Below are 72,089 nucleotides of genomic sequence, written 5' to 3'. Positions count from 1 at the left end.
AATATGACTAGCAAGATGGTAGATTACAGTTCACAAGATTCTCCCTATGGATCAGAAAAGTAGTGTGGTGGTGGGAATTCTTTTGACTTAGCAGACACATGGAGAAGCTTGAAGGAAAAAATAAGAACTTGCAAGGAAAATAATGACAATATCATTAAGGCATAGGAGAAACAAGCATAAGTTAATGCAAGAATCCTTCAGAGTTTGTCAAAATTGTAGACACAGGGGCCACTTCGGATCAACCATGAGCAAGAGGATAAGACTAATGGGGCATATTGTAGTAAGTCTGAAGGTGGGCACATGTCAAATAGGGATGACACAATTAGGGACGATAGGTTCTTGGATACTCCAGATAGGAGAGGTGATGGACATAGGTTCTATTCTAGTTCTGGTTCTAACTCGCACTATAATCGTCATCATCCTTACAGGAGGGGTGGCAGGGGATATTTTCTGGATGAGTTCAAGCAAGAAAAACCACCTACATTTGATGGGGATTTTAAGAAGCCAAAAGATGCAGAGGCATGGTTAATTGGGATGAAGAATTTCTTTGAGCTGCATGAGTAAATAGAGAATACGAAGGCCATAATAACTATCTTCAACCTCAAAGGGAAATAAAACATCTGGTGGGAAGATGTGAAGCAGGTCAGAGACATTAAGATAGAAGAGTTGAGTTGGCATGAATTCAAGAGACTTTTTAAGAAGAAATATTTGTTAGAGAGGTACTACAACAACAAATCCAAGGAATTCTATAAGCTAAAGATGGGATTAATGACAAATGAGGAGTATATGACTAAGTTCTTGGAGTTATTAAGGTACGTACCATATCTTAAGGATGAGAAAGATAAAGTTTAGAGATTTGTTAGTGGATTTTCATTAGCATTTAGAGATCAAATTGATTATGGTGAGCCTTGGTCATTTGAGGAAGTTATTTAGAAAATAAATCACAGTTATGATCAGTAAAAGTGTAAGACATAATCACAACAAGGTTGGAAAGGGAAAGACAAAGCTAAAGGTAAATGGTAGCTAAAAATTACAAGGCCTCAGGATGTAGGTGAGTAATAGAATGTTGTTCCTTCCAAGAAGTTTAACGTAGTTAGACAAGGACATGGGTCACAACCTCGAGGGTAGCAGAATAGATGTGATGGTATGGGACAATTGTAGTGTTTGATATGTGGTAAGGATAATCTCAAGAGATATTGTCCACAGTATTAGGGTGGTAGAACTCATATCTACAGTGCATAAGAGGTCCATATTGTTGGGGATGTTCGGCAGAGCATTCCTCGTATCTATAAAAAATTGGATAACAGGAAGGAAGATCACTAGGAATCTATTATCGAGATGGATGTTAAGCTCTGTGACCAAGTTGTTTCTATTTTGATTGACCCTAGATCTAATTATAGTTATGTTATTCCTGACGTGGTGGATAAGTGTGGTTTGAATAAAGAAGTGCATGCAAAATCTTGGTTAGTGCAGTTGGCTATAGGTATAAAGAAGTGAGTTCATCATTGGGTAAGAACTCGTGCATTTGAGTTGAATGGCATGTCTACATCAACACATTTGAATGTATTGATGTTGGGATCATATGGTATGCTTTCGGGTATGGACTAGTTGTACCTTCACATGACTAAGGTGGATTTTTATGAAAAATCCATTGAGTACTTGGATGAAAATGGAGAAAAAATAATCTTGCAGGGTAAGAAGAAGGCAACATCAATTAGGATGGTGACAACTATGAAGGTAAAACATAGTCGCAGAAAAGGGTGTGTTTTATTTGTAGTGCATATTTCTAGTGATAAAGGTAAGGAGGATGAGGACGCAAAATTTATGAGGAGGTACCTAATATTAAAATAGTTTTAGGATGTATTTCCGTAGAGATTTCAAAGTTTCTACCTCATAGGGAAGTAGAATTTTCCATTGAGTTGTTACCAGGGGAAACACCAACATCAAAGGCACCATACATGATAAGCCCTCTAGAGTTATGTTGTAGTTGAAGGAACTACCTAACAAGGGATAAATTTTGCCAAGTGTATCACCTTGGGGTGCAATGGTATTGTTCGTGAAGAAGAGGGATGGTACTGTAAGGTTATGCATCGATTACAAGAAATTGAACAAGGTGACTATTAAGAATAGGTATCTATTGCCAAGGATTGCTGACTTGTTTGATCAGTTGAAGGGAGCAACAATGTTCTCGAAGATTGATCTTAGATCCAAATATCATCAGGTACACATTAAAGAAGAGGACATATATAAGAGTGCTCTTCAGACTAGGTATGGGCATTATGAGTTTGTTGTAGTTCCATTTGGTTTGACTAATGCTCCAACTACTTTCATGTGCTTGATGAATAATGTGTTGCATCCTTATCTGAACAGTTTTACTATTGTGTTCGTTGATGATATATTGATATATTCTAAGAATGAGGAGGAACATGCCGAACGTTTAGAAATGATATTGAGATTGCTGAAAGAGCATTAGTTGTATGCCAAGCTTAGAAAATGTAGTTTCTTTAAGAGATAGGTACATTACTTGGGGCATGTGGTCTCCAAGGAAGGTATAGTAGTGGACCAAGTGAAGATAAGATATATCATGGAGTGGGAATCTCCTAGAAATGTGGAAGAGGTGAGATCATTTATGGGTTTAGCAGGTTATTATAGGAGGTTCATCAGGAACTTCTCTTAGATTCAATATCGTATTACATCACTGCAGAGGCAAGGTAAGAAATTTGAATGGATAGAGGAATGTGCAACAAGTTTTGAGAAATTGAAGTAGTTATTAACAAATGCTCCAGTGTTAAAGATTGCATATATAGACAAAGAGTTTGTGATATGCATAAATGCTTGCAAGAGAGGACTTTGTGGAGTCTTGATGCAGGAGGGATAGGTGGTGTGCTATGAATAAAGGAAATTGAATGAGCACGAGCAAAATTATCCAACACATGATCTTGAGTTGGCAATGATCATCCATGCATTGAAGATGTGGAGGCACTATCTTATTGGTAGGAGGTTTGTATTGATGAGCAATCATAGTGGATTGAGGTATCTATTTGACCAGCCGAAACTGAATTCCATGCAAGTTAGACGGTTGACCATGATTAGTGAGTTTGACTTTGAGATCAGGTACATTAAGGGAAAGGAAAACAATCTTGCAAATTCTCTTATCAGGAGGATACATGTAAATCATATCGAAATTATGAGCTCCTATGGGATAGACTTACAGGATAATATCTTACAAGTAGGACAACTGTGTAACACCCTCCTCCCACATCTACCCAAGTACCAACCAACCGGGGTAAAAATGTGATGAGAGGCTACTATGATGGGATTCAACCTCCTATGTGACTTTAAGGAGATGGAATCGACGAAAAAACAACATACAAACCTACCACATCAACAACAGGACTCCCAGGAACCATCCTAACCTCTCAGGTAACCAAACCCTGGGTCCCACTGAGATTTTAGGCCAATTAACTCCCTGACGCTCCCATGATATGGGAATAAAAACTTCCAGAGGGCTCTAGATGCTCCCATAGCATGGCATGCCAACGACCAGGACTATTTTTCCCAGTGTTATGCCAACATCCTTGGGATTTGAGCCATTTTTTCAGGCCCAGAGCCCAGGTCATTGCCCAAAATTAAGTGACACCTTCATAATAGAAAGATAACAAGGGAACGATGACACAAATTCAATTGCTTGAACAAGGGCTTGACTGGGACCCTACTAGCCATGACATGCATTTTGTTAAACATATCACAAATATGTAATCTACAGGTGTAAATAACAAATTTAAGCATAAGGGTCTCATACTTATTTGAGAATTGCTGAGCAACATTGTTCCATTATATCATTAGTTGCATTATCATATATTAGGTCATAGATACATTGTTCATTTATTTACAAATAAAAACATCAGGATAGCCATACATCATCACAATCATAATACATGCTTATAACCAACATAATAACAACAAAAATATCAAGGATACATCAGCCATAGAATCCACATATAAACTAGTACATTTATACATAAGATATCAAGGAAAGAACATCTTATTAATGAATGAAAATCCCAACCTGGGGTGGGACTACCACATTCCACCCGACCATAGAATGGCTGAGCCAAATCTCTCTTCAGCCATTCACCCCCGTGCCATATTCCAAGCATGAATGTGGCACTCAAACCAAAAGAACCAACCAAGGAATCTCGAGGCTAAACCACCTCACCCTCATAAATAGAAACTAGGATTTACTGTAATCCATCCCGAATCACTAGGCCAACACAAAGAAAATGTAACAACATGCTTTACCATCATCTCCACAAGATCACTAGGCCAAAAAAAGCACGGATGCCAATAGATTTGTCCACCTACATCATGAGGAATTTTCCTATCTCCTAGTATCTTAGGCTTTACTGTAATGCATAGTTCGATCCAGGGATCACTAGGCCCTAAACTGAGACACCACTCTCTAGTATTTACCGTATATCCCTCCATTTGCCGACAAGGATTCCTAGGCCTAATCAAGCGCAACCACCTCTAGGATTTAATGTATATCCCACCATTCATTGGTCGAGGATTCCTTGGCCCACCGAGGTAACACAAAATCCAGCTTTACCACAACCCACAGTTTGGTTTAGGGTTTACTATGCCATGTGTTCTATCATCCAGAGATCCACCTCACTCATCTTTGAATCCATTTGATAATCCAACACAACCAAAACATGAGAACCCCATCACACCATGACTATTCAGAAATGGAAAGGCTAGGTTGGAAACACTGTCACACCTGGAAAAACCCATGTCATAACAAAAAAAGAACCACATGCAATACCATGCATGCTAAATCTAGCAAGGAAAACACACATGCAAATTGATACTTGCAAAGAATCATGTTGTAGCTGCTTGATCATGCTCTTCCTTACTTTCTCCTTCCTTCCTCTTTCCTCCCTTGCCTTTCTTGATCTAATGCCAAAGTGCTCCAAGAAAACTCTAAGTGTCCAAGAGTGTGTGAGAGAGAGAGAATAATGAGAGAGATGCAAAACTGATTTGACAAAAGGTACCAAATGACCCTTAGAAGACTTTTTATCAATTATACCTCTATTTTCTTCATTTTCCATTATTTTACTTCATTTTCCTCCTCACATGCAACTTGCGGCTTTTTACATCCCTTTCTCCTAATTCCCATTATTTTCATAAACACATGTGTTAAAAATGCCATTTTGCCTTTCGAAAGCCTTAGCCATTGCCTTTGCCAATTTCCTTAGCCATAATAACCGAAATGAACACCCACTAGGATGTTTTGCCCAACATTCAACTTGGAATAAATGTCCCAGCAACCGTGGTTATTATTTTTCCTTTATTTACTTTTATTACATGGAATTTTCACCAGGGTTGTTACAAACAAGATGACAGGGACATGGAGCTTAGACACAAGTTACAACATAATACAAGTGATCAGGATGTGGACTATTGTCTCACATCAGATGGTTTGATCATATTTAGAGACAATAGATATGTACCAAAAACAATGAGATCAAGAAGCTTATCTTGAGGGAGTTTCATGCTAAACCATATTCAGGTCACCCAAGATATCAAAAGACACTGACAATAGTGAAGAAGCTTTAATATTGGCCAAGTTTGAAGAAATAAGTGGCATAATTTGTGGCTAGATTCTTAGACTGTCAACAAGTAAAGGCAAATTGTAAGCATCTAAGTGGAATACTAAATCCAATTCCAATTCCAGAGTGGAAATGGGAAGTCATTTCCATGGATTTCATTACAGGTTTGCCGATGACATCTAGACAACATGATTCCATCATGGTTGTAGTTGACAAGTTGACAAAGGTAGAACACTTCATTCCATTGAAGTCTACTTATTCAGCTAACAATGTAGTATATGTCTTCATCAAAGATGTAGTGAGGTTGCATGGTGTTCCGAGGAAGATTGTGTTAGACAAGGATGCTAAGTTCACTGCCAAGTTTTGGAAGGAGTTGTTTGCAGTTTTGGGTACAAAGTTGGCCTTTAACACAACTTATCATCTGTAGACAAATGGATAGACAAAGAGGGTCAATAGGATATTGGAGGACATGTTGAGGATGTATGTGATGCATCGACAGAGGAGATGGTAGGAGTACCTTCTGTTGGTGGAGTTTTATTATAATAATGGTTATTAGGAGTCACTGAGGACGAGTTCGTTTGAGGCACTCTATGGGCGAAGTTGTAATACTCCCACCAGTTGGAGTGATCAAGTGAACAAGGTGTTGATATGACCAGACATGTTGGCAAAGATAGAACATGAAATGTAGGTAATAAATAAGAATATAAAGGAAACATAGGACAAACAAAAAAATTATTTAGATTAGAACATGTTGCCTAAGGAGTTCTAGGTTTAGGAATAGGTGTACTTGTGCATCAAGCCCAAGAAGAGATCCTTGAGGATTGGATCATGTGCCAAGATAACACCACCGTTTTGCGGACCTTTCAATATTATTGAAAGGATTGGACCAATATCATATTGACTTGCATTGCCTCCGCCAATGAATTCCATGATGTTTTCCATTAGTCATTGCTTAAGAAGTATGTTAAAGATGTTGATCATGTGATTGATTGGTCTGTATTACAGGTGGAGGAAGAAGGATAATTCCAAACTGAACCTCAATGTATTTTGCAGAGAAATATGCGCATGCTCCAAAATTGAGCAATCGAGTAGGTTAAAGTGCCATGGAAGCACTTTGGGCCCGATGAAGCTACATGGGAGATGACAGATTAAATGCGGGCTATGTATCCTTCTCTATTCGTTGGTTGAGTGAATGTTTTTGGCATGTGTGTTGGTGTGATGTTTTAGTATATGTATATATGCATATGAATGTAAATACCATAATGAGCTGTGTTATAAAGCTCCAATAAGTGATATGGTGTCATGTCATTATGATTTTCATGTCGATTTTTTGTCATGTTGGTTTACGTCTCAGCAATTTTATCATTGTAAATACTACAATGAGCTAAATTATAAAGTTCCATGCGCAATATGTTTTGATTTTCAATGGTTTTGATGGTCATACGTGTCATTAAACACCGAGGGTGGTGTTCCCCCAAGGGGGAGGGTTCTGTAACAACCTTGGTCAAACTTCCATGTAAATAAAGTTAATAAAGGTATAACAATAAGGTAATGGGACATTTATTCCAAGCTCAATGTTGGGCAAGACATCCTAGTGTGGGTGTTCATTTTGTTTACTATGGCGTAGGAAATTGGCAAAGGAAATGACAAAGGATTTGGAAAGGCATGAGGAATTAATTGGCATTTTATTTATGAAAATAATGGAAATTAGGAGAAAAGGAATGTGAAAGGTCATCGATTGCATGTGAGGAGGAAAATGAATATAATAGAGGTCTCATTGATAAAAAGGCTTCAAAGGATCAGTTCACAACCTTTTGTCAGTCCTGTTTTTGAGCTTGCTCTCTATTCTCTCTCTCTCTCTCACACTCTTGGACACTTAGAGAATTCTTGGAGCACTCTAGCATTGGAGGAAAGATGACCAAGAAAGGACAATAAAATAATAAGAAGCAAATATAAAGCAAGGAAGAGCAAGATCAAGCAACTACATCGAAATTACTTGCAGGTATCGATTTGCATGTGTGATTTCCTTGCTAATTTTTGCATGCACGACACATGCATATGTGTTTTGATTCTCTTGCTATCATTGGCATGGGTTTTTCTAGGTGCGAAAATGTTTTTTAGCCTTGCCTTTCATTTTCGGATAGCCATGGTGTAGTGGGTTCTCTTGTATTTGGTTGTCCTAGATGGATTCAAAGCTAAGTGAGGTGGTCTCAGGATTATTCACAAGGCCTAGGAATCCAGGGGTAGTATACCCAGTAAATCCTAGATGTGAACACCTCCATTGAGCCTAGGAATCTAGGGATGGTATACCCAGTAAAGCCTAGATGTGAACACCTCGATTGAGCCTAGGAATCCTTGACCGATGAGTGACAGGATACACGGTAAAGCTCAGTGGTGAATATCCTTGATTGGGCCTAGGAATCCCTTGACCAGTAATGGTGGGATACATGGTAAACCCCAAAGGATGGAGACCTTGTAGGCCTAGGAATCCCTTGACTAGTAATGAAGGGATACATGGTAAAGCCGTGAGGTTGAGACAGACAAATTCCTTAGCGTTTAGGTGGAGAGATCTGGAGGCATTCATGCTTGTTTAGGGCCTAGTGGTATGGTGGGGATTACTATAAATCTTGGTTCTATTGATTAGGGTTGATGTGGTTTGGCCTCGAGAAGCCTTGGTTTATTTTTTTGTAAGTCCCACATTCATGCTTGGAATATGGCATGAGGGTGATTGGGTGAAAGAAAGATTTGGTTCAACCAATTTATGGTTAGGTGGTTCATGGAAGTCCCAAAATTGGTTGGGTTATGCATTCATTAATAAGAGCTCCTTATCCTTGGTATTTCATGTGTAAATGTACTGGCTCACATGTGATCTTCATGGCTATTATATCCTTGTTATTTTTGTTGGTTATATGCTAGTTATGAGTATGTTTTATGATAGCCTTGATGCATGGATATCATCATGTTTTGATTTTCAAAAGAATGTACAATGAATATATGACCTAATATATGTTAATGCAACTATTTTGATAAGGCATCAATTATTCCTTATGAATCTCAGATAATTATGATACCCTTATTCTCAGATCTGTTGTTATGACGTGTAGATTACATATTTGTGACATGTTTGGCGAAATTCTTGTCATGGCTAGTAGGGGTCCATTCTAGTCCTTGATCAAATGTTTGCATTATTAACCTTGCTTCAATGTTATTTATGATTTCTGAAGGTTTCATGAAGTTTTGGGCAATGGCCTAAGTCCTGGCCCTGAAAAAGTGGCATAGAATCTGGGGTCACTAGCTCAAAACTAACTGAAAATGCCCATAGTAGCTAGCATGCTTTCCTACAAGAGAGACTAGAAGGCCTTAGTTGCATGCATGGTTATTCATGGGAGTGACTGAGGGTCCATATCAACAAAAATATCAGTTATCTCAGGGGTTAAGCACCTAGAAGGGTTGGCTACCTCTTGGAGAGTATGTAGCTCGTAAGGAAGGTCATAATGGTGTTTTTTATTGGTTCCACTTCCTTAACTGTACATGGCGAGTTGAATCACATCATAGTAGCCTCTCATCACATGTTGACCCCAGTGGACTATTCTGTTGAGCCTCTTCTTATCTGTCGATTTGTAATAAAGCTAAACAATTACCTCTAGAAAACTATCACCATTTTCTAGTCTACAGGGATACAGGAAGGTCTCTCTTGTCACTAAATATTCTAAAATTGCCAAAAGAGGAAGGCGTATCAACAAAAACTGCAGGTTCTTCAATACAAAAAGTCAAATCACAAGAAACTATACATGTTCAGGTTCTTTCTCTTGAGTCCGAAGAGAAAACAACTTCAAAAAATCTAGAGATTAATGATATTATCAAGGATTAGAATTTTTTTGTAGAGATTACTTCAAAGCCTGTTAAGCAAGTGAAAGAAACGATCATGCTTGAAACAAGTGCTAAGAATTCAACTGGATAACAAGCAGTTTATTCCTCCCCCAATGACTCTAAAACTGCTCTTACAGAACCATGTTATTGACAAAACACCTATTAATTATTGGCCTAGTGTGGAGACAATTATAGCATCTCCAAATCCTATTATTCAAACAGATATTGAAGAAATACCACCTTTAAAGGTATTATGTAGCCTAAAGCACAAGATCATTCTTAAAAAGATCAAAAAGAAGAGAAAGGTAGCTGAGACACAAGTCTTAACAACAACTACTGCCCTACCAAAAACTCCTTTAGAGGTAATTTGGGAAGGTTAATTGGAACACATGATGACACATTTGAAGAATTGGTACAATATGCAAGGGCTTATGATTTTTCTTGTATGGAAAAAGCAAAAAAAGTCAAAGAATTTATCAAGAAAAAGGATGAAAAGATACATCAACTAGAAAACCATTCTTCGTAGGTTGAAGCTCAAATGCAAGCTCAAATTTCCTAGGTCAGAAGTCAATATGAATCTAAAATTAAAGAGAAGGATGGAAATATAAATGAATTGTAGGAGAAGATAAAGTAGATTGAGGAAAATGTTTGAGATCTTGCTAAATTTAATCATGAAGCTCATGAATTAAATCAACAACTTCATCATGAGCAACAACTTTTTTGTAACAACTTAGGCATAATAGAGGCTCAGGAAAATTTGGTCAATTTTTTCTTGATGATGTTATTGGTATTGAAAATTAGTATGATCTCTTGCAATGGCAAGAGGATCCAAAAAGGTTCTTTCAAAACCTACCTAAAATTAATGAAATGCAAAAGTCTAAAGTTCTTCATGTTTGGAAGACTAATATATACATGGTTAAGGAATTGGTAAAATATGTTGAAAGGATTTCTAATTTTGTTGTTCAATCTATCATTTAATCACTTAAGGAGGTGCAAATGCTACAAATTGATTAAGAGGAAACTCTCCCAAAAAGTATTGAAAGCAAAATCGCAAAATGACAGAACAAAGTTTTGTGATAGGATTGAACAATTATCAAAGGTAAATTTCGAGTTGACTTAGGAATTCCTCATCAAACCTCACAATTATCTTCAAGTGACTAAGGTAATCATTGAGCAGACAACTCAATTAATACCATCCTTGCAAGCTCAAGTGTATAGCTGTCAAGTGATCATTAGAACTCACTCACGTCCCGATCTAGCTCATTTTCTAGAAGTCTATAAAAAATGCAAAGCACCCATTGGCTCTTCATCAATAACTGTTCCTCTAAGTTGAAAATTTCATTTCAATTTTAAAATTTGTAACAAAATTTCTATTTTCTCAAGTTTGTTTTTGCTTTAGTTGAGAGAATTTCAGATATTTAACTATTCTCCTATCTTATTTGAAAACTATTTAAACCACTCTCGGGCCCAGAACAAGGAGTTTTGAAATTTTGAAAGAATAGGTCTAGTTACACTGTTGTACAAGTTTCTTTTCAAATATAAGCTAAACCACTTTTGACTCCATGTCTCAGAGAAGCAGAGAAAAATTGGTACTATTATTGATTTTTTCTTTCTTATATTTTTTATTGGAATCATTTGAGTTTATTCATGTTTATAAGTGAAGGATTTAATAATTCATTTATATCTTATTGTATCTGCCATTTGTAAACATAATAATTTGAGATTATATGTGAATGTTGTTCATATAACAATTTAATTAACTATTTAATTGAATTGTTTATCATTTACAATTTGTTTTAATTAAATGATTTAATGAAAAGATCTACATCTCTAGTTATTCGATTATCTTTCATTTCACATATGCAATTTCACATTGGTTATATAATAAACGGTATACTTTAGTTAAAATTTATTCATTTTAATTTTGGTATTTACGTAGAATTATTATCCTTCTTTCTATATTTCTCTTTTGGTTCATATATCCACAAGTCTCCATCCCCTGGGGCAACTTCCACACAAGTAATTGGACCCAATTCAAAACTAGTCGGAACCACCAACCCAAACGAAAAAGAGTCTAATTTGGGGCTCTGACCGGGTGGTTTCCCAAATGTTGATGAGGTCAATTCGGGCCATCAACAAAAAAAATAAATATCTTCACCATTGTTTCAAGCAACCACTAGATTGAATATTAGATACAATTGTGTTAGCAAATCCAATTTCATACAACTATATAAATCCATACAATTATAGAAAACTAGTGTCAAAGAGCATGGTTCCAACTAATTGGTTGCCAACTCAGTGAGACAAATAAGAAAAACAACAAAAGTATTATAATTTTACTTGGAATTGATTGCAAAAGAATTAAATTGCTTAGTACATGAAATTGGAAGATACTTCAAACAAGAAGTCACACACTAATGCCTTAATTACAAATTATCTCATACTTTATGTCTATGCTTAAGCATGCAAGCAATTGACTAGATATATACATAAGTATGCATAAGAATAAATCCAAAGTTAAGAAGATATATAACACAATATATTCTGAATTTGTTCATGAATTTGATGTAGAAATTTTGAATAATTTAACACATATTCAACAGAGATTATCCTGATCATGTACTATTGCGGAAAACATACACAATACATAAGCTCCTCTATGTTGATCATCAATATAGCAGCATCGATAACAATAAAACATCAAGAGCATTCACACATTAACACAGTATGTATCCCGGGGAAAGCATCTCGCTAAAAACCCCAACTATCTGTATATTAATGATTGAGTCATGTAACATTACACAGCATAATACTTCTCACAAGTATCTCCACCTCTGTTACACACAATACAGCTCAGATCTGATCTCCAAATCTCTTCCACTGCTTGCCTGCCTCCACTGCTCAATACCTGCTCAAGAACTGATGAGAATGGCTCACCAAACTCGTTTTTCACCTGCAAAATAGTCACTCACTCTTTGTTGGACGTGAGCACAAGCTATAATGTGGGAAAATACGTGAGCAAACTCATTGGCATACTCAATCCCTTGATTGTGCAAGATCTGGTGCACAACTATAGTCACAACTGATAGCAATCTGATTCTCTACCACCTGTCCCTATTGAACTGAACATGCACTGACATGCAACTGAGTTAACTGATGTATTCATTAGTTGTATTATGAGTTAATAACTTGTGAATTAATTAATAACTAATTCACCCAACTCATCTCTAGTCTATTTTCCAGTTAGACTAAATACAACCAATTTAACAAAGCTAAACTGAACACAACTCCATCAACTCCACCAAACTCAACTGATTGAGTTCTAACTGAAGTCATGCATGCAAAAACTCAACTGACTCATAAGAAAAGCGTATTTCCTTCTGACAGTTGCATGTGCCACCTCTGTAGCTCAAACTGAAGTGCTCCAAGAGAATAAGATTAAGTTTATAGTCCAAATATTATTGTGAGATAATAATATTTGACTTTTCTATTTTTGACAGCCAGTCTAAAAATAGACTTTGATCACTCACACTGTGATCACTCACACTTTCATCAAAAATAGAAGTCCATCTATTTTTTCCCAACTTGATCAATCATCCATAAACATCAACCTGCAATCCATAGACATGATCCATATGTCTAAAAATAGACATAGTCTAAAAATAGACTTGCGCCAAAAATAGCCTGCGGGCCCACTTAGTGAAGGCGACTCTTTTCACTAAGCTCCATCATCTTGTTGCAATCTCAACACTCCCTCTCGACAAGATATGGATTATCAGCAACCCCTATCCTGCCTCGGTGGTACTCGAATTTGCTCCTGGTGAGAGCCTTCGTCAGAATATCAGCATCCTGATCCTCCATTGGAATGTACGAAAGTAACATGATCCTCCGCTGCACACAATCTCTGATATGATGGTACCTGATGTCAATATGTTTAGATCTATCATTAAATACAGGATTAGCCTAGAGTTTAATGCAACTCTGGTTATCACAGTAAATCACAGTAGGATCCAAGTGAGAACCGAACAAACCAACTAGGATCTTCCTCATCCATATAGCCTTGCATGCAGCCAAACTTGCTGCCATATACTCGGCCTCCGCTGAACTGAGTGCCACGGATCTCTATTTCCTGCTGTACCAAGAAACTGCTGTCGATCCGATACTGAAGACCCCTCCTGATGTGCTCTTTCTGTCCATTGGGCTCCCTGCCCAATCTGCATCCGTGAAGCCACATAGCTTCACCTCATCCTCCTGTCTGTACCACAAACCATATCCCAATGTGTCTCTCAAGTAGCGCAATACATGCTTGCCCACCTTCCAGAAGAGCTTGGTAGGCTTAACCATAGCTTGTGAAAGCTGGTTAACTGCATAGCATATATCAGGTCGTGTATTGACCAAATACATCAGCGACCCCACCAACTGTCGATAAACAGTGGCATCCACTTCTTCTCCCGAAGTGGCATCCTCCTTCCTCCAACCTCCAGGAAGAGGAGTATCAACAGGCTTGCAGCCATGCATGTTGAACTTCTCCAGTATCTCCCGAGCATACTTGCCCTGAGAAACAAACAGTCCACCACTGCGCTGCCATATTTCCAATCCCAGGAAATAGTGAAGGAGGCCCAAATCCTTCATCTCAAACTCTGTAGCAAGATCCTTCTTGCATGACAGTATCAACAGCTCATCACCCGTTAGAATCAAATCATCAACATACAGTACAATGATAAGCAACTTACCCTCCACCACAATCTGGTATAGGTTAGGATCCACCTCGCTCTTGGAGAATCCAAGTCCTGTGAAATAGCTGTCTATCCGTGTGTACCAAGCACGTGGTGCTTGCTTCAACCCATACAACGATCTCTTGAGCCTGCACACATGCGACTCGCTGCTGAAGACTTCAAAGCCTTCGGGTTGCTCAATGTACACCTCCTCCTCAATGACTCCATTGAGGAACACAGTCTTCACATCCATCTGATAAATGTGCCATCCCATCTGCGCTGAGAGAGCAAGAATCGTCCGTATGGAAGAATACCTTGCGATAGGTGCAAAGGTCTCCTCATAATCGATCCCCTCAATCTGTGAAAAGCCTCGGGCAACAAATCTTGCCTTGTACTTCTCCACACTCCCGTCAGCTACCTGCTTAACTTTGTAGATCCATCTCGAACCCACCACTGATTTCCCTTCCGGTCTAGGAACAATCTCCCATGCACTGTTTCTGACAATAGAATCATATTCTTCCACCATGGCATCTACCCATGCGGGATCCTCCACAGCTTCCTCGAAAGAGGATGGCTCAGTCACAACACACTTGCTCATAAGAGCTATGTATCCAGTGTACCGATCAGGTGACTGTCTCTGCTTGCATTGGGCTGTAGGTGGTCCTACAACTTTCTCTGCATCTTGAGCCAGTCGCTCAGCTTCTGTCAAGCGCTTTCACCCTCTGATGGTTGGTGCTGCATGAGTGGTCTCTTCCACTCCATGAACCTCGTCCTGTGGCTGATCCACATCCTGAAGCTCATCCTTAGGAACTAATAGCTCCTCATCTGCATGCAAGTGTAGCTCCCTCTCAAGCGAACACTTCATGGCTTTCTCCTCCTGAAATTTTATATCCCGTCGCACAACAGTTTTACCACTGTCTAGAAAATACACACGATAGTTGTGGGGCGTATCAATGTACCCCACAAATATCCCAACCTCTGCGGTCGGCTCCAACTTCTTCCTGGAATCCTTCGTCACATGCATGTAAACGTTAGCACCAAAAATCCTCAAATGAGAAAGATCAGGCTTCTTACCAGAATAAGTCTCCTCAGGTGTACTCATGCCAAGTATCCTATGAGGACAATGGTTCTGCACATAAAATGCTGTATTGCATGCTTCCACCCACAACTGAAGGGGTAGGCCCTGATCATGCAACATTGCCCATGCAGCACCCACAATCGTTCTGTTCTTCCGCTCAGCTACCCTGTTCTGTTGTGGGTTATGGGGAGCTATGAGCTCTCTACGAATCCCTTCTGTCTTGCAGAAATCCTTGAACTCGTCCGAGATGTATTCACCACCATTATCGCTCCTAAGAGCCTTCACCTTCTTCCCTGACTCCTTCTCGACCAGTGCTTTGAATTCACAGAACTTTGAATATGTCTCGCTCTTCTTCTGCATGAAGAAGATCCAGCACTTACGAGAGAAATCATCAACAAAAATCACATAATACCTGTGTTTTGCTATTGAAGCAACTGAGAAAGGTCCACACACGTCTGTGTGAATTCTCTCAAGGATCATCGTGGCGCGACTATCCTTCTCGTGAAAGGTGGCTTTCACAAACTTCCCCAAAGTACACCCCTTGCACTGATCTGACTGCGCAAGTGTGCCTTTAGGAAGCCCTGTAGTGATCTGCTGCAGTATCTTCAAGGCTCCATGGTGAAGGTGACCCAATCTCCTGTGCCACAACTCGCCATCATCCCGGCTCACCAATCCTTCTGCCTTGCCTGCCATTGCTGCGCATCCATCTACATGCAACTGATAAAGGTTCCTCACTCGAACCCCTATCTTCCGGGTCTCACCAGTTGTCTTGCTGCGCAGGAAGGCCTTTCCCTCGCTGAAAACAACATCATACCCCTTGTCTTCTAACATCGCCACTGAGATGAGATTCTTCTTCAATCCTGGAACATGCATGACTTCCTTCAATACAAAGGGTTTACCAGACTCCCTCTCAAAGGAAATGGTACCGATACCGGTCGCACTGTATCTACCATCATCGCCCATCTCGATGTGCACTCCAAGATCTTTGTCCTCCAGATCAGAGAACAAATCTCTATCTCCCGTCATGTGAAAAGACGTACCACTGTCCAAGAACCACACTGATCCCATAACACTTGAAACCAAGCATGCGATCAATGAAAAATCAAGCTCAAACTGTGAGGCTAGAGCCTCTCCTGCTGAAGATCCAGCAGCCTGCTTGTTCTTCTTCTTCTGCGGACAATTAGTGGCATAGTGTCCATGCTGGTGACAGTGAAAACACTTCACTTTGGACATGTCCTGCTTCTTGCCTTTCGCACCGGAATGAGAAGCTTTCTTGTTCTTCCCCTTCTTTGCTTTGGCAGCCAAAGCGCAATTCTCTTCATCAGATACCTTTGATGAAGATCCATTCTCACCTTTATTGTTACTGAGTTTATCCTTGAGCGCCAGGTCGCTCTTGCTTTGGAATAACATTTGCAATCCGTTGAAAGACATTTCAACAACACTGCTGCAAATTTGATTTCCACCAGCTCCAAACTCAACTGCTTCCGATCTAGAATTCGTGAGAACAAAATATTTCTCGTACAGAGATTGACTGTATGGGCTTTTACTGGATATTTCACCTTCCAAAGGAAGGATGAATCCAGAGGCTACCTGGCCCGATTACAGGCTCTGCCTAGAGAAATAGAATGTAAACACTTCCTGAATAGTAGATCTGATGATCAACAGCTCTGATACCATGTAGAAACTTTTTCTAGAATTATCTAGCTCGCTCTGATACCATGTAGAAATTTTGAATAATTTAACACATATTCAACAGAGATTATCTTGATCATGTACTATTGCGGAAAACATACACAATACATAAGCTCCTCTAGGTTGATCATCAATATAGCAGCATCAATAACAATAAAACATCAAGAGCATTCACACATTAACACAGTATGTATCCCGCGGAAAGCATCTCGCTAAAAACCCCAACTATCTGTATATTAATGATTGAGTCATGTAACATTACACAGCATAATACTTCTCACAAGTATCTCCACCTCTGTTACACACAATACAGCTCAGATCTGATCTCCAAATCTCTTCCACTGCTTGCCTGCCTCCACTGCTCAATACCTGCTCAAGAACTGATGAGAATGGCTCACCAAACTCGTTTTTCACCTGCAAAATAGTCACTCACTCTTTGTTGGACGTGAGCACAAGCTATAATGTGGGCAAATACGTGAGAAAACTCATTGGCATACTCAATCCCTTGATTGTGCAAGATCTGGTGCACAACTATAGTCACAACTGATAGCAATCAGATTCTCTACCACCTGTCCCTGTTGAACTGAACATGCACTGACATGCAACTGAGTTAATTGATGTATTCATTAGTTGTATTATGAGTTAATAACTTGTGAATTAATTAATAACTAATTCACCCAACTCATCTCTAGTCTATTTTCTAGTTAGACTAAATACAACCAGTTTAACAAAGCTAAACTGAACACAACTCCATCAACTCCACAATCAACTCCACCAAACTCAACTGATTGAGTTCTAACTGAAGTCATGCATGCAACAACTCAACTGAATCATAAGAAAATCGTATTTCCTTCTGACAGTTGCATGTGCCACCTCTATAGCTCAAACTGAAGTGCTCCAAGAGAATAAGATTAAGTTTATAGTCCAAATATTATTGTGAGATAATAATATTTGACTTTTCTATTTTTGACAGCCAGTCTAAAAATAGACTTTGATCACTCACACTGTGATCACTCACACTTTCATCAAAAATAGAAGTCCATCTATTTTTTCCCAACTTGATCAATCATCCATAAACAGCAACCTGCAATCCATAGACATGATCCATATGTCTAAAAATAGACATAGTCTAAAAATAGACTTGCGCCAAAAATAGCCTGCGGGCCCACTTAGTGAAGGCGACTCTTTTCACTAAGCTCCACCATCTTGTTGCAATCTCAACATTTGACAAGTTTCAATGTTCTACCGCTGTGTATGAACAATCACTAATGTATGACAAGCTACAAATGCTATTGTGTATGTGACCCATCATCATTTATTAAAGGGACCCATGGTTTACAATTTGTTTAACAAAATTAATTAAAGGGACATGGTCTCTAGGTACATGGTTAGTTAAGAATTCATGATATGGTTGTAGCATGAGATCATAACTGTGACCATGTCCCTTTAATACATTTTGAGAATCTAGATAATTCATGTGAAATGTTTGATAAAATACCACAACAAGCTATGGTAACATGGATTTCAAGGATTACAGACTACATTAAAATGCAGTGCATTGCTCCATAAGATCCATATTACATGGGGTAATTTGTTCAAGCTTCCAAATACTTATTCACCCAAAATTTGAAGTGAATGGTCCATCTTCCATTTTCCACTATCTTATATGGAACTAAAATATTATTTTTGATCATGGCATGGTAACATGTATTGAAAGTTGTTGGTTTATCTATTTCTAGTTTACTTAGGATTATGATATTTGCAGAAATTGTTTGGTATAGAGCTCCAATTAGTTTGTACATTTGGTGTATTAATTAACACAATTCAATAAATATTGAATGGGATGCGACAAAGAAAAGCATACTAAGTGTTGTCCCTGAAGAAACCAATTTCTTGGCTGTGTAGAAATTGTGCTTAAGACATTAATGTTTATTATTCTTGTCACTTATTTGTTTTATGTATCTTCAAGTGAAGAGACTGAAGGACCTAACTTTTAACCCTTAATACTTAGGTGATATGAAAGTCTCAGAATGCCATATGATTGCCGAATATAAATGCTGAGTGAAGAATGCTTTGAGAAGTTAGAGACAATATGTTGTTTTTCACAGAAACTATTATCTGTAACGCTTTGAGAAGTTAAAGACAATATGTTGTTTTTCACAAAAACTATTATCTGTAACTTAGATGAAATGTATAAGTAGGAACTTTAAGTACAGAAGCGCTCTTTTAAGGAATTTTAACTTCATTCACATAAGTAAACAAAGACCTGTAGCTTCATTACCATACTTAAAGAAAGGAAGATACATGATGACACATAACAGAGAAATTACAAATCATACCCAACAATGTGTGGAAAACTCCTGATTCTTTCATTAATCATCAGTTTTATCAAGAATACAATAGCCTAGTCTCTCGGTTCTTCAAAATTCGATCCCTTTTCCTATAGTTTTGCCTCTTCTTATACATCATGGGATAGTTGGTAATTATCAAAACTATCAAAACTGCTTAACTACCTTCTAACTATCTAAAGTAAAAGTCATTACAAAATATTACATTGGAGGGTAAAAGACACGTCATTCTTCTCAAGAAAACAAAATAACAAGAAGTAACAGAAATTAGAATGTGACTGGTGATGGCTGCTCATTGTTCGAATCTGTGGCTTGAGTATGTGGTCCTGTATTCTTCAAGCTATAATCCTGTAGATGTCCTAATGACAACTAAACTTCTTTAACATAGTAAAGCTGCACCTTTACAAAATTTTGTGTGTGGACCTGTGGGTTATGGGCCCACGTATATATCAAAAGCATTCTAATTGGCGGAAACACAAAGAAACCCTTATGGCCCACGTATATATCAAAAGCATTCTAATTGGCGGAATCACAAAGAAACCCGACCAATCACCATCGATCCTTCCTTAAATGCTTATGGCCGGAACCCAAAAGGAAATAAACTCCAGTTCAGAACATATTGGGTCTGCCTTTTCCACAAACCTTTACCTTCCCCACGGAACCGAAAGGAAACAAAGCTGCAGTTCATAGACTTCTCGGGTCTGAAATTCATAATAAAACCCATGCACTTTTTGATGCGATATCCGTCGAATCTCGTCCCTTCTTGATGAGCGGTTGTGATCGATCCGAACTTCAACGGATTAAATCACATTCCATAAACCATCGCGTCCATTTTCTGGATTAAACCTTGTCCTAGCTAACCACGCGATTACCGTCCAGATCTGAATCCTTCAAGTGCATGACCTTGATTAACTGAGGCTTTAACTCAGTTTTATAACTTCTCGTGTATGAATTTGGAGTTATCCTCCGCGCTTGTTAGCATGCGATTACCATTAGATCTATTTCCTATCGATCGGATGGCTCAGATCTTCTCTTGGGCTTCTCATATTCAAAAGCCATCTAAATCACTTCTTTCAGATTTCCACATTTTCTTTTAATTCTGTTAGAACATAATATTTGATTTTTTTTTTGGCGATAAAACTGAAAATAAAATTAAAATGACAATGGATGCTACAACATCTGTATCCACCTGGAGATAGTGATTTTGCCACAGAAGCACTAAGAACCGCAGATCAATGCCTTCACCTCGGGCATGGAGTCATATATTACTTAGCCAATTTAAATTCTATGGAATTTGTACAATGAATTCACTCCGGTAACTACAATGACAAGGTGTTTGTGCTTCAGAACTGGAAATACTGTTTGAGGTACTGCCCATTAACATGCAGCTGTAAAGTTTCACCATCAAGATTCTCCAAGAAGAATGTATTATTTGCCCTTGCCTCTATAATTCTGAATGGGCCATATTAGATAAGATCGAACTTCCCATGTTTTCCCTTATCTTCTCTTCTAGTATCCCACCTTAATACCAGGTCTCCAACTTTAGAATAAATTTCTTTGGAATTTCTGTCAAAAATACCCTTCATCTTTGATTGATACATAATCAAATTATCTCTTACCTTATCCCTGCTTTCACTCAACTCCACTACCTTATGCATCCTTCTTATCAGAGCATTGGGCTCTTCTTTTGCCTCATGAATCATTGCAATCATAGGCTTCGCGAGCTGACTAGGGAATAGAGCTTGATTTCCATACACTAACTCAAAAGGTGATTTGCATGTAGACCTTCTTGTAGTCACTCGGACAACCCATAGAGCAAACTTTAACTTCGAATCCCAGTCTTTCTGATTCTCTGCAATAGTTTTCTTAAGAATTCTCATCAAAGTTTTGTTAGTGGATTCAGCCAATCCATTTCGCTGTGGATGGTAAGCTGTTGAATGAGATAAAATAAAATTATACTTTTGACAAAAAGCAACAAACTTACTTGAACTGAACACTTGAGCATTGTTTGTTATGATTTTGACAGGGCATCCAAATCTGCTGAAAATATTTTCCTCTAAAAACTTCATCACCACCTGGTCATTTTCCCTTTTAGTAGGTATAGCTTCTACCCACTTGGTGAAATAATCAGTAGTTGTAAGAACCCACTTATGCTGTCCACTTGAAGGTGGGTTAATTTCTCCAACAAAATCTAGTCCCCATTGTCTGAATGGTTCTTCTATGAAGACTAGGATCAATGGAAAGGGAGCAAGCCTTTTCTTCTCAGCAAAAAGCTGACACTTCTGACAACTTCTGACAAACTTATATATATATATATATATATATATATATATATATATCACCAAATAGGGTGGGCCAATAAAATCCTGCCTGGAGGATTTTATGTGCAGTAGATTTCCAACTATAATGTCCACCACATAACTTCTCATGATAATCTTTAATGGTCTCTGTAAATTCATCCTCTGTTAAACATAACAATAAAATTCCCACAGGATCCTTCCAATACAATCTGCCCTCTACAATCACATATGGATGTGCTTTGATTTTTAATGCTCTATATCTTGTTCTATCTAAAGATTGAGGACAAGAGAGAAAACATAAATTATGGACTATGTGCTTGTACCGTTTTGAACATAAAAAATTATATCTGATCTTCATACCTAGGTTTGATTTTTCTTCACCTTCTTCACTTATTTCCTCATTTACAGGTGTTAGCAGGTTGATTCCCAATTCCTGAAAATTTGACTCTGTCAACATCTTTTCCAATCCCTGCCCTTTCACCAACTTTGTGGGCTTTATGTCCAAGTCATACTCTTGAATCTTGGCTATCCATTTTCCTCTTTTTCCTTCCACATCACTCTCGACTAAGACATCCTTCACTGCAGCATTTGGCACATAAGCATTGATATGTGACTGAAACACATAAGTCCTGAAGGCCTTTAGGGATTTTACCAAAGAATATACCTGTTTTTCAAGAATATTGTACTTTAGTTCAACATCTCTGAGAATCTTGCTAAAGAAAGCAACTGGCTGCTCTTTTTCTTCATCATTTTTCTGTAACAAAACAACAACTATTGAATTAAGTGATGCAAATGAAAAAAATTGAAAAGGATTTTGATTATCAGGTCTAATTAAAAGTAGAGCTGCATGTAATGCTTCTTTAATCCTAGAGAATGACTCTCTGGCTTCCTTGGTCCAATGCACCTCATTTTCCTTCTTCAACATATTGGTAATTTCTTTTACAATTTCAGCATAGTTGGACACAAACCTCCTTAAAAAATTTATTTTTCCTAGAATTTTTTGAATGTATTTCTTACTCCTGGGCAGGGGGATTTTCTGCACAACTTGCACCCTTGCTGGATCTATCTTCACTCCATCTCTCGAAACAATGTGCCCCAATAGTTTTCCCTCTTCTAGAGCAAAAATAGACTTCTTAGGATTCAAAGAAAGCCCAAATTTCCTACATTTCTTAAGAGTCTTTTTAAGATGGTCCAGATGCTCCCCATCAGACTTAGAGAAAACAATGATGTCATCCAAGTATATCACTACAAACTTATCCCCTAAAAATGCAATGTCCATAGCCCTCTGAAATGTTGCACCTGCATTCATCAACCCAAAAGGCATTCGAGCATACATAAAGGTTCCCCAAGGAGTTGTGAATGTAGTCTTTTTCTGATCTTCTTTATCAACAGCCACCTAGTTATACCTAGAGAACCCATCTAGCATGGACATTCTGAATGATCCAGTTACCTTCTACAACACATGATCCATTTTAGGTAACAGATAGTTATATTTTAAGGAAGCCCTATTTAGATTTCTAAAATCCACACATAATCTTATTTCTCCATTTTTCTTCCTTACAGGTACTAGATTGGCCACCTAGTCAGAGTACCGGAGTGGAACTATTATCTTGGCATCAAGCAACTTTTTGACTTCTTTCTCAATCAATGGTAAAAGCAAAGGGTTTATCTACCTGAGTTTCTGCTTAAATGGTTTAATCCCTTCTTTCAAGGGAATCTTGTGCTGAATAATACTTACATCATATGTTTTGAGATCCTCATAGGACCAAGCAAAAACATCAATATAGTCCTTGAAAAGCTCAATATATCTCTCCTTATAATTAAGTGGAACTCCATTAAATAATTTGACTAACTTGGGCTCCTTCTGGGTTCCAATATTGTGATCTTGAATCTGCTCATCCTGTGGAATTTTCTCTGAACTAATAGCTACATCATTGGAGTTAAAAAGTCTTTCAAGAGGGACAAGCCCCCTTGGCAGAATATTATCTTTCAATTGAATAATTTTTTGATTAACTATGGAATTTTTAAAACCACTTACTTCTGCACCTTCTGTTGCTTCATCTTCATCTTGATCAATCTCGATGCCCTGAAAATCTTCAATCATAGTCAAGAATTCCTTAATCTGCTGATCATCCTCAAAAATCTGCCAGTGTTTTATATTATCCGAAACAAAAGGCTTGTGCCTCATTTCAACCTCATATCTTAGCTTTGGATTTATAGGAGGCCTAAAAGTACTAGCAGCCATAGCCAAAGAGTCTGCCTATTTGTTTCCGTCTCTTGGAATGAATTGTATGTTGAAAGCCTCAAAGAAGTTCTCAACTAAATCCAACACTTCATTTCTGTATGCCCTAAGCCTAGGGTGTTTTTTTTTACAATGGTTCTTTATTTGCTTTATAATCAGCTCTGAATCTCTAAAAACAAAAATTGACTGGACTCCCATTTGTTTTGTTGTTTGCAAAGAAATGATGAAGGATTCATATTCTTCCACATTATTGGTTGCTTTGAACTCCAATTTAAAATAAAAAGGGATTATATTACCTCCAGGTGTAATTAAAAGGAAACCAACACTTGTTCCTTCTTTAGAATAGGCTCCATCAAAGAAGCACTTCCACACCCCTTCTGTTTGCAGCTCTGTATTTACACTGGCTGAAGTAAGCTGCCTCTGGTTATCTTCAGCCAACTTTGCATTGTCATGCAACATGAAGCAAGAAAAGTCATCTTTCTCTTGGCTATATACAGGTGAATTACTTGCTCTGTTCTTTGTGATTGTTTTTACAAATCTTGTTTCTCTGTACAATCTTCTTTCTTCTCCACCAAAAATTGGTATGATAGCATAAGTAAAATCTAGTTTCAAAACACCACCCAATTTAGCCCCCCATGACCTAGATAGCAACATTCCAAACCTAGCAGGGATATATGCTACCACTACATCCATTACCAAGCTTCTAGCTGGGATCTAGGCTAGTGACACCACCATATCTTTAACGACCCCCAGACACTTGACCTTATTTGAATCAAAATAATACAGGTCTCTGTAAGGTTTAATAACTTGTAGGTTTAGTTGTTTCATCACTGATAGTGGCATAAGGTTATGTGAAGCTCCTAAACCAAACATACAATTATGCAAGAGGAAACCATGAATCAATAAAGAAATGTAGAAAGGAGGTGTTGAAGAATCTACCTCCTCCACATGTGGACCAAAAACCACTACTGGTTTATCTTCTTGCAGATTCACAGTGTCATTTATATTCACATTCTGAGATAGATTGATAAACTCAACAATCTCTCTTTTATAAACTAGTGTTTTGACCAACTTTGTGAGGGGTACCTGAATTCTAATTTTTTCTAACTCTTTAGTGGGACTGAACACATGAACCTGTTTAGTATTCCTTTCATTTTCATCTTCACTTTTCTTCATCATTGAAATCTCTTGTGGAATGGAAACAATACTTTCTAAAGGAATTTTATCACTTTTATCTTGAGAAGACTCACCTTGAAGTATTTGAGTCTTGATATTTGTATTTTGCTGTTACTTTCCTTTATTTAATTGTTTTGCAGGCTGTGGTTCTTGTGGAGCCGAATTTTGTAGGGGAGATGGAACTTGCTGCTCACCTTCATTTTCTTGAATTCTAGATATTTTCCTTGATCTCAAGTCATATTTCTTATGTAATTCTACTTGCATAAAATCAGTAAACTACTTCCAAAATTCATCAATTTCATTCTCATCATAAATGGCATCTGTTTCAGTATATTCTCCTCCCTCAACACCTAGTTCATCTTCATCTACTGCATACAATGTGGAAATATGATCATCATGATCCCTCTGGTACTTCATCAGGATCTGCCTCTAAATAAAGTGGGGCTTGAACCTGATCTTGGTCTTTTCTCTCCTTCTGCAAAATTTGCAGAGGTTGTCTTCTATATTAAGGATTAAAGTTTTTGTTCTGTTGTGCTTGCGTCTGAGAATTCTTATTCTCCAATTCCAATTTAATCAATTTATGAGACAAATTTTTAATTACATTATTCATATCCTCTAATGTTTGACTTTGAAAGGATTCCACTTTAGCCTTTCCCTTATCTTGAGTAGGCTGTGTCTTTGGTGCTTTACCTACAACCACCAGATTTTCTTCTATTTCTAAGGCATTAGTTTGGATCTGATCAAGGGTTGTGGATCTTCTCTCCCTCAATGTGAACCCAAAATCTGATTCAAATGCCCCTGCAAAAGTTATTTTTGCACCAGTAGGAGGGGGCTTGATCTCCACTGGAAGACTATTGTAAAGTTTATTGAACCTTCTGATGAACTCAACAACACTTTCATCAGATTTCTTCTTAATAACATTAAACCCTGTGAGTGAATACCCATGGTCTCTTTTCTCTCCCCATCTCTGGGTAACAGGCACTCCATCCCATGTAGGAATAGAGTTATTAGGAAGCCCTTTAAACCACTTTCTTTCTTCTCCATCCAAGGATTGTACAAAAAGTCTTAAAACAACATCCAGGTGTTCAAAATTGAGATTTTCTGCAAAATTACAAAACACTACTATATGCTTTTCTGCTATTTATTCATCCTCTCCTAAGAAACGAGGAAGAATTTTTAAGTATTCTTGAGGCATTTGATTCAATTGTTGTGGCAACTAAATAGGTGCATACCTATTCAACAAGAATGCAGGTGTTGCCATGTTTGCTCCTGGACTTACTGAACCTTGAGTACTAATAGATGTAGAACCTGCCTAAGGAGTAAATGGAGTATGAAAAGGTGGCAATGTAGTTATAGGTTTAGGTTGAATAACTATAGAAGATACTAAGAAAGAAATGGACTCTAAAACTGTTCTTGACAGTTGGGTTCTTGAAATGAAGTGGATGTAAAAGGTAGCTCTTGGTCAAACAAAGCTGAATATCTGGATGAAAGATGTGTTGAACTACTTCCAGGTGTAGACAGTGTAGGACTTGGTGTAACTGGAGTTTTTGGCCTTCCAACCCTCTTAGAAACTAGTCTCTCAGGGTTTGAAAGGGATTGAACTTTTTTCTGTGAGGTATCTGACCTCGTATGAGGCCTCTTTGAAGCTAGAGTTATTATTTTCTATTCAATACAACCAAATATTTCCTCCTCACTTAACAACCAGAAGAAAATAGTAAACCCAGAAAAAAAGTGTTCTTGACCTCGTTTCCCGGTAGCGGGGCCAATTAATGTTGTCCCTTAAGAAACCAATTTCTTGGCTGTGTAGAAATTGTGCTTAAGACATTAATTTTTATTATTCTTGTCACTTATTTGTTTGATGTATCCTCAAGTGAAGGGCCTGAAGGACCTGAATTTTAACCCTTAGTACTTAGGTGATATGAAAGTCTCAGAATGTCATATGATTGCTGAATATAAATGCTGAGTGAAGAATGCTTTGAGAAGTTAGAGATAATATGTTGTTTTTCACATAAACTATTATCTGTAGCGCTTTGAGAAGTTAAAGACAATATGCTATATTTCACAGAAACTATTATCTGTAACTTAGATGAAATGTAGAAGTAGGAAATTTAAGTACAGGAGCACTCTTTTAAGAAATTTTAAATTCATTCACATAAGTAAACAAAGACCTACAACTTCATTACCATACTTAAAGAAAGGAAGATACATGATGACACATAACAGAGAAATTACAAATTATACCAAAAAATGTGTGGAAAACTCTTGATTCTTTCATTAATCATCAGTTTTATCAAGAATACAATAGCCTTGTCTCCCGGTTCTTCAAAATTCAAACCCTTTTCCTATAATTTTGCCTCTTCTTATACATCATGGGATAGTTGGTAACTATCAAAACTACCAAAACTGCTTAACTACCTTCTAACTATCTAAAGTAAAAGTCATTACAAAATATTACATTGGAGGGTAAAAGACAAGTCATTCTTCTCAAGAAAACAAAATAACAAGAAGTAACAAAAATTAGAATATGACTGGTGATGGTTGCTCGCTGTTCAAATCTGTGGCTTGAGTATGTGGTCCTGTATTCTGCAAGCTGTAATCCTGTAGATGTATTGATGACAGCTAAATTTCTTTAACGTAGCAACGTTGCATCTTTACAAAATTCCGTGCATGGACCTGTGGGTTATGGGCCCACGTATATATCAGAAGCATTCTAATTGGCGAAAACACAAAGAAACCCTTATGACCCACATATATATCAGAAGTGTTCTAATTGGCGGAAGCACAAAGAAACCCGACCAATCACCGTCAATCCTTCCTTAAACACTTATGGCTGGAACCCAAAAGGACATAAACTCTAGTTCAAAACATATCAGGTCTACCTTTTCCACAAACCTTTACCTTCCCCACGAAACGAAAAGGAAACAAAACTGCAGTTCATAAACTTATCAGGTCCGAAATTCACAATAAAACCTGTGCACTTTTTGACGCGATATCCTTTGGATCTCGTCCCTTCTTGATGAGTAGCTATGATTGATTCAGACTTCAACGGATTAAATCACATTCCATAAACCATCGCACCCATTTTTTGGATTAAACCTTATCCTAGTTAACCACACGATTACCATTGGATCTGAATCCTTCAAGCGGATGACCTCGATTAATTGAGGTTTTAACTCAGTTTTATAATTTCTCGCGTTCGATTTTGGAGTTATCCTTAGCACTTGCTAGCACACGATCGTCGTTAGATCTGTTGCCTGTTGATCTGATGACTTGTTGGCTTGTTGGGGCCTGACCCAGGTTCGGAGTTTAATTATCCAAACAAATCCCTGTACTACTGGCCCTTTCGGCAACAGTCCGCAGGACGTAGACTAAGGTCTCACCCGAGGTAGTATGGGAGGGTGATAGAACCAGGTTTCCACACCCTTGAGATGTTTGAGATGTTCGACTGGTCCCACTGTTTGTCCCTGCGCACAGGTCACTTCATGCACTTCCTTGTTCCTCATGGCCCTATACACTGCCTTCGCGAAGCCCTAACCAGGGGTTGTGGAGCTTCCATGCTGCTAGAGCCGTGCTCTACGTTGTTACCCAAGATCTTACTTATCTTCCTATACCAGTTAATTACCTCCACGTACTTGGATGTCTTACATTATAATTATTTATACAAAACATTCATATAAATTCGCGCAGCAAATAAACAATATACTTGCAAATTATACCCAATCATATACTAAAACAGGAAAAGATGCACAAAAATATGGTAAAATTCTCTTTATTGATTCTTCCAATGGTTACAGACTCGACCTGCCCTATGCACTCAGCTGCAGGGGTCCGCGCACTCAGCTACAGACTACTAGGCCTCTGTACACTCAGCTGTAGAGCCTTCCCCTACCCTACGACCCAAAGACACACTTTACACTTATACTTAATCACTTAGACTTCTCATCTTCCTATGCTCTTTTTCATTTTGTTATCTTATACACTTAGAGCCTCACTCTATTTATACAATCCCATGGTCCGTGGACCATGAGTAGGTCTATCTAGCCGACATTAAATTACAAAAACTAGGGCGAACAACCCTGTGACTCTATTATGATTTCGTGCTCAGCGCCTGCAATTCGTGGAGCTTTTACAAAAGGATTTGGTCAACACTTGGGCTTTAAGCCCCAAAACATGTCTTGGGGGGATTTCATGTCCAACAGGTGCCCAACACAAACATCGTGACTCACCGTCGAGTCACTCTGTTGGCGTGGAGATCTTCACACGTAGTCCTTGCAACTCTACTCGAACTACTGCAAGGTCGACAACACACTGAGCTGTTGCCTGATGGATCTGTTGCAGGCATTGTTCCGAGACCATGGTATCGGAAGTGCTTCTCTGCATATGTGCCTGTATCCCCTACATGTGTGCGAACTTGCCTTCAATTTCTGCTGTGATGGTCAAGGCCTTGTTGATCCAAGGTTGAATGCATGCCTTCAGGACTGCTTCCTTGTGTCGTGCTGCATCCACCTATTCTTTCAGCACTTTGGCCTATTGCATCCATGCGAGCCTCTGAGTGAGGGCCACCATCTGCGTAGTTCCTTTGACGTTGTCATACTGTTGTTGGAGTTCTCGTGCCTCTGTCTCTAAGCATTGGATGTTGGGGTCCTCCTGTAGATTTGTGAGGACCTCAAATGACTCTTCCAACATGCTGGTGCAGTCTCACACTGCACTGCCAATCTCGTCCAGTCCCGTTGTAATAGTGCTAGCACACTGTTCTCTGACTTCCAGAGGGGTGGATGACTGCGCCTTTAACTACAGCTCAATGATCTGAAGGTTTAGCTCCAGCTGAACCTTTGTCATTTCCTCCCATGCCTCGCGCACCCCTGCTGCTAGCTTGTGGATGCGTGCCTCTGCTGGTGTGTTTGCTGGGATGGCCAGCTCTGGGACGCTTTGGCAAGCTTCATCTAGTACCTATACCAGCTGTCGATTTTGCAACACCACTTCGTCGCGCTGCAAGATCAACTGTTCCATTTTGATTTTCTACTCGCTGAGGAATTGCAGTGCGTGACTCTCCCTAGCCCGCAGTTCTACAATTCTCACATCCTACAGAACGTTTAAGGTCTCTCGCAGGAGTGCAACCATGTTGATGCCGAGACCCTTCAACGCTCTAACCGTAGGCCTGTTGGCCTCATTTGTTGTCACTAGTGCCCCTTCTGGCTGCACTACGGTATTCGTCACTCGAGCGTGTAACCTCTGTTCTACTGCCGTTGTTCCGACTGCGAGGTTGGTCGAAAGGGTACCAGCCGGAGGAAGGCGCACATGCAACTCCTACAGCTACACTCTCAGGGCCCCCAACACAATATGGTTCTCATGCATAAAATTTTGGAGGTCCTCAGAGGTGACATCACGCACTGTCTCGTCGATGTCGTGTAGACCACCCTCAGTTAGGGTGATCAGGTCAATAGACAACTTTGATGCCTTGACCTTCTTACGCAACCTTGTCTGCTCGGTTGGGTGCTGGCGCTTCAACTCTGTTGACGCGGTTTGCAGGTCCGTGCCTCCCTCTTCCTCTGCTTCCTGCCCATGTGAAGGTGACATTTGGCCCTCGCACGCCTTCGTGGCTACCTCCTATGCTATTGCTACTGTGACCTTTTCCTATTCAGTTGCAATCTGTGCAGTGTCCCACGCTGCTCGCTTCTACTGCCACTGCCTCCTTCCTTCTCTTTTCTGCCAACTGTGCGATGCACAGTTTGGCCTCTTCTTTCTTCCTTTGTGCCACCGACTTCTCTATCTCCGTGATGTTTGGAGCGCGCCACTCCTGTGGTCATGTCTCTAGTATGTTAAATATGACATCATCCATGGCTGCAAAGGGTAGCTTTCTCCATTGTTTGGTCGGGTCCTTGCGCGCTCTGATGTATATGCTATGGATGTCTGCTTTAAATATCAGAAAACTTTGCAGGCTGTTGTAGACAGTGGGCGACAACCACGACTTGTGGTTAATCCCCATCGAGGTTCATCTCCATGAACACCCAAAATATCTTACTGTTGTGGATCCTATTTTCATCCTTTGTGGCCCAGAGTGAAGCGTACTTCGTGGCCTCCGACAGATCCCTGTCAATTGTGGGAAATTGACTATCTTCCGACAATTCCCTTGCCACAAGTACTATGGATAGCAGAAGCCATGCATAGTGGAACATTTTGCCTTGTTCCTAAGCTTCGCGACAATTCTCCAAGAATTCCTTGCAGAGGAACTCAAACTAGTTAAACTAGACCCCCTCCGCGCACTGTTCAGCAAGTGCTACCACCGGCGCGGGTACCTCATCCGCGTGGCACTTGTGCATAACCTTACTGGCCAGTATTTGGGTTGCCACTCTCACTACTTTATCGTTGATGCTGGATATGGCATAGCCCCTTTTCTTCTTTGCCAGCTTGTATTTCTTCTTCATGGCCTCTGCGATGGCCAAGTCACTGCTCTTCCCTTTCGAGATGTCTGCGGGGTCCTCTCCTTTGCATGGAAGCCGAGAAATGTGGTGAATCAAGTCTGTCGTGATGGGGATGGGCTCCTCCAGCCATAAACACCCATCATGAACTAGGCAGAGCAGCTGCTTGATCATGAAAATTGTTATTGGGGTGCGGTGAAAATGCGGCACCCAAAGCAGGTTAAGTAGGTCGACCTTTTCCACTTTGCGCAACCACTTTCGCGGCTCTAATTCTGTAACCCCCACTGCGGTGTTCTGCTTGGGCTTCATGAGGTGCAAGGTCTCAAGGTGAGGGAACTTCTCGTGGTTAGCGAGGTCCCAATCTTAAAATTTTAAGCTCGGCACCCATCCTAGGTGCATGCCCTAAAAAATAATGTTGTCTGGGAGGAGCAGGGTCTGGAGCAAGATCTTGGTCTCATCAAGGTCCTTGGGCACTTTAGCCTTCTCTTTCCATGTGGGGACATAGGCGGGCAACTTTGTCGGGGGGTGCACAGGCTCAGTTTCCTCCTCCATGCCTTCGTCCTCGTCTTCTTCGATGATAAGGTCCTCCAGGTCTTCTTCTTCTTCATTGGTCTCTATGGTGACGGCTTCCCCTTCTCCTCCATCGATAACTTGGTGCATAGTGGGTTCCGTGGGGACACACGTATGAGAACCATCGCTTGTTTGTCCTTCTTTGGTCTTGGCGTGTGCAGTGATTTCGGGATTTTTGCCACAATCCCGGCGCCTTCCAGGGCATCCCCCATAGTTAGGGCTTGCGCATCCTCTTCGGTGGTTATTTTTGTTAGTTCCATAACTTCCTCAGCTGCTGCCATCATGTCCGTCCAAAAATCTATCACTTGCGAACTCAGGGGCTCAATCAATGCTCAACACAAAACAAACAGGGCTCTACTCAATAGCTCAATTCGCAAATGACCAAGTGTTGTTTGCTGGGTAGCCCCTTGTAATTTATAGCGCTTTTTGAATTTGAATTCGACCGTTCCCCCAAATCCGGTTCATTAATGCTCCCTTGGCAGCAGATTTTCCCAAATATTTCCCATAAATCGTGTCTTAAATTCCTGCCGCCCACTCCATTTGGTCTCAAGTCGAGCATTCCATCATGAATAGTGACTTCAACGGTCACTTTCTGGCCAACCTACGTGGAAGCACAGCCCCCCGTGCACTTTTGCAGACCTTGTGACTCTTTGCTTTTGTGCGCAACTCCAACATCGTGCAGCTCCTGGGCAAAATAGTTTATAGTCCCACACTTCCTTTCAACTGCCTGGAGTGCTAAGAATGTACTTCCCTCGGCTAGTCAGGTGGTCACACCACCTGTGTAAAGTTTCATCCTGTCATCCATCACATTTCCTGGAAAATACCCACCTTTTATTGTTACATGCGACATCGCACACTTTATCATCTGCAACGCGCTACCCTAGTTGATTCACTTAGTAATGTGCGGTCTAAGACAAGGCATTAGACTGATCAATTCACGGCGATAGGCCTCAAACTTGTCATCATGATCATGCACATCCTGCCTTATCACCCTAGTCTTTTTACCGAGAAAATCTGTCTTTATCTCTTCCTCCAGCTTCTTGACTTCCGCGTCTACCAAAGCGCTTTTCTTCCTTAATCGTACCCTTTCTCCTTCAAGTTCTTGGAGCCTAGAATTTCACGGTTTGATTTATTCTTCCAAGGCTCCACAAACTGTCATATCTATCGGTGCTATCATGCGCGGTCTAAGCTTTTCATGTAGTATAGGGCTTACAACGTTTACTTTATACTCTAGCCTTGGCAGTGCCTGCATGGTCAAGTTCTTACATGCGGTCCTATAAGCCCATAGAACTGCTGGTACGCGCAGGTCCCAGTCAGTTTGCTTCGCATTTTGGACCTTGTTCAGCGCTTCGCGTACTTTGTTAAAGGCTTCTGTATGGATATCTTTCTCGCACTTGGTCTTTCCATACTTCGTGGTCCCAACTAGAGGGGTTGTTCGCACCATTGCCTTACCCACACCTGCTAACTGATCGTGTCTCCTACTGTGAGGACTGTGTGCATTCGTGCAGGTTTCACACCATATGCCTGTATCCACCTGGATAGGTGGGTACGCGGGCCATTTCGTCTAAAAATCTTGTTTGTTAATCACATCGAAGGCTTCCCAAACTATGTGCGCATCATTCTTCTACAATCGCGCCAGTCCTCAAAACTTCTTTGGTGCATACCCCACCATCTTGCGAGTGTAGCTCACAGTACCCATTTCAGAGCATCGAAGCACTGTTGTTCCGACACTTCTCTTTCAAATTTGTTTAGGAAGTCATCCACCTTGCTTAACCCATCATACGTAGGCAGATCTCTTACCTCTGTTGCTACGCAGTGCAGCGACCTCGTCATCATGTTACAATTGAGTGTGGTTACCTCGTGTAACTGGTTCTGCCATCATTTTATCTCCTCGTCAAAATCTGATGTGCAGGAGCTTTCACGCTCCCATGAGTTTCGGCCATCCGCGGTTGGATTTACCCAGTCTCGCTCCAGCGCGGTTATCTTGTAGATGCAGTCCATATTGTCATCACTGTCATAGTCACGCATTGGTTTCATGTAGCGCGATCCTTTTGCAGGGTCTAAAGGTACCACTACACGCAGATACTTTTTCTCAAAGATCATCTTGCGCTTCTTTAGATTTATCACTCCATTCATGTCAGTGGCCTAATCTATTCCTAATAGCGCGGGGTAGGGATTGCTATCATCAACAATCTCTATCACTTCAAAATTTGCTAGTGCACTTGCTCTCAGCAACGAAACCATTTTTTGGCTTGTTGGGGCCTGACTCAGGTTCAGAGTTTAATTAGCCAAACAAATCCCTGTACTACTAGCCCTTTCGGCAATAGTCCACGGGTCGCGGACTGAGGTCTCACCCGAAGTAGTATGGAAGGGTGCTAGAACCAGGTTTCCGCACCCTTGAGATGTCTGAGAGGTTCGACTGGTCCCACTATTTTTCCCTGTGCGCAAGTCACTTCGCACACTTCCCTGTTCCTCATGGCCTAATACACTGCCTTCACACAACCCTAACCAGGGGCTATGGAGCTTCCACGCTGTTAGAGCCGCGCTCTGTGCTGTTACCCGAGATCTTACTTATCTTCCTATACCAGTTAATTGCCTTCGCATACTTGGATGTCTTACGTTATAATTATTTATACAAAACATTCATATAAGTTCGTGCAACAAATAAACAATATACTTGCAAATTATACCCAATTATGTATTAAAACAGGAAAAGATGCACAAAAACATGGTAAAATTTTCTTTATTGATTCTTCCAACAGTTACAGACTCGACCTGCCCTGTCACTCAGCTACAGGGGTCCACGCACTCAGCTGCGGACTACTAGGCCTCTGCACACTCAGCTGTAGAGCCTTCCCCTACCCTACGACCCAAAGACACACTTTACACTTTTACTTAATCACTTAGACTTCTCATCCTCCTATGCTCTTTTTCATTTCATTATCTTATACACTTAGAGCCTCACTCTATTTATACAATCCCATGGTCCGTGGACCATGGGTAGGTCTATCCAACCGACATTACATTACAAAAACTAGGGCGGACAACCCTATGACTCTATTATTATTTCGCGCTCCACGCCGGCAATTTGCGGAGCTTTTACAAAAGGATTTGGCCAACACTTGGGATTTAAGCCCCAAAACATGTCTTGGGGGGATTTCATGCCCAACACGGATCAAATATTCTCTTGGGTTTCTCATGTTCAAAAGCCATCAATAATATAAAATAAATCACTTCTTTCAGGTTTCCACATTTTCTTTTAATTCCGTTAGAACATAATATTTGATTTATTTTATTTTTGCGATAAAATTGAAAATAAAATTAAAATTAGAATGGATGCTACAACACTAAGGATGCACATAATTTGTTTGATGAAATGCTGGAAGATACTACAAATAAGATCAACAATTAAGAATTTATGGTTATTATAATTTACAATAATAATGTATGTGCTATTAGTGGTGTTTCATGAGTAATGAATGCTAATAATTTTGAGTTGGGACATTTTTGAAGTTATTTGATGTCTCCAAACCTACACTGAAAACTTTAGAGAGGCACAATGTATTCACAAAATCACCTAGCCCTTGATACATCAAGGTAACAGAGGGAAAACTGACATTATTATTGATAATTATTCACACAACAATGTAAAGCTTATGCTCTTTGAAGAATATATTGAAGAGTGAATGAATGAGTCAGCATATGGGAAAATTAGGTTTAACAAGTTCAAATGGATATGGTGACTACTAGAACACAAAAACCACCCCTGCTACCAAGAAAAGTGCTAAGGCATGAAGTTGGTATCATGTAACATATAACCCAGATTATTGGGGCCAAGAAAATTTGAAAGAATATGGTACTAGAAATCTCCATTTTATAGGTTTTCCTTAGTTGATATATGAAAAAATACTTAGCATAAAACCCAAGAGGATTCCTTGCAATATTAACACAAAATAAGAGGCTTCAGTTAGTAAATTACGCCATTGATACCCATTCAATCATGTAGTATTGAGGGAATTTTAGGATCATATGAGAAAGTTCATTTTTGTTGCTTCAACTAACCTACTTGAGTGCTCTTCATAGAGCATAAGGAAGGCTTTCTCTTGGAAAAATATTTTTCCAAGTTAATTATGTATGAATTATGTTGTATATTCAAAACTGCTCATGAAATTTACTGAAACACAAGACTCAAATCTACTCTACTGCTCGTGGAATTCAATTCACAATTGAGATCACAAATCATAAACATGAAAGAATATTAATCACACATGCACAAAGATATATCTAGGGGAAATAAACTTCTCAAATCCCTTCCTATGTTTATTGCATTAATCAAAGAATAAATATGTAATACATATGCTTGCTCAAGCTTGAGCACAACCTGCAAGTGTATAGTCTATCTCTCTGCCCGACTGACTGACCCTGGCCAACACTTAGCCAACTTTCAAGCCCTCCAAGCTCCTATTTCCTTGCATTTTCCCTTTAGGAATTAGGCTCCTATTAATTAGGAAATTCCTCAATTTCAATTGAATAATTCCTTTAGGTTGATCCTCTGACTGCATGCACCACCTGTACACATTGGAATAGTCTACAACTAATAATACAATTGGAATCTCTATCTCAATTAGGTAACTCAAATTCTCTACATGCATCAATTACTTTGGGTTGATTGATTAGTTAACAGGTTGATCACTGAGTGTGGTTGAAGTCACACTTACACAACTGACCTTCCATTAGTTCCTCCAACAATTAGAACTAGTTTAATTGACCATAACTCAATTTAACTGAAATAAATTGCTACAATTAGAAATCAATCATACTGAATTGAACTCAAGCTTCCCCAACTCAAATTAACTGAGTTAACTAAGTGACAAGTGCCATGTCACCTCAGTTAACTAACTCTAAGATTTCCGCTGATGTAGAAATTTGAATTTTCTCTAGTTTGCCCAAGACAAGGTCAAATTAAGATTTTCTTGTTGCATTTTCAACACTCCCTCTTAGAAATAAAGGGATTATCTATTACCTCGATCCTGCCTCTATGGATCTTGAATTTTCCTCCTGATAAAGCCTTTGTCAAAATATCTGCATCTTGTTCCTCTGTTGGAATGTATTCCAACAACATTATCCGCCTCTACACACAATCCCATAGATGGTGATACCAAATATCTATATGCTTAGATCGATCATGAAATAAATTATTTTTAGAGAGCTTGATGCAACTCTGATTATCACAGTTGGATCCATCATCTGACCAGACAATCCCATAATTATCTTTCTCATCTAAATTTCCTCACATGTTGCTTGATTTATTCTATTGAGCTGAGTGCCATAGATCTTTGCTTCATGCTGTACCAGGAAACAACTGTGGACCTAACACTAGAAATTCCTCTTGATGTACTCTTTCGGATTGATGGACTCCCTAACCAATTTGCATCTGTGAAGCCACATAGCTTCACTCCCTCTATTGTCTATACCATAGTCCAAACTGGGTAGTGCCTCTGAGGTACTGTAAAACATGATTAGTTGCCTTCCAAAATAATTTGGTTGGCCTAACCATAGATTGACTCAACTGGTTGACTGTATAACCCATTTCTAGTCACGTGTTTATAATATACATTAGTGAACCAACAAGCTGCCGATAAATGGTAGCCTCCACTTCCTCACCAGAAGTGGCATCCTCTTTCCTCCAACTGGTCACTAGAGGAGTCTCCATGGGTTTGCTACTCTCCATGCAAAACTTCTTCAATATCTCATTTGCATCCTTGCCTTGAGAGGCAAACAATTCGCCATCACCTTGCCATACTTCCAAATCGAGGAATTAGTGCATGAGTTCCATGTCCTTCATTTCAAATTCTCTTGTAAGGTCCTCCTTGCAAGATCTGATCAACTTCTCAAAATTGATTAAAATCAAATAATAAACATATAAGAAAATAATCAACAATTTACCTTCTACCACAATATGATAAAGGCTTGCATCTGCTTCACTTTTGGTGAAGCCCAACTTGGTGAGATAGTTGTCGATCCTGGTTTACTAAGCATGGGGTGCTTGTATGATACCATACAACACTCTCTTAAGTCTGCACACATGTGCCTCTTGATCAAAGGTCTCAAAACCTTCTGATTTATTGATGCACACCTCCTCCTCAATAAATCCATTGAGGAATGTTGTTTTTACATCCATTTAGTGGATCTTCCACCCCATCTGGGTAGCCGGTGCAAGAATTGATATAATGGATGAGTACCTTACTACAGGAGCAAAGGTCTCCTCATAGTAAATTCCCTCAACTTGAGAGACTCCCTTGGCCAAAAATTTAGCCTTGTAATTCTCTATGATTCTGTTTGCTGTATGCTTTACCTTGAAGATCCATCTCGAACCCACAACTTATTTATCTATTGGGCTTGGGACCAATTCCCAAACACTGTTCTTTAAAATGGACTTGTATTCCTCCACCATTGCATAAACCTTGACAGGTTTCTCTACCGCTTCCTCGATAGAGGATGGATCAATATCTACAAGATCGATCATTAGATCCATGTAGCCAGTGTACCGATCATGTGACCTTCTCTTCCTGCATTGTGAAGTGGGTTCTCACACATTCTCTCTAGCATCATGCAATAATATCTCAACTTTCCTGGTTATTTTCCTTCCTTCTCTGAATGGTTCTACTTGATTGTCTATTTCTACTCTCTACCACAACTTCGTGAGGTTCTTCCTTTGGATCTAGAATCCCTTGATCTAGTTGCGACTAAATCTTCCTCTCAAGAGATCATCTCATTGCTTTAGTCTCATTAAACTTTACATCCCTTTGCAAAAATATCATTCTGAGGGATGGAAAGTACACACGGTAGTTGTGAGGATTTTCCGTGTGACCCACAAATACCCCCAACTCTGCTATTGACTCAAGATTCTTCCTTGATTCTTTGAAGACATGGCAGTAAACAAAGGCTCCAAAAATCATGAAGTGTGACACATCAGACTTCCTCCCCAAGAAATATTCCTCTGGTGTACTCATGCCAAGAATTTGATGAGGACTCATGTTCTACAAATTCTGTGTTGCATGCTTTATCCCACAAATGCAGAGGTGGGCCTTGGTCATGCAACATCACCCTTGATGCTCCCACAATGCTACGATTCTTCCTCTCAGACACCCTATTCTGCAGTGGGTTGTGGGGTTCTATCAACTCCCATTGAATGCCTTCTTTTTCACATAAATTTTTAAACTCATTTGACACATAATCACCTCCATTATCGCTTCTGAGAGACTTCACCTTCTTGCCAGTTTCTTTGTCAACCATTGCCTTGAATTCAACAAACTTGGAGAATGTCTCATCTTTCTTTTGCATGAAGAAGATCCAACACTTCTGCGAGAAATCATCTACAAATATAACATAATATTTGTGCTTGGAAGTGGAGGCTATCGAGAAAGGTCCACGAATATCAGAGTGGATCCTTTCAAGGACTTCATGTGCTTTGTTGTCCTGATCATGGAATGTGGCTTTTATGTACTTCACTAAGGTACAACCTTTACATGTATCCTACTACCCTACTGCTCAAGTGCTCCTTTAGGGAGGCCTGTGGTTATCTGTTGCATAATTGTCAGGGCACCATGATACAAATGGCCAAGTTTTTTATGAAAAAGTTCACCAACATTGCGACTCTGCACCTTCTCCGCCTTCATGCTTATTGCATCACAATATTCCACATCTAGCTCGTAAATTTTCTTCACATGAACCCCGATATGCTTTACTTCTCCTGTGGTTGTGTGTCTCAGAAATGCCTTCCCTTTGCTGAAGATCACATCATAACCAAAACCTTCCAAAAATGCAACGGAGATGCGATTTTTCTTTAGGCCTTGAACAAACATGACATCCTTGAGTCTGAGGGGGGAGCCTGACTCCCTCTAAAGGGTGACTGTACCAATCTTGGTTGCGCTGTACCTTCCATCATCTCCCATATCAATGTGCATATGGAGATATTTCTCCGCCAGTCACTGAAAAATTCGCTATTCCTTGTCATGTGGAACGAGGCACCGCTATCCAAGTACCACACACTCCCCATCACTGTGCTCACCCTGCATGCAATGAAAGTGAAGTCAAGATCAAACTGTGAAGCCAAATATTCACTTGCCACTCCTCCTGAGGTATTCTTGCTTGAATTTTTGTGTGGACACTTTGTGGCATAATGCCCAAATTCATGAGAGTGGAAGCATTTAAATTTGGACAAGTCTTTCTTCTTCCCCCTTTAACTGGATTCTCATTTAGATTGGGATTTATTCCCTTTTCCATTCTTTTCCTTTCCACCCAATGCACAATTTTCTTCATCCTTGCCCCTGGATGAAGTTCCGTCTATGGTATTCCACCTTATTTCCTCCGATACCAAACCAGACCATAAGAGTTCCCAATTTGATAGTTTCTCTCTCCCATTCATCGAATCTTGGTATCTATGCCAACTCTTGCGAAGGACTAGAAGGGCTAGGCTTACCAAATCATCATCTGAGACTATGAAACCAACTCCTACAAGTTCATCATGACATTATGTGAGCCTACTTAGATACTCTTGAATAAAGTCGTTGTCATGCATCTTAATATTTCAAAATTTATCCTTGAGCGCTAGTTTCCTATGGTTGCTGCTACTCTAGAACAAATCTTTCAATGATTTCCACATTACATAAGGAGTTTATTTCCCTTGGATATTTGAGACAATGTCGTCTCATACTCCCTCTAATATTATCCTCCTTGCCTTGCCTACACACTTCTTCCATTCTGCTAGATTCTGGGCATCAACTGATCCTGGTTTTGAGATGTAATTATCAACAAATTCCTTAAATCCATTGTCTTCTAGCACTACCTCCATGTGGTCCTTCCAAGCAACAGAATTCAAGCTTCACTCAAGGGGATACTTGAGTATTAATCCATAGAAATCCATCCTTCTAGCTTTGAAGAATTGATACTGCAAATTCAAACTTCCTGATAAACAAGTTCGAAATTTCTTCTCTATTGTGAATCTTACTCTAATACCATGTAGAAGTTATGTTGTAGATTTGAAACTGCTCATAAAATTTAGTAAAACACAAGACTCAAATATACTCTATTCATGGAATTCAATTCACAATCGAGATCACAAATCATAAACATGCAAGAATATTTATCACACACGCAGACAAATTTATCTAGGGTATAGAAAATGCTCAAAACCCCTTCCTAAATTTATTGCATTAATCAAAGAATAGAGATGTAATACATATGCTTGCTCAAAACTGAGCACAACCTACAAGTGTATAATCTATCTCTCTCCCTGACTGACTAACCCTAGCCAACAAAACCAATTTTCAAGCCCTCCAAGCTCCTATTTCCTTGCACCATTTCTTGAGGAATTAGGCCCCTATTAATTAGAAAATTCCTCAATTTGAATTGCACAATTAATTTAGGCTGATCCTTTGACCGCATGCACCACCTGTACACAATGGAACAATCTACAATTGATAATACACTACCTTGGAATCTCCAATATTTTATTTTTGATTATTTTTAATTATTCCTTAACAACTATTTTTAACTAAACATAGAATATTTTAATAAGTCCTTATCACGAACTCCCTAATAATTAATTTCTTTACCTTTTAACTAATTCACCAACAACTAGTTTTTAACGGCTATTTCTGGACAATGTTGCATCCTTACTATTTATTCCTTATGATCGGTGGATTTCTCACCTAGTCTTGAGGATGAACCACAGTAGCTGGTTCAAAACTTTGACCAAATCCTATCAATGTGATTAATTTGAAAGACTTTCTTCTACATTATGGATCACAAAAGTCTTAGTTCTAACATGAATTAACTGATTTAATTGAGTGACAAGTGCCATGTCACCTCAGTTAACTACCTCCAAGATTTCTACTGATGTGGAAATTTAAATTTTCTCTAGTTTGACCAAGGCAAGGTCAAATTGAGATTTTCTTGTTGCATTTTCAACACTCCCTCTTAGCAAGAAAGGGATTATATGTCACAAGATCCAAATTTCCCATACAATCCAAATTGCTAAAATAACTTTGTTCAAGATCAAGTCTGTTCAAGATGAAAACTATAGGGTAGATTTATAGTTGGAATACAAGGGAAAATGAAAATCTTACCACATGTGTATCTAAACTCTAATCTCATTTAAGACATATTTATGAGGGAAGGAATATATTGTAGGAATAAAATAAGTTCTTGCCACTAGATAATCCTTAGAAATATTCACTCAGTGACTTTTTTCATCTCTAAGCAGTCCAAGGAAAGATGGATTCATAAAGTTAGAGATGGAATGCGACCCAATACTCAAGAAAGTTATACCCCTATGTTGATTTCTACCTGAAAATATGGATAAATCAAGGGCATTCAAAAATTTTATATTGAAGGATGAGTTGAGACTATGTTTGGGGATAAACATAAATTTTGGTTGTAGGAGTAAGGGTAAGGGCTCATGTTTAGGCTTGTTTGGGAAGCCTCAATGAAGTGTGTTGAATCTTGTATAAGGAAAGATCAGACTTGAAAGAAGAATGTTGTCATTGTTGAAATATGGTCCTTGACAAGTATGTCTTGTATATGTTGTTTGAAAGAGCTAGAGGGAGTTGTGATACAATAATGTCTCATTCTTGGAAGAGTTGATAAACTTAGAAGACCTGAAGGTTATGACCTGATTTTGTCTTTTGGAATTATGGTTCACTTGACTAGGTTGTATTCTTGAAGTTGCTCTTTGTGTCGAGGCTGCATGTTATGCAACCAACTCACAAAATAGAAGAAAAGATAGATCAACAACATCATTTTGATGTTTGAACCTCTAGTGAGCATAATTGTGCAATTACGCCCCATTTTTATTTATTCATAAGTTTTTCCATGCCATTAGAGTTGATTATATTTCATTGTTTCCCTCTAATACCCCTTAATTCAACTTCCTTTCCTTCCCAAAAAAATTTCAAGAAAAGTTCTTGAAAATTAAAATCTATCATCCCCAAAGATTGTAACCATTGGACTCCTAGTACAACATAAACACCACCCATTGGAATGGAAAACATTGGACTATTCAATACATATTTCCCCATGGTTAGGTTGATATTATGGCAATTTTAGAGCAATTTATAGTTCCTCCATTTTCAAAAATCACTTGACACTCTCTTGTTGGATATAGGAAGAAATTGAATTCCTTGGCTATCTTATAATGAATAAAATTATGAGAACTAACTAAATCAATCAACACTATTACCTTTTTCTTCTTGATATATCCTTCTATATTGAGCATTTGAGGAGTGGCAATTCCTGCCAATGCATTGCAAGATATGGTCGACTTCATTTATTCTTTCTCAGGGGTTGGTTCCTGGTGTATATCCTCCTCTTTTGATGTTTCTTGTTCCTTTTCTTCCTCCTCTTCACAATCTATGTAGAATAATTTATTCTCAGCACACTTATGACCTTTAGTGTATTTTCTATCACAACTGTAACAAATCCCTTTTTCTCTTTTTTCCTCCAATTGTTGCGGCATCAACCATGTAGGTTGTGGAAGGCTAAGAGAAACAACACTTACTTCTTTATAGTTATGAGTGGTAGTCTTCCTTGTTCCCATAATTTTTCTTTCAACTTCTCTTGCCACCCTGAATGCCTTCTCTAATGAATCAGGTTCCGAAAGGTGAACCTTATGTTAGATGTTTTCTTTCAAATTCCCTATGAAGACATCAATCCTATGCTCCTTTGCAATATTAGTTACCCTGATATTCAATTTTTAGAAATCCTCAATGTACTCTACCATTGAACTCTTTTATTTGAGATTTATCAATTGGCTAAAGAAGGTGTTTCTCTTTGTATCCTCATAATGTGCTATCATTTCCTCCATAAAAATTGACCAAGTGACAAGTGGTTTATGAGAATAAAGCCATCTATACCATACAAATTGATTGGGGTTTAAATATAAAGTCATTGTTGGGTTGTGTTATTCTTTCCACGACTAGCCCACGTAGTGAATCAGGGGGGGTGGAGCCCCCCTTGTCCGGGGGGTTTGAGGGGGGCGGGTAGCCCCCCTCTACGGGGTCTAGGGTAGCGCCACAGAATTTTTTTTTTGGACCCTATATTAGGTTGGGCGGACCTACCTATGGTTTTGTGCATGATTTTCACATATGGTTTTGGAGGTGATGGTTTTTGGTCCGTGGTTTTGGACGCGATGGTTTTTGGTCCATGGTATTGGATGCTTCGGCATGTATAAATATGTATTGTAACATTGAAAGGAACATAATAAAAAATCAAGCTGGTAGTCTCGGTTTTGGGATCCAAGGGAAAATCTCTGTGTATATGTGTTTTATGTGTTATGCTCTCACATTGTTTATTTTTTATGTTTTAGAATTTGTATGCAGGTAATTTCTGTACAGGGTTAAAACCTTCATTCACAATGCTTATCATTTGTGCGTGTTGGACATCATGGAGATCAAAATATTGCTACATCTGTAGTATCCATGTTACTAGATCCTTGCCATCAAACTTCCTCATATTGATCTTTGGAATATGGTGGTTCTTAAACCTAATTTTGGAGTCTCTAAAATCACAATTCATATTCTTTTTTTCCTCATCATGATTTTCATAGACTATCTTGTCACCATTGGGAAGCCTTTCTTGCAAAAACTTTCTCAATCCTTCCAATTTGACATTCATTGTGTGCATGTCTACTTTAAAAACACCCATATCTACTAAACCATCCTTCAAGCCTTCCATGTTGCCTTTTATTTTGGCTTCCAAACCATTCATCTTAACACTTATCACTTCCAATTCATTTTTGGTTACCCTTTGCGAGAATGAAATTTGTTGCACTTGGTCTTGTAATTTTGATATATCATGTTGCATTTCTTCGTCTTCTTCATGCGTCATAGTAGATAATTTTGGTTGCTTACTAGGTGTTTAAATTTTCTTGGTTTGAGTCATTCACTATGCCCCTTGAATCACTTCAAACTGTTTTTTCAAACAAAACTTATGTAAATTTTAAAAAAATTACACACCTTTTTCTTCCTTTTTAAGAGCTTGATATTGAGGTTTTTGTATCTCTATAATTTTGGATCTCCAAGGTATAAAATTCCTTTTTGTGATATCCTTCTGAGTCTTCTTTCCAACCCCACAAGTCATACTGAGATTGGATTCTTCAAGAAATATTTATGCCCAATCTCCCACAATGACTTGATTATACACTAGTTCAAAATATCAAACTTGTACAAAATTCCATGTGCCACTGTTTTGACCTTCGGCTCTGAAAACGATACACAGAAAACTGAAGTCTGTATAATTTCAGTCACTTTTTATGAAATTAAAATTTGATGCTCAAAGAGAAATTTATGACAATTTTCCCTAGGTCACCTGTTTGAGATTGAATTCTGGAACATGCAAAAAATCCTAACTTCCTCGGATTATATCTCTGAAAATATGGTGAACCAAGATCTGAAATTTGTACATGAGTTTAACCAATATTTCAGCTCCACGTGGTTGCAATTTTATCTTCTGAATCTTTGTAGAAAAAATAATTATAGAGAAATTTCCAAGATGACATACTTGAATAAGCGAAACCCTATAATCCAAAGCTCTGATACCAAATGTTATGCAACCAACTCACAAAATAGAAGAAAATATAGATCAACGACCTAAAAATTATCCTGTTCGAGGGGGAAACCTCCTTTACATTACATAAATGAAAAAAATTCTTGGATGATATAAATGATAAAACCTCCTTGGTATATATAGGAGTCTAATGGGTCACAATATAATTAGAGTCTACATAACAATAATAATGTAAGGGCACAACAATACTAAAAATATCAATAAGGGGAATATACTAGTATTATAGGGACCTAACAATGTAAGTGGTAAATATTAAATTGTGGCATCAAATCTCTATCATATTTAGTCATGATTTAAGAACCAACAATTGATGCGTAGAACAAAAATATGAATGTTGATGTTAGGATCATGTGTTATTGCTGAATCATTTATAGATGCATATGACTATCGCAGAAAGATGCATTGCATATGTTACTAGTATTGTACTATTGAGGTTATGATTGTATTGGCTGAGATATGTTACTAATACTAGTGTTCCAACAACTTGGTCGTTGATTGAGCTTGAGGAGAATGAGTTTTTTACCTATAGAGAATTAAGATTCATAGTAGGATATGATAAATTTTGGTAGTCCTATAAAAGGTATAAATAAAATTTGGAATCCTTAGGGTTTCTAAACCATAGATGACGTGAAGTCTTGATGAGAAAACCTTAGATTTTGTGCATAAACCCTAGAGATAAACCTAGATCAATGTTTCTACTAAATGAAGAAACCATAACTCATGCAAGGTAGGAAAGGAAGGAAACATACTTATGATGAATACAAGGATGACGAGTTAGAATTGGAGAGTAATTTGGGTCCTTGCTGCTGATGTCCTCGGCTTGGGATGTTGGAGAGTGCGTGGAAAACACAATTTGATGTGTGAATTGCAGGATTGTAAAGATGTGCATGTATCCTATTTGCATGGAGTTTAGCCAATGCATTGAGTCTCGCTTGAGTTGTTTTTGTTTATTTCTTCATTGAGGAAATGATCACAACATGGAGTTGAGTGATATTGTAGAAAACACTGTAGATGAACATGATGTGATAACAAGGTTGAAATAACCATAAAAAATGTTATCCATGATGGAGACTTCCACAAATAATGCAAGAACATAAGAACATTCCACCCCAACCAGTCCCACTGGGCTTAGAGATGGATTTGAAGTCATCTTCTTATAGACCATGACAAATCTGACATCGACAAAGAGGAAGAGTAGAGTGGAAATAAACTCTGCAAGTTATGACTTGATTTTTATGTGCAAATTAATAATACCATCCTAGCCTAGATCCATCTTAACCGTAGATCTATTAAGCGCCGAGAGGGATCAAATATCTTGAGGTGAAAACCTCTATTTTGAATGCACAACTTGAAAAAACTTGCAATCAAGTTTTCTCTAATTTTGCACTCAAAAAAGGAGTTTGCACCTCGAGAAATTTGATCCCTCTTGGTGCTTGATAGATCTAAGGTTGACATGGATCTAGGATTGTTTATAAAATTACTAATTTAATCAAAGGTAATGGATAAATCTAAGTGAATTAGACAATGTCATCGTTAGTGTACAATTTAATATTTTTTTCAAATTATATTTTTGAATATACGAATAAATGTAACGCTTCAATTTTTTTTATTACATTTAAATTATCTAATTTGAATAATTATATCTGTAATTTAAATAACTTATTTTAAATTTCAATAAATTTTAAGTAAAAGTAATTTTAAAAATGCATTAAAACGTTAAAAAAAAATAGTTATTTTGCTAAAAAAATTTGCTTTTCTATTTATATTTTTAACAATGACGGATAAAATTCACTCATGCCCCAAAATTTGGTTTTAAATAATATCCTGACATAATTTTTTTTTCTATTCTGAATGCCATAGATTTAAGCCAACTCTTGTCAAACGTTTATTCTAGAATATGTCAACTACTTGTAAACGTTGGCTTGCAAGTCCCATCACCAACTCCGACCTCTGGAGTTTTGGTGTTTGGAATCGATTTGTAAATAGTCCCACTCGTGTTCTAAATACTAAAATCACTCAAAGGTTAAATCCAATTGTTATCATCTAACAAAAGAATTCATTGATTGAACCTCTAGAACAAGTATTAAAATTTGCAATTAAAACTAATTTTGGAGGGACAATTAATGATTTGAATGATGTGTATTTAGGTCAATCCACTGATTGACTAGACAACCAACTAGGTGCTACAAGGGTTTAACGACAAACATACCAACCCTAAAAGGTCCTAAATCTCATGATTTTGTCTACCCATCTAGGTATAACTTGGATGATCAAAGTTGACTTAATAAACCATGTTTTAAGGGAATTGGTTAGGCCCTCAAGTCTAAGTAAGTGAGCTCATCCATTGAGTGATATGACAAACACTATAATAAAATACACTATTGCACTTTATGCTACAACACTATATCCAAAACGTATAATAAAATGCAATATTTCACTTTATGCTATATCACTATCTCTAGATGCCACTAAGATATTTTGAATAAGTTATTCATACTAATTTAAAAAGGGAAAAGAAAAACATTGAACCATGTTGGAAGATTATTGGAAATAAGTGTTGATCAATGTGACACATCATAAAAATAGTTTCTTGTTTTGTAGGGTTGAAAATAACACCATATCAAATATGTCATGCAAGTTGTTTTATAACATATACAAGTATTTGGGGCTTATTGCAAGATAATTGATAAGTTGGTGAAAAGATAAGGAAGACAATAGAACACAGTCATTGTACTACCACACTAGGATATGACACTAACGCTATCATAAATAAGTCTTTGATGTAGATGCCTGAAGATCAAAGGATTTTCAAGCTAAAATAAAGCCTCAATCATTATTGGAAAAATACAATGATAAATAAACATGAGACATAAAATTTAGATAGCCAGTGATAAACTTATAGATAGTGTTTTTGTCTTTATTCATAGTCTTTAAGATTATATATATAAGTTAGAAGGCTTAATTCCAAGTTAGGGTTTCATAGTTTTCCCCTAGGGATATTTCTTTATTTTTTCCATGCCAAGAAAACACTTTCTAGTAAAAAATCCACCATATAGAAATTGAAATGTTTCAAAAAATCTAGAAAATTTTCAGGATCATTCTAAAATATATAAAAAAAGGCTTGGATATAGTTTGGGAGCATTTCAAATTTTTTGATACAACTTGGAATGTTTCATTCTTGTTTCCAAGTTGTACTCCCTAAGTTCTAGTTTCTGAAATGGGAATGACATATCCCCTCCTTTTCGTAGATGTTTCTATTAACCATGCTTTAATGACCATTCAAATTTAAAAAAGTAAAGAGTTGATCCAAAAAAGACAATGAAAAGGCCTTCCTAATTTACATTCACATTCTTAAAGATGTATAAAAAAAAAATAATTTGATGTTTTTAATAATATTTTCTAAAGACATTTTGATCACATAGGGCCAATCAACCTTCCACTTGAGACCAATTAGTTTGCACAATCAAATCACAGTCAATCTAAGCACATACTTGGGTTGAATTTGGACACTTTCTAGTGGTAGCACGCTTGGCAGGTCACTTTCGCTAGGAAATTCGCTCCATAGATAGCTTTTGTAGGATAACTCCTGTCATGGGGAAGGGTTCAGGTCACTTTCACTAGCCAGTTCTGTCATGGAAAAATTGGAAGCCCACATTTCATTTTTTTTAGTTATACAATATAAACTTTAAACCAAGAGTTTTAATTAGAATCTAGACTTTCGAGTGAGAGTTTTAAATGGAATCTAAACTCTAGGCTGAGAGTTTTTAATTTGAATCTAAACTCTCGACCGAGAGTTTGTGTCTGAGACTTTTTTTTTAACCAAAATTTTGGTCGAGAGTGGTAATTAGAATCTAGGATTGTCATTCAAGAGTTTTAAATGGAATCTAAACTCTCTACAAAGAGATTTAATTAGAATCTAAACTTTCGACCAAGAGTTTGTGTTGAAGAATTTTTTTCCAATCTTCTTGTTTGAAAGCTTGTTCAACTCTCCTCTAAGATATTTTCACCCCAACAGTAACCCAACTAAACTCTTGGCCAAAACATTTTAATGCTCTTAACCAATAAATTTTTAAACAGTTAGGCGAGAAAATTTATTGACTTTTTTTCTCAACAGAAAACCCATAAACACAAAGTAGGAATGGCCAAAAATTTTCTACTACTGATGAATTCAAACTGAAAACAAGAGATACAAATTTATTCTACAATCTGTGGAATAGAAAATCAGAATATAGAAACACATGCAATGACATGAAACCATCAAAAAATAAGGAACACAATGATTTAGAAGGGAACCCAACTGGGAAAAACCCCTTTGCTACTTTTCATTAATCAGATGAGAATGAGAAATTATTACAATGTCAGCTTCAAGCTCTGAAGCACACCCTACACTGTAAAACCATTCTCCTATTGAATGAATATCTCTAGCCAATAATTAGCCTATTCAAGCCCCCCAACTTCCTCCTATTTCCTTGCACAACCCTAGAGAAATTGAGCTCCTACAGAATATGGGAATTCCCTATTTCCTTGCGCAATACCAAGGGAATTGATTACTTGCTTAATTTCCAAGCCTATATACTCAAATAGTATACAATTTATTATTACAATGTGCATTTTCCTCCACTCCAACTAGGCAATTCGAATTCCATGCATATTTGGGCTATTTTTGACTGATTAACTAGCTAACTGAGAGATCAATGAGTAAACAATAGTCATAACTACTCAACTGACCTTCTACTGACTCAACTAACGACTAGATCTCAGTTAATTGAGTTCAACTAATAATAAATCAACTCATGCACAACTCTAATACTAGCATATAACTCGAATTTACAGACTTAACTAGGAGACAAAGCCATGCCACTCCAACTGAATGCAATCCAAGTCATCTTGCAGATGTGGAAAATCAAATTTTCTCCATTTGACTAAGGCACTAGTCAAATGAAGCCTTTGCTTGCGACATTCTAACACACAACATAATTTATCCTTGCATACCAAAAATTGTTTCCCAATTTCACGTTTTCACCTATTAATTGAGTATTTCTCTAGACAAGAGCCTGTGAATTCTCCTACATAAGCAGAAAAGGGAAAATAACCCATGGTCTGCTCACCGATATTCCCTTCCACTCAGGCCACTTTAGCCCACTCACATACCAACACACCTAGAATTGAAGATAAAGGAAGAAGAGATGTCTCCTTCATAGACATGCACCCTGAGCTAAATGAAGAAAAGAAGAGTGATGAGAAAAGGAATATCATTAGTTTAGACAGGGATCTAGAGCTATCTTGACTAGAGATTTAATTTGATTTTATGTTTTCTTACTTTTTAGACTTTGATAGAGACATGTACTATAGCAACGATATTATTTTTGGTTATATTGCTTTTGAATAGATGGGAGGCACAAGGTTTTTATCATGCATGCCATTTTGATAAGCCTTGATATTATGCTTTATGTTCATGATATATATTGGTTAACATTGCATTTGGGCGATATAACTAATTATGGTTGGTGATATTGAAATTTGTGCTAGCATTTATATTTCATGTTTGAGGGAGTCACAAGGTGATATTTTAATGATATATTATGAATATGAGCCTAGTGGGTCTCATCTACTAAAAAAAAATTACAAAATTACAATTTTTTCTTCAATAGTCTTCTTCTCCCGAAGTTAAAAGAAAATATTAATTAAATAAATTAAAAAATTATGAGTAATTACCTTGTAACTGACTAAAAGAGATTACAAAAGGAGTAAGCAGCCATTGACAAAAGGGGTTGGAAAAAAAATGAAGAGAGGTATGTTGTCATTATTTAGAGCATGCAATTTCTTTTATGAGTTAAGAAGTCGAACTTTCTTGTTGACAATTGAAATTTCTTGAGGACAACAAGGAATGAGTGATCTCATCATTTTTTGTTTGTACCTATAAGGTTGTTTTAGTTTCCCTGCAACTTCTTGTCCTTTTTATGAGGTTTAATTATTTTTTAGTGCTAATTAGTGCAACTTTTGTAGATTTCTAATTGTGACGATCTTATCAGAAGGGTCCAAAAAAAAAATTCAATTTTTCCATCTTTCATGGCACCCAGTTTCCTTTGAATGGATATGTAACATATTTGGCTTCTAAAGTCATTTTCTGGTCCAAATTTTTAGATAAATTTGGAAAGGAAGTTGGTTGTACAATCTCATTTGATCAATAAAATCAGTTTTGACTCCATATTTGGCACATATCTCTTTATCCTTTTGAAATATTATTCTTAAGAGAATGATGAGTAGATTTGTGACACATGTTTCCTAATTATTAGCTCTCGATGGTCACAATATTTAATGCATGTACAATATTTCTAGGATGTCCATGTAAACTTTATAATCTGGCTATAATATTTGTTATTTTGTTGTACATATGGTAGATTTTATTAAATTTTTGCAATTGTAAACACACACACACACACACATATGAGTTAGATAAGGGATATAAACAATTAGGCTCAGTTCCCATCACACACACACACACACAAGTTAGATAAGGGATATAAAAAATTAGGCTCAGTTCCCATTATCTCACTTAGCTATGTGAGATTCAAAAATGTTACTAGTGAAGCATTGAAACCTCACCCCTCACACACACACACACACACACACACATGACACATGAGTTAGATAAGGGATATAAACAATTAGGCTCAGTTCCCATTATCTCACTTAGCTATGTGAGATTCAAAAATGTTACTAGTGAAGCATTGTAACCTCAACCCTCACACACACACACACACACACACACATGAGTTAGATAAGGGATATAAACAATTAGGCTCAATTCCCATTATCTCACTTAGCTATGTGAGATTCAAAAATGTTACTAGTGAAGCATTGAAACCTCACCCCTCAAAAGACTTCACCTTGAGAAATCACTATGCAACCATTATTTCTTTACAACGAGAATATGTAATCAAGCTTCCCTCATCTCCTTTTCTCATGTCTACTTAGACAAAAAGAAAGAAGTAAATAGGCTTTGCAGAGAAGGATTAGAACTGCAACAAGGAACTTGGGAAATCCTTGAATCCACTCAAGTACATTTCTCTTCTTATTTTTATGAAACCTGGTTTTAATTTCCTCACTTTCGCAAAGATTATGGAACAATGATCCTTGAAATTATATTTTTTTAATCTTTTCAAGAAGCTTGTATACGTATTTTTTAAGAATGCTAGAGCTAAAAAATTCTAGAAGTTTCTATTAGAGAATATAGCCTTGAGCTAGAAGAAAAAAAGGGTTCAACATTGTATACAAATGGGCAAGCTCTATCATCATTGACATGTATTTAAATGGTGCAAACAATTAAAGAAGGTTGTCTAAGTATTTTTTTTATTTGGCCTCATGAGGGAGTCTAAAATACTCCTAAATATCTATTGATGTAATTTTTCTAAATTTAATAAAGTTATTTGAATTTTTTCCTTTGAATAATAAAATTATGTGTGGTGTGTGTGTGAAACTCTATGTGAACAAGTAAGCTCTATTATTATTGGCATGTATTTAAATAGTGTAAAAATTTAGTGAATATTGTCTTAACCTTTTTGTATTTGACCTCGTGAGGTAGTCTAGAATACTCCCAAGTGTTATCGTAATTTTGTTAACTTTAATAAAATTACTAGACTTTTTCCCTTGAAAAATAAAATAATGTGTGTGTTATCGGATGTTTTCATGAATCTCAAATGCACACTCAAAAACCTTAGACACAACCCAATATTGATTTTAAATTCCATGATCTAAGATAAATAATTCTTGGATTTTGAAATTAGGGTTGGGTTCAAGAAGGGATTGGAAATCATTGGAATCTAACCAAATTAGATGAATCTAAAGGATAACTTACATCAGGGATTGAAGTGTTCAAGTTATAAGTTAGGACACTAAACTTGACCAAAGGATATTGGCATATGTAGAAAATATTTGTCATATGTTTTTCATCCCCTAGTCTACATGTGTTATGAGGACACAAGCTAAGTCTGGTTAAGGGTAATACAAGTTCTACTCCACAAGCTTTGAAGGGATTTCGTTTTTGAACACTACAAAAATTCTAATGGTTTTTAAAGTCATAATGGTAAAGTAAAGCTAGATATAAATGGTGAAGAGAGCAAAAGTTCAAGTATGAGTATGAATATTTTACGGTTTTCACAAAACGATGATATTTTTTCATGGTTTGGAAGATGAAATTGTAGATTTATTTGAATATCCATTGGAGGGACAACATATTTGGTCTAATCCAATGGATCTCAACCTAATATTAATATCCCTCCAATTAAAAGTATTAATATAAAAATTAAAAAACTTGGAAATACGCTTTTCATAGCCCAGGAAAACCAGAATATAGAGTTGTAATAATCTCCAAGAAAGACATAATACACTTAATCCATTAGAGGAAGAAACCATCACAATTAGGAGTGAGTTGGAAAGACAATAGTTTGGTGGAAGGATTTCCAACCTTTAGGAAATATGAACCATCACATCAGATAATTTGTTAAGCTATCAAGTTGACTTATAAGGTGATCCTATAGGTACATGTTGTAGGATTTCAAAGGTCAATGATTTTATTCCCTATCTGTAGATTCTAGTGAGATTTCATACTCACCACAAGAGATCCTAATACAATGAATAAAATTTTTGAAGGGAAATCAATTAGACATGCTTATAAATCCTCACTATCTTTCTCCCTTTGCAAGGAATCTTTTGTTGGTGGACAACTCGGGCAAGGTTTCATCGAAGATATACTCATTGGTGATTTAATTAGTGCAATCCCCACCTTTAAATATTAACATTGGACCAAGAGGGTTTGAGTTCTAGGAAATCTAGGAAGAGGTTAAAGTACATTAAATAGAAGGATGAGGTGATAAACTTGTGCTTAAGACTTGAGGACTCAACCATTTTGCTTCACTTCCTGAAAAAATATATGAATGGAGAATCTTGAAAAGCTTGGATACAAGAGACATTTACTGTGGTACTTGGTTACTCTCCTCACTGCATGGTATTTGTTAAAGGTTGGATATTTCAATGCTTAGATTGAAGGTGAATGCTGATAAATTTTACATGCATTATGGTAATGGTGCTTGCACTTTCTCTTTCTTAGGAAGTGGCACCTAGAATTCAATGCCAACTTAGACCATATGGATTTCTATCCAATCTGGGTTGGACTATTGGGCACATCTTTGATTCTATGGTTAGATAAAGTCTTTAAAGACAGTGGAAATGCCCTTGGGCTATTCTATGAAGCCAATAATTCTTGCAGAGACATAAGAAATATGGGAATAGCTAGAACAGTGGTCGGACTAAATCTCACAAATGACTTGGTAGACTCTATTATTGTAGAAAAAAGTGTCAACCATTTAATATCAACCCTTGGACTATGGAGTCTACATGATGGAAATTTTTGGGGAAAGGGGTATATTTACCCATTACTAGATGTAAGAATGTTGCATGATAGTATTAGATTGTAAATACCCTTCTTATTTTGGAATCATGTTTAGATTTGATTCTTTTATTCTTGAAACTTTTGGAAAGGAAACCTCTCAATTTTTGTAAATCTAAGAATGAGTTAATTACTACATTTTTATATTGTTTTATTAGATTCGTATTTCTTTGAGCATATTTTTAGAATGAATATGATTTAGATATATACATGTGGAAGATGTTTGTAAAATTTCTCATTCTGTTAATCATTTCTATTCATTCAACTACCATGTGTTTGAAGAGAGAGAGAGATCTTTTTACTCCTATAAATTATTTTTATTCATTCACCTACCATGTGTTTGAAGTAACCCTTGAACTAGAAGGTAGTAATCTTAGGACACAAACCATGACATTTGCAGTTGAAAGGTTAAGGATGAATGGAACATTTTTTGGTAGTAAACTTAGATATGATACTAAATGATTTGTAAATAAGGATTGAGTTTATACCACCCTAGATTCAATTCCTTAGTCAGGTTGCAAGATTAGTTAATAATGTTTTAGAATATGAGTGCATTGAATGGAGTAAACTATAGCAATAAAGTGGATCTCTCTCTCTCTCTCTCTCTCTCTCTCTCTCTCTCTATATATATATATATATATATATATATATATATATATATATATATATATATATATATATATATATATATATATATATATATATATATATATATATCTAGTGTGCCCGGTTCAAAGCATAATAGGTGTGATGTAGAAGAAATGAAAACTAAGTTTTTGTTTAAGAGAAGTGAAAAGTAGCGTTGGGTGTTACAGTCATTGAATGTTCCAAGTTCTATATATGTTATGACTTCTCTATTTTTATGCATCTATCTCACAATTTTGGAGCTTAAGGATTCAAATTAAACTATCCTCATACACATAAGGATTGATTGTATACCACCCTAGGTTCCATTCCTTAGTCAGGTTGCAAAATTAGTGAACACCATTTTAGATTATGAGTACATTGAATGGAGTAAACTATAACATTAAAGTGGATATATATATATATATATATATCTATATATATATATATATATATATATATATATATGAGTTGAACACTGCATTTTTATACTATTTTCGTAGATTGGTATTTGCTTGAGCATATTTTTTGAATGAATATGATTTAGATATGTGCATGTGGAAGACGCATGTGAAAGTTCTCCTTCTATAAATCATTTTTATTCATTCACCTACCATGTGTTTGCAGTAACGCTTGAACTAGAAGGTAGTAATATTAGGACATGAACCATGATATTTGTGGTTGAAAATTTAAGGATGAATGCAATATATTTTTTTAGCAAAACTAGGTATGACACTAAATGAGTCTCTGGTATGAAGGGATTTGTAAATAAGGAATGAGTTTATAAACGCCCTAGATTCAATTCCTTAAATTTAAAAATTAGTGAACAACATTTTAGATTGATTGATTGATTGATTGAGATTGAGTAACATTATTGATAATAAAATTACATGGTGGCAGGGCTACGATGGAGATGGAGCAGGTAGGAGAATATGGCTAGCAGTTGTGTGTCTGCAGCATGATGACGCAGCTGGCTATACATCACGAGTACATGTTCCTCTGCATAGGGTAGGCTCACCTTATATCTTCCTTTACTATCACCGTAACTAGGTTTTTTTACCGTTTCACTGTGTCCATTTTTTACCTGCTACGCGGTGGACACATAGACCCTTGGTTACCATCGCCTATTTCTCCTAGCTGCTCTCTCCCTTGATGGTTACCATAGGCAGCTGGCGTTTTGAGTTAATTAACAAAAATGGACCTCGATTTGGAGGATTACTCAGAAGAACCGCTAGTGGAGGGTTCTATCTAGACGACCCCACATATTGTCAACCTAGGTCCACATTTTTATAGTAGAAAATTGAATGAGACCATTTCTAGTCTCCCCTCTCTCACATGCCCATTTGATCACCTGGTGATACTGCCGGACAACCTTCCAACCTAGCCTTCCCTCTCCACTCCTTCGCCGTCTCCGTCATCTTTAGGGTTTGCAATAAGTTGCCTTAACCCTAACCCTCCGTCCCCTAGCCCTGGTCACACCTCCCATCCCCCTCAGTTTGGTTATCCCCTAGTTCTACTCATTCCATCTTCCTCGGACCTCAGTGGTCCCCCTGATTATTCCACGCACATCTATCCCCCCTTCAAGTAGTTTCACTAATACCCCCCCTTTATTGGACGCCCTCCTTGTCGACCCATCCCTTCCCCCTATGAACCCCCTTGAATCCGAGTACAACTCTGATCGTCGGGAAGACTCTGCTGCTGAAGCGAGGCCTTGCAAGAAAACCATATGCTTTAGGACTAAGGTTGTTGAGACCTTTCTCAGGCTCGAAGAGGATATCCAGTTAGGCGACACAATGGATTTTGCTGATAGGGTTTTAGTCGAAAGAATTTGGGGATGGAACTACACGACGACTCGCTTAAAAACTTGGGTCTCAGAGGTCTGGGGACATCATTTAGCTGACTTGCCCACAGTACAAACTTTTTTGAAGGGGTGGTTTGCCTTACATTTCTCCAGGTTAGATCACACGAACTAGGTCCTATCGTCATACTGGCACTTTGAGCATGCCCCTGTCCTCCTGAAGTGATGGTCACCGCTCTTTGACCTAGACACAGAGCAGATAGGTGTTGGCCCCATCTAGATTAGATTACTAGGGCTCCCATTACACTTCTGGTCCGAAGACATCTTCCGCCGCATCGGGAACTCACTTGGCACATACATGGAATTTGATAAATCCTATTTATCCACTGGAAAGATGGCTTTCGCTAGGATTCTGGTGCATATGGACACCAAGGGAGGTTTACAGGAATATATTACCATACAATGGAGAACATTCACTTGGAAGCAGCCACTGGACTATGAAGGTATACCCTACAGATGTCGTAGGTGCCACAAGGTTGGACACGTATACAAGGATTGCCCCCTGATCAATAAGAGGGGCCATCAATCGGCGGAAAAAGACCAGGATGCTCGTACTCTTCAGGATCAACCTCAGCTAGCTATGGAAGTGGAAGAACAACCACAACAAATCCCGATAGATGCAGACAAGGCGCACGAGAAAGAAGCAAGGAAGAAGTGTGGGAAAGCTCCACTCAGGCCTCCCTCCCCACCTCTGACAAGAGCTCGGGCGGCTATAGGGGACGCTTATTCCACGGGTGCGACTAATTCTCCACTCTCTTTTGCATATTCTGCTTATGTTTCTCCTATATTGCCTACTTTTCCACTGCAAGACTGCATTTTAGACACTTCGGCTGCTCCCCTCAATGTCACTCATCCGCTGTCTCACCCTCCCTGGCTCTTCCATCAGGCCCCTATCATTCAGCACTGCCCCACAGCCCCCCCCCCACCTGCTTACTCTTTTCCCCAACCTTCCCTTTTCGAAACTCCCTTCGCCACATCTACCATCCATCCCTTCCCTTCGGAATCTCGCTACCTCCTTCACTCAAGAATGCACTCACAAGGCCTTGATATCATAGGGTTCGGAATAGACTCTACTCCCTCTCTTCCTAAATCTTGGGGGTGTCCCTCCCATCTTTCCAAAGCCAAGCATTAGGCAGGGGAGGAAATTGCATCAGGCAAACAGAAAACCATTGACTGGGTCCTTAGAGTAGAGCAAACCCCTAACATCCCCCCTCCATGAAGCTGCTCTCTTTCAATTGCCGCGGGATGGCTAGCCCGGATAAAAAACTAGCCCTTAAGCGTCTATTTGCTATAGAGTTTGTAGACATTATTTTCCTTCAAGAAACCCTTGGCCCTGCGAGCAACATCACCCCCTTACTCGAGTCTTGGCTACCTAGCTGGTCTTTCCACTCCCTAGATGCCATGGGTAGATTTGGAGGGTTAACCTTGGGCATATGCAATAGAACCATCAAGACTCTGAGAGTTTGGGGAGGATGGGGGTATTTGGGAGCGGACATCTACTCTCCTACTCTCGAAGCAGACTTCAGGATCATTAATGTATATGGTCCCTGTCAGGACAGAGTCGATTTTTGGAGAAAATTGCTTAACTCAACCCTCCTCCAGCAAGATAACATCATCATCGGGGGGGTGGACCTAAACTTCTCCTTGGGGTATGCAGAATCTTGGGGCAATCAAGCACAGGTGGATGCATTGTCTGCTTACTTTGAAAATCTTTTGGAGGACCACAACTTAATTGATATCCCCTCAGCCAAATTATAGCCCACTTGGAGGAACGATGGAGCAAGGGATGAAAGTCTGGCCAGACGGCTTGATAGATTCCTCATGAAAGAATTGTTGATCAACAGGGGATCCCGTATTAGACAATGGGTTGGCTCTGGAGGCCTATCTGATCATAGACCCATTTACCTAGAGCTGTAGGATGAATTCAACAAACCAAAGGCCCCGTTTAAATTTAATTCCACATGGCTACGAGATGTGGACTACATTAAAATGGTGACTGAATTATGGAAGGATAACCCTCCTGGCTTAGTAGGGAACCTCATGCATGATTTCGTGTAAAATATGAAGGATTTGAAGGCCCTCTCCAAGATCTGGGTGATCTGAGAATCACCCTTTGAGTGATCTCAGTTAAAGAATTGATGAATGAAGGTATTACAAACTCATGTGCTGGTGTGTGTCTATGTTACTTTAGGCAACGGATCGATCAGATTGCAATATACACAGAAACTGGAAAATGGAAAACAACAGAGAAACACAGTAAGCAAATACAAGAACACAACAAATTAATAAGGAGTTCACCCTATCCTCCAGGGCTATGTCTCCGGTCTAACTTTCAGTGGTGGCCTTCTTTAATTGTGTCTTAAAGTAGAGAAATACAATGAAGGAGCTCAATATGAGTCTTTTGAAATAGAACTGCTTGGTAGGGTGGTTCTTGGATTCCCCAAGCCACTAGAGTGCACAAAATCTTTTCCTTACCAACTCTTGACCTTTCTGGTCTTTAATGGAAGGATCCCAATGTGGTGCTCAGTCCTGAAAGATCCTCTCAAGGATGGCTTGAATCTCTCAAGCTCTCTAGTGCTCGATGCTACTTGTGGTCAGCTCGGCCCTCTGTCTTTTTGCTTCACTGTCTTGTCTTCTCTGTCTTCTTCCTTTTCTTCGCTTTTCTATCTTCAGTGTCTTCTGCTTTGTCTATTCATGGCTTTAAAGCCAGTCGATCTCACAAATGTTTGATTCCCCTTCTTCCTTCGTCGGATCGCTTGCTGCTGTTCGCTTGGAATTCCCTGTCTTAGTGTCATCATCAATGGCTCACAGGGAGTGGCCACTTGTCCTCTTGTGAACTATGCCAGCTTTTCCTCGTCGGTTCGGTTCTTCTGTTATGTCAGGAAATGACTCATCTGCCACCTCAACGGGCCAATCAGACCTTAAATCGTTATGGATCTCAGCTTAATCCCCTATCAAATCTGGTTCTTTCATCGGGCACATTCTCCGCTGTTAGATCTGGAGCCTCTAGATCCGACGCCATTTGCTCATTTCACGCGGTTGACTTGCTTGACCGTTAGCATGCGATGAGAAACAGTTTTCTCTCTCCTCTACTTGCCACGCGTTAGGTGTTGAATGGAATCGCTAGGTTTTAGCCAAATCTGCTTATCGCCCAAGGGTGCCCCTGATAAATACTGTCGGTTTTTGGATTCAATTCTGGCAATAGTTGCAAATGTTTATTCAAAGTCTATACCTTCTTGTTGAGCATACCCTTTACAGACAAGTCTTGCTTTATTTCTAATAACCTCTCCATTTTCATTCAATTTATTCTTGAATATCCATTTTGTTCATATAACATTTTTATCAAGAGGTCTAGGAACTAGTTCCCAAGTATCATTCTTTTCAATTTGGTCAAGCTCTTCATTCATTGCCTTAACCCAAAATTCATCTTTGCTAGCTTCATTAAAAAATTTTGGTTCTATGGACAATAGTAATGCTAGATAACTGGAAGTTTTTGTGAGATTTCTTCTTGTCTGTACTCTAGACCCTTTTTCTCCTAGAATTTGAGATTTTGGATGACTCTTTTGAACATACCTAGATGGAGTCTTTTCCCTGTCAGTTGTGCCTTCTTCTGATGCTTCATTGGTTTCTTCTTCTATATCATTTTGATTTGATACGGGAAAGCATTCACCGTATTCCTCATTGTCATCATCCTTTGTTTGTTCTGGATTTTTGCATGCTTCATCAATTACTACATCAATGCATTCAACAATTTTTCAAAGTCTTTTGTTATAACATTTGTATCCTTTACTTCTAGATGAATAACCAAGAAGAATTCCTTCGTCTCCTATGGGTTCAAACTTACCAAGTTTCTCATCAGTTTTTTTGATGAAACATTTGCTTCCAAAAACTCCAAAGTGTTTTACAGTAGGAGGCTTACCATGCCAAAGTTCATATGGAGTTTGATCACTATTTACCTGAACATTAGCCTTGTTGAGAATAGTCATGGCAGTAAATGCAACTTCACCCCAGAAGGTGGCAGGAGTTCTAGATTCATCAAGCATAGCTCGAGCCATTTGTTGAACTGTTATGTTCATTCTTTCCACTACGACATTTTTTTGAGGAGTTTTGGCAACAGATAAATTCCTTTTTATTCCATGTTGTTCACAAAAATAAAAAAATTCATCTGATATGAATTCTCCTCCCCGATCAGATCTGAGACATTTGATTTTTCGATCGAATTCATTTTCAACTAAAGCTTTGAAGGGTTTAAAATTTTAAATGCTTCATCTTTATGCTTTAGTAGACCTATCCAACAAATTCTAGAGAAATCATCAATGAATAAAATAAAGTATTCTTCTCCACGAGGTGACTTTTTCCTTATTGGTCCACACAAATCAGTATGGATGAGTTCAAGAGGCTTACTTGTTGATCCTTCTTTTTCACTGAAATGAACTCTGGTTTGCTTATCGACTTTACATGGTTTGCATATGGTATTTTCTGGGATGCTAACATTTGGAAGATCACGAACCGCCTTGAGCCTGCATGATTTTCTTATTTGAGAAAAGCTTATATGCCCCAATATTCTATGCCATAACCAGTGTTCATCTGTTTTGCTCAGATATCATTATTTTTTTCCTCCTTTCAGTATGTATAGATTGTTTGGAGTTCTTGTACCTTTGATTACGGTCTTTCTGTATCAAGTTCATGAACCACACATTTGTTTGATCAAAACACAAATTCATTTCCTTGATCACACATTTGACTGGCACTCAACAAGTTATGTTTTAAACCATCAACATACATGACATTTCCATCTTTAACCTTTTCTTTCAAATAAACAGAACCTTTACATTTAATGACCGCTGGTGTGTCATTTCCAAAGGAGACATTCTTTTCCTTTTCTAAATCATTATATGAATGAAGTTTCATATTATCACCTGTCATGTGTTTAGAGCATCCACTGTCAATGTACCACTGATTTTCTTGTCCTTCTGCAAACAGAGCTATGCCATATATTTCTGATTGAAATCTCTTCTTTCTCCATACCTTGGAATTTGATTATGTTTGCTCCTTTTGAAGTGTTGGCTGAAATTTGCTCCTGCATTTAGATTCTTCATGACCAAAGTTATTACAAAACAAACATTCAATTTCATCTTTAAGAGGAGAAAAGTTATTATAAGAACTTTTCTTGATTCCTGTTACGCTCCTTTGATTTCGTGCTTCTCTAGTCATGATAGTTTTGTAAGCAACACATTGAGCAGCGTTATTGTTATAGACATTTTTGTGCCCTACAACCCTAAGCATGAAATGTCCATAAACCAAGGGCTCCTAAGTCCCTAAAAGTGTTGTTCCAACCCCTAAAGGAACAAGGTCAACAGATTACAGCTTCTCCCGGAAGTTCTCCATGAGAAACTGCTCAGAATTGGTCAAAATAGGATCATTGCAGCTGCTCCACTGGCTAAGTGCGTTGCATCTCACCTAAATACACTGTGAGGGTGCGTTGCATTTCAAAAGTCCCTTATGTGGGGTGCGATGGGCGAGAAATGACAAATGGCAGTGTCATCTCGCGAGGTGGAGAGACAATGGAAGCTTCCAGAATCTTCTCCTGTGACACTTGCCTCACTGAATTCAACCAAGGATGAGTAAGAGGCCTTCAGTATCCAAGTGGAAGCAAGAAATATCAGAGAGAAGACACTAATCAAAAACCCAGAGCTGACTCACATCTATGCAAATATCTATGTATAGATCTCTCATCCTAGAGATCCAGAGGTTGGAGGCTGGAATTTTGCATATTGTAAGGAATTGCTGTTAGTTTATAGAGACAAACATCAGATTGTTAGGTGATCTAAGCTTTGTTTGAGGTGAAGAGGGGCTTCTTTGCTGGGAGGTTGATGCTGGGTCGGAACAACTGGTTGTAACTCCTCCTGGATCTTTTCTTGTTTATCAATAAAAACTATTTGAGTTTTCCTCCATGCTTTTGTATCATTGATGCTTGTTACATTTGTATGGTCAATTTACATCTGATCCTAGATTGTTTATGATTATAGATCGATGTCTTTGTATAGTGCTATGCTTCTGTGATCTTACAGGTACTTTGTGAAGCTGCGCGTGCAAGGGAGCAGGTAGCTGAGGACTATCAAAGAAGAGAGGGATCGAATCGAAGGATTAGCACAAGACAGAGGTTGGTCTTTCTATTCCTCTCTATCTATAATTCATAAAGGAAAAACAAAAGTAGTTTTTCTCTGTTTGTTTCTAAGGCAGCTGTCACACCTTAGTGGGATAGAGCAGTTCTAAATAGACACTTTTCCCTGTAACAAAATGGCGACTCCACTGGGGAAATAATTAGTTTGTTTGTTTATCATTCTTTGTTGTTTGTTTCATAAAATTACAAGTAGCATTCGAACTGCATTTGCCATAACGAATGCAAAGTAGATAACTGCTACTTCAATCCATCTACTGGATTTGTTTATGATTTAAACAATTGATTCACAAACTATCTAATTGCCCTTGTGATAACTCTTAGATCCTCCTTAGATCTACGCCTGATTGTTGCATTACTGATTGCTTTTTACTCGGCCAAAACCCAAGAACTGAACTGCAAACTGTGACCCGGAAACCGAACAGAGTCTCGTTTCTGGCCCAGCACAGGTACTGTTCAGAGATTCTGAATTTCAGCGCACTTCCCGAGTGGATAACCTGCGCTGCGTTTCAGATTCTCTGTGTTACAGGTGCGCTGGTCAGACTAGCTCTGTGCAGTTGTGACTTCTGTGGTTCCTTCTTTCCAGTTCTATTCCTGAATTTTGCTGCCTGTGACCAGTATATGTCTATTTGAAACTCCTTTTCCTTACTGTTATTCCGCCTCCTTTGTAAAAAAGAACTGTAGATGTTTTTGTGTGTTTGTTGAGTCATTTACAGTTCTCCTTTGCAAAAGTAGCATAGTCGTACTGTCATCCTTTGATTTGAATCTGTCGCAAGTGTCGATTTCAATCGTAGGAAAGAGTTTTATTGCTGTTGATGGTCGATTATCCTGTTACTATTGCTTTTGGTCTGAATTTGTAATTTTCTAGTGTCAAGAACAAGTATTCATTTCAAAATCGTAAGGTGTTGTAATCGTCTCCATTTTTTGATTTCGAAAAGAAACTTGTTTATGTTTGTCGCTTGAAAAGAAATTCAGATTTGTGCATCAACTTTCTTTTTAGCATCCATATACTAAGAAAGTTGAAAAACAAATACATGCATGTGCATTTTCATATAGACAGTCTGTTTGGCTTGATTTAGGAAAGTGCATTTACAGTGTGCTCTTTGCTCTTTGTGAAAAGGTTCTGTCTTTCTTTTCCCTAGTAGCTAGGATTTTCATTGCACAAAAGAGATAAAAAGCTTGTTTATCATCTTTAGATTGCATTTTAGGAATTACATCTACATCTTGTGGTGAACCTGAAAGGCAAACTTCATAAGCAAGATCAACTTAAAATAAATTCAATGAATCTAACAACGCTTTGGAACTTAACGCACAACATTTAGAGGTCTAGGCTAGAGACGTATTCCGGCGTCGTAAAGCCTGGTAACTGTTGTTCTCACTGATGGTTGGGTGATTCCTCCACTTTGAGATGATAAGTGCCAGTACGGACTTGTGCTCCCATGTACCGTCGAGTATATGTTGGGAGACCCCTATATGCTTAAATCCTTTATCCATAGGAAGCCATGTCTGCCGCCCTATCGATTGCAATGCACTGAACACAACATTCGGGAAGATTGACTGCCGTATCGTAAAAATTATTCTGCAGTTTTGCGATTGGTTTGGTAATCCCTCTACCTAGATTTCTAGAGCAGTCCCTTTCGTTCCTTTTCAGACTCCTTAATAGAAAAGGTCCATCTGAGCACTTGTCACTTCAAGCTCATTAAAAATCGAAGGCGACTAGAGTCATCTTTTGTTTTTTCTCGACTCTTAAAAATTGAAAAAACAAGTTGTGTCAAAGCATCTAAAATTTATTTTAATCGGAATAACGTCATTGTTCCCTCGTTGGTCTTAGAAGTTAGTCTCCCTTCATCGCAAGTTCTTGTAGAATCGCTAAGAAATCTTTTGGATAGACTAGATATGTCTGAACAACCGTCGACATCTAGGACTGTGTCATCCGACACAACAATAGCAGAACCTCTTACTGCTACTCCAACAATGTTCGCTGGTGTACCATCTGTCCCGGCAAGTTATCAACAACAAGTCGGAGTCCAATCAGGGACTGTTTCGACGACATGGTCAGTTCCTATTTCTTCATCCGAATTATCAACTGGTATTTCTTATGTTGAAACTCAACAAATTGATCCAATGTGTCTTCAAAGGCCAATCTACCCTTTAAGTACTGGATTTCCACCATATGGAGGGCAGTATGCCTTTTCATTGTTCCCTCCCAGAGAACAACCATATGAGAGTTTACAACAAAGTTCAGGTCAAACTGGGATTACATCCAGCGGTTGGGTACCAATACTGCCTCAGCAACCAAGGGTTGTATATTCAATGCAACCAGTCCACCCTGTGTCGAATATTCCCACTATACCTGCTATGGTGACTACGTCGCAAGTACAAGTGCTACCTGTTGTATGTCAACCCCAAGTTTCTCAGGTTGCAATACAACAACCTCTTGTCTCAACGACTCAATCACAACCTCAGGTTAGTGCCTCCTTATCTGGAGCGACTCAGGCTCAAACAAGTATTATGACTCCTCATCTTGGTCAATCATCCAGTATTGGGCAACAACAAATGGTCCAACAACCATGGCTGATTCAATCTCAACAACCGCCATTCCAGCAATCATATCAAGGACCTGAGCAACAAGTCTTTGTAAGTAATGGGCAACCGCATTTCCAAAGCGGTTATCAACAACCATATTATAATGGTTAGGCCCATCAACCTTGTCAAAGTTGCCAGCATCAAATACATTATGCTGGTATGCAAAGGCCCACTGCTCAGGCGATTCCATCTTATCCTAGGTATGCTTCGCCTAACCTGAATCAACAGTTGCCCTTTGTAGCAACTCTAGAATTAACAGATCTAAACCGACTGACAAATGATCCAATTGCTTATGCCCCTTGGTGGCCAGCGATTCCGCATAAACTTCCGTCAGATATTCCTAAATTTAATGGAAATCCGGGTGAAGACCCGTCGAATCATGTGATGACATTTCATCTGTGGTGTTCATCAAACACCCTAAACGATGATTAGATTAGGCTTCGCATTTTTCAAAGGACGTTAACTGTTCCGGCAGCAAAATGGTATATCGAGTTACCCAGAGCTTCATTTGACAACTTCAGTACCCTAGCCACAACCTTTTTAACCCATTTTCAATTACCGATAAGGTACGAAACGGGAATGGAACTTCTTACCAATTTCAAGCAAACAACGGCCACTCACATATCCGATCATATACATGAGTGGTGACGTCGTCGTAGAATGGTAAAAATGTATGTTCCTGATCAGCTTTTAGCTGAATGGTTTATTAAGTCTTTGTTACCTTCCATTACAGAAGATGTGGCAAAAGGGGGAGTCGTCACCGAAGAGCAAGTTATTGCTCGTGCACAATATTTAGACTTGATTTACACTCAGTCTGGCACGCTCTACGATAAAATACCTGACGCTCCTAGACTGGAATTATCAGTCCCTCCTCCTCCTAAATCAAACAATGACTCTCATGCCGACGATGGTGTGATTGGCGCAACAGACACGAGATCGACAAAGGCTACATCTAAAAAGGCCCGTAAGATTTCTAGTCAAAATGCAAATGAGGAACTTCTTGCCTCGGAAGTAAATGCCGTGTCGACCGACAAGGGCAAACAACTGAAGCAACCATGGGGCAAGAAGAAAAAGAAAGGGAGAAAAAAGAAGCGGGAGGAGTCATCTCCTGAAAAACCTTCTGCAAACCTTTCTGGGCAAAGGAAACCACCTCCAGGGTGTCATATATGCGATGAGGATCATCGGACGAGAGATTGTCCACATAAAGTTGAAGTTAAGAAACTATTTAAGAGTTCAAAAACCTCAGCAGTATTGACTGATCCGTTTCCAAACCCGGGAACCAAACTGGTTGCTAATCAAAATGCTTCCCGATCCCAAGTGCTTATGTTGTCTATCTCAAAGCAGCAAAATGATGCTTTGATATTGACGAGGAAAAAAGATTATGGGAATCCACAGCTGCCGAACAACAAGGATAAAGATCAACCTAGTAGTTCGACAACAACTTCGATAGAAGTTGCACCGCCCATCATTCCTGAATTGACAATAAAACCGCCAAAGGGAGTATTACACAAGTCGACGTTTAATCCTCGCGCTAGAGCGGCATAGGATTATAATATAGTGGAAGATTTGGCCCAATCGCCATCCTCTATGTCGACACTTGAGGTACCGCAAAATTGCCCCTCCCAAAAGCAAACTTTATTATCAGCAATAGGTGGGATTGACCCAATGGATTCCAATCTCGTGGCCTTTGATCATAAAGGATATGACCCTCAGTTACCAGCTCAACTAGCTTTCCTTATTCAAGTGAAAGCCCTCAACAAAACTGTTCATCGAACAATTATTGATGAGGGGGCATCTACATGCATTATGTCGATGAGTTGATGGAAAAATTTAGGATCTCCAACCTTGTCGCGATCTTCGACGACATTAAAAGCATTCGACGGAAAAACATATACCCCATATGGTATTCTAAGTAACTTGAAAGTTGAACTAGGAGGGAAGACAGTAGAAATTGATGTTTAAGTAATCAACGGAAACCTCGATTACAACATCCTACTGGGAAGGCCCTCGATATATGCCATGGCCGCAGTTGTGTCGACCTACTTCAGGAAGATTGCATTTCCCTTTCAAGGAGGAATTACAATCGTCGACCAACAAACATTTCTCCCCAACAGTCCACAAGTTACGGGAAGCATTCCATTGATCCATGGAAGCAATCATTCGCTTCAAAATATTGGAGTAGGCCTCCTAAAAGACCCTGCCTTAATTGGTACTTTTGCCCTACCACCTCCGAGTAATTTGGCGGAAGTGGCCACAGTGGAAACCTGCAATATGAAATCTTCTATATCTAATGGAGTCGGAAGATTCCTAAACATTTTGTCAGCATGGATCATCGCCCTAATAGAAATATTGTAGCAATCAATTTTCTTGGCCTAGGGGGCAAACCCAAATCAACGCTCATCGAGTGTTTGGATAGATAGGTCTAAGGAATATGACACCTCTTCAGATCCTTGGTCGCATGTACATTCTACAGACAAAGGAATCATTCAATCAATGATGTTAGGGGAGGCACCATGGGAAGATTACCACAATCGTTCCTATCTCCCGGATTACAATGAAGATTATTCCAATGACCTTAATCATCCTTCAGTTTTTTATTTTCTATCAAATACTGTAAATACGGTGGATTTCGAGGATGGTTCTTATCTCGTGTCGACCTCGTTAAAAAATGAAACAAAGAGTCATGAGGATAGTTCTTTTACTGTGTCAACCTCATTAAAAAATGAAACAAATCCCCTTCCCAAATCTCAAAGGTAAACCTTCATTCCAACCACCGAGTTGAATGCAATGAAGCTTAGGGGGCATGCACCTCGATTTACGTTATTATGCTGGGGGCATGTAAACTTATCACGAGCAGTGTTACTGTAGGGTTCAAGCTCGTCAAAAAATAAACCCGCCACGAGCAGTGTTACTGCAGGGTTCAAGCTCGTTAAAAAATAAACCCGCCACGAGCAGTGTTACTGCAGGGTTCAAGCTCGTTAAAAATAAAACCCGCATCGAGCAGTTTTAGCACATAGTTCAAGCTCGTTCAAAAATAAACATAAGACATGAGCAAATGTTTCCACCCGCGTTTAAGCTCGTTAAAAAATGAACTATTCCCCGGTAAATAACCATCGTGAATGTAGTACTTCAGCCATTAAAGCCTTGGTCGTGTTTGCACCGTCACCTCCACTTTTTCATTGGCTGATCATTCACCTCCATTTGATTGTTTACCCATTTTGAGGAACAACTGCGAAGAGTGATTTCACTAGCCATCCTTGTGACACTGCCGTGATTGGAGAATTCCAAACCTTACCTGGAATCAACTGCTACCCATATTATCACTCGTTCCTCAAAAGACGAGTCTCCTTTAAGCTCTTTTCAACTGACTCGTAAAATATGAAAAGATTGTCGAGCCATTGGCCTCTCCAGCTCATTAAAGGGACAGGAAGTGCTATCCCTCCTCTAGATTTTAATCTTTTTGGACTTGAGGGATTATTACACAAAAAGATCGAGCGCTTGTTTTTTTCGGCTCGTTAAAAGTATCGAAAATTCATCCCTTCTGTATTGTTTTATACTTTTTTGGACTTAAGGGATTAGATGACGAAAAAGGAATTTTGGAGTTACCTTTACGTTCCTTTTCAGACTCTCTAAAAATTGAAAAGGACCGAGTTATCTTTGTCGTTAAACTCGTTAAAAAGATTAATAGCGACAAACTTGTCTATAGACGAGAACGAGTTTCACTATCGCTAGGCTCGTTAAAACATAGCGATGGGTTTGCCCGAAGGGCAAATTATAGAAGAAGCATATGTTATCCTCCTCAAGCTTGACAAAAATAAAGAGGTACTGGTCAGCAATGACTGGGGAAAATTGGGAAGAAAACTCAAAGAAACTTTATTGGTAGCAAGTCGCTCTTGAACATGACACTTCCACTTCGTGTTCGAGTCGGGTTGGGTTGTTTCATTCACCGGTCACATCACCATGGTCACGCCATACCATCCACATTTGGGGTTAATTCTACCAATCCATCACATCAGTGTCGTAGATATGTTCAAGAGAAGTCATTCAGAGAATTCACCTGTGTCCCACCCACTACCATACATTATACTCCATTCTTTCATGACCGCCACCCTGAACCTTATATCACCAGATCGTTTTCACCTCCATTAAAATCATTTGCTCCGTTCCGTGTCATTGATGTGGGATTCATTAAGGCCCTCCTGTTACGGATCACTTCTTGTTGACATCAGCTCATTATCCGAGAATTTGATCTAGGAACACCCCATTCAGTACTTTGAAGCTTGCATGCCTCAATGGCAAGTTTCTCACTTTCGGCGACAGGTTTACATCAATGGCCTTCGACCGAAAGATTTTGCGTGGTGTTCGATGCCAAGTCCTTTATTCACACCACGTGAATTGTACTGCAGTACCTTGAGGGTCATTATCATTATCGGTGATTCCTCTCGCGCTTGTTAACGGTTTACATCATTTCCTGGTAATCAAGCGATGTCTTTCCATGTTCGACTTCAGAACATTTCTCACATGGATTGACTTGTACTTCAAGTGAAGATCGGACGAGATTGAAGACCCCAGATCTAGTTTCATCCATCCGGGCTGCGATATATATTCAGGGAAATAAAGACTTAAATGTACATCATTGCTGCACAGATAATCATCCACTCAAAAGGATGATGGCTCTATCAGAATCATCAGTCTACACTCAGACGATTGTCTGTCCTATGTACATAAAAATGAATTTATAAAGCTGAGCATGGGAATGCCCGCCTCAGCTAGATCATGAAAACAATATGAAGATAATGTATTGTATTCTCCCAGCATTGAAAGAACTTCAGATCCTCATAATAAAGCATTTCACCCGACACCAAAAGGTTAACGGCCTCATACTTTAGGGGGCAACTGTTATAGACATTTTTGTGCCCTACAACCCTAAGCATGAAATGTCCATAAACCAAGGGCTCCTAAGTCCCTAAAAGTGTTGTTCTAACCCCTAAAGGAACAAGGTCAACAGATTACAGCTTCTCCCGGAATTTCTCCATGAGAAACTGCTCAGAATTGGTCAAAACAGGATCATTGCAGCTGCTCCACTGGCTAAGTGCGTTGCATCTCACCTAAATACACTGTGAGGGTGCGTTGCATTTCAAAAGTCCCTTCTGTGGGGTGTGATGGGCGAGAAATGACAAATGGCAGTGTCATTCCGCGAGGTGGAGAGACAATGGAAGCTTCCAGAATCTTCTCCTGTGACACTTGCCTCACTGAATTCGACCAAGGATGAGTAAGAGGCCTTCAGTCTCCAAGTGGAAGCAAGAACTATCAGAGAGAAGACACTAATCAAAAACCCAGAGCTGACTCACACCTCTGCAAATATCTATATATAGATCTCTCATCCCAGAGATCCAGAGGTTGGAGGCTGGAATTTTGCATATTGTAAGGAATTGCTGTTGGTTTCTAGAGACAAACATCAGATTGTTGGGTGATCTAAGCTTTGTTTGAGGTGAAGAGGGGCTTCTTTGCTGGGAGGGTGATGCTGGGTCGGAACAACTGGTTGTAACTCCTCCTGGATCTTTTCTTGTTTATTAATAAAAACTATTTGAGTTTTCCTCCATGCTTTTGTATCATTGATGCTTGTTACATTTGTATGGTCAATTTACATCTGATCCTAGATTGTTTATGATTATAGATCGATGTCTTTGTATAGTTCTATGCTTTTGTGATCTTACAGGTACTTTGTGAAGCTGGGCGTGCAA

Source organism: Pinus tabuliformis, chromosome 4_2, assembly GCF_031772625.1.
Source record: "Pinus tabuliformis cultivar Carrire ecotype Pingquan chromosome 4_2, CPIR1, whole genome shotgun sequence".
Classification (NCBI taxonomy): domain Eukaryota; kingdom Viridiplantae; phylum Streptophyta; class Pinopsida; order Pinales; family Pinaceae; genus Pinus; species Pinus tabuliformis.
This window is presented reverse-complemented; position numbering follows the sequence as displayed.